Source organism: Papaver somniferum, chromosome 5 (assembly GCF_003573695.1).
Source record: "Papaver somniferum cultivar HN1 chromosome 5, ASM357369v1, whole genome shotgun sequence".
Classification (NCBI taxonomy): Eukaryota; Viridiplantae; Streptophyta; class Magnoliopsida; order Ranunculales; family Papaveraceae; genus Papaver; species Papaver somniferum.
Genome location: NC_039362.1, coordinates 197,020,194 through 197,092,282, shown reverse-complemented (window position 1 = coordinate 197,092,282; position 72,089 = coordinate 197,020,194). Strand labels below are relative to the sequence as shown.

Genomic DNA, 72,089 nt, shown 5'->3' with positions numbered 1-72,089 from the left:
TCTTATGCTAACAATAATAAAGTCACTCTTGACCAATCTTAGGTGGCATTAGTGTGCTGACATCGACTCGCTTCACCATTAAGTCTCACATTTTGATGTTTATTCGCTAGATGATCGAATTCACTTGTACTTTCTCCAAAAACACTAAAATAGTGTCATTAGTCAAAATATTGAGTCCTAGCTAATATAAATATGAGTATAAAATGTAGCACTTTCGTGCTAATTAACACCCCCACACTTATATTTTGCTAGTCCTCGAGCAAAACAAAGAATTGTCCCGCTACACAGCCGGTCATATGAATATAGAGACCCGCTACACAGCTGGTCATATCATTTTTTTTCTTGTTTTTTTAGATCCGCTACACAGCTGGTCATGACCCTAAAAACCATAACGATAATAATATTTTTTGTAAGACCCGCTACACAGCTGATCATTTATTTTTTTTAGACCCGCTACACAGCTGGTCATAATTTTTTTTTTTAAATCCTAACCAAAGTGCCACTCCCCCACACTTAAATATTACATTGTCCTCAATGTAATTGAGTCATCCAATGTACAAATCAAGGTGGGAAATTAAAAATTGCAAAAAATAAATAAATAAACAAATAAAAATAAAAGATAGGGAAAAGGGAACAAATCTGATGGGTTGACTCCCACGAAGCGAAATGTATTGTTTCCCTGCTTTCAATAACACATAATCTCAAACAAAATGAGGTTGATACCCCAAAGTAAGCTGCCAATCATATATATAGAGTCTGAAAAGTTGGGGATCAACCCAATTAATATGATTAGTCATAAACATGAACCCGCAGTAAGCAATATTAGTACCCAGAGAGATAAAACTGAATTCAATCTTATTTAAAACATAATTCGAAAATTCAATATGAAGTAAATCAAGTTCGCAGATAATTAGTAAAGATTGTTTAAAGAATTGAACAGTTTTTGTACTCCCTAAATCAGGTTCTAAGTCAGCGGAAATAACTTCCACGACTGATATTGGTTCAAATTCAGCTAAGTCGGGCACACAAACATATGTTGGTTCAAATGCACTCTCTGAACAAGGCCTCAATGGAGTAATAATATCACGACTTATAGACCCATTATCATCTAAAACGGTTTCATTATCAATATCATCGAGACGAAAAAATTCAGAACTTAATGACTTATGGATCAAGGTCGGAGCATCCTCGACTGATGGAACTAGTCGAGACTCGGACAAAACTAGAGGTTCTAGTTTGGGTTTCCATTTATTAGTGTCTAACAACGGTGTGGAGTCTAAAAAGGCATTGACTTTACAAATAACACTATCGTCATCAAAATCATACCCAAAATGAGCTAAGCAAACCTCTAATGGATCTCCCAAGTGGCTCTTGCAAATGTCTTGCGAGTGTATATTATCTTTTCGCCCGCACTTCAGACTAAAATACCTAAAAAAATCAAACAAACTGCGTAAAAAGAACTAAAAGAACAATAAAAATAAATTATTTACAAAAATTAAAAATAAGCTATATACAATGATATCAACTAGCAAGTATTTTGCTACCACTCCCCGGCAGCGGCGCCAAAAACTTGATGTAGATTTTAGATAACCAAATTTAATGATCAAATGAAACCCAATTATATCCGCAAGCGCACAGGTCAATAGTAATATAGATAGCAAATGCGGTTCGTTCCCACAGGGAGTGTGCAATACTCTACAAACTAATACCAAAAATTAAATAATCAACAAGATAATGTTTTAAGGATTTTTAGAAATTCGGAACAAAATGAAATGATAATTAATTTAAAGATAAACAAAACAAGTGTGGGTTATTAGGATTTTCGGTTTCCACAAATTAATTATGCAAACTCTACTAATCTTAAAAGTATATTCCATGCTTTTTCAAATATTGTTTCTCCGCTATAGTTGTCTTCGCTTTATGAGTAGTGATTCTAAAGCATTACCTATGTATCCTTGTATACCACGTCAAGGGATTTAACCGAAGCACGTAGTATCAATTAAAAAGAATAAATAATCTAGAAAATCACATCAACAATAGAATACCAAGCCAAATGAAGAAAAACTACTAATCAATCAACTCATTATTAAGCATATAAATATAGAGTTTTCATAATAAAATTGGGTTCTACCTAGACCCTAACATAGCTTTAGCTAGCCATGGCTTTCACAAAAAATCATAAAAAGATTAAAATCAAATAGCTAAGCAAAAATGGAGAAGAAAAACTCCAAACCCTAGACTGCGAAACGTCCGTCTAGCCGCGCCTCCCTCGTATATTTTGAAACAACACATAAATATAGCTCACAAATGAATTCACGTTTTTCTTCTTCGTCGCCACATCACCTCCCAATAGAAGTCTGCCATATGTCATGAAAATATAAATTCTCTCAATGATGTTGTGCCGCGTGTCAAAATATGACGAGACATTGTAAAGTATCACCGAATCTCTACTCTCCATAGTAAATGGATTTCATTTAGAAAGCATGATATTTTCTTGCATGTGCTGGGTCCCTCCTTAACTGTATTTGGAAAATGACGTCAGTTGACTTCAAATATTCCTTCAGATTCTTTATATAAATATAGCAAGAGAACTTATGTAAGGACAAGATATATTAATCTTTCCTTTTTCTTCATTTGCATGTGGTCATGGAGGTGATATTCTTCCATTCTTATGCTAACAATAATAAAGTCACTCCTGACCAATCTTAGGTGGCATTAGTGTGCTGACATCGACTCGCTTCACCATTAAGTCTCACATTTTGATGTTTATTCGCTAGATGATCGAATTCACTTGTACTTTCTGCAAAAGCACTAAAATAGTGTCATTAGTCAAAATATTGAGTCCTAGCTAATATAAATATGGGTATAAAATGTAGCACTTTCGTGCTTATCATCACAAACACATAAAACTGTTGGAATTATTGTGACAAATTAGACACGTGTTGCTATCTTAAAATTAGATCAACCGTTGCTGTTTAATTGTGTATCGGTTATCAAGTGTGCTGTAATCAATATTTGTCACAGTAAAAACTGTTACAATAAGCGATAACAATTATTATCACAGCATTCTGTTTGTATGTGTTACAAATTTAAAAAGTAACAGAAGTACCCTGTAACAAAAACCTCGATTTGGTATAGTGTTACTTTGTAACTTATAGGTCAAAATTTATACAAAATTTTTCTTATCAGAGAACATCAGCAAGTTGCTAAGATATATAAGCTTGGCTGTATGCTCGGTAAAATGGAGAATATCAGATATGAGAATATTATCCATATGGACACCCACAACCAACTTACTAAGTCAGAATTGAAATTCGAATAGTGTCTTGGATGCCCCTCTTATAAGACCTATATAAATAAGTAGGTTGAAAAAATTAACACTCATCATCATCACTCCAATTGGAATTACATGTAGGAGCGTGGTAAAAGAGAAGAGGTCTTACATGAAGGAAGGAGTCTTGATTAGTTTAGTAGCCAAGGATGACTTGCCTATGTCCTCCCTCATCATTTAAGGAGGTTGGTTCATTTTCTCTGGTAATGGTTGTGGGTTCATAGAGAGCGTCCTTAGCTAGCTTAACTGGCTCTTTCCTTTCATGCTTGACATCTTTTATTATTTCATCTCGACCACCAACACATAGTATACCCGCCATCAGCTTCTTCCTACTTGGGCATAACTCCATGATTTTTCCCTCCTCTATAAGGTAGATTCTTATCAATTTTTTTATTAATAGTAGTAATAGTAGCACTATTGATGCATATATTATGTTTGTGTAAAACTAAAACTAGTGTACTAAAACTATCTAGCGGTCTGATTTAAGTAAGTGCATGGTTTATGCGGCTCTTGATCATGGAATAATATGCTTGCTCCATCTGTCCCAAATTAGATGACCTAATTAATTTTAAGTTCTGTCCCAAAATAGATAACCTATATCATCTGATGCAGGGCATATACATGTTCCAGAAGATTCCACATAGAAACTTAGATTCTAAATTTGTTTTTGTTTATGTCTTTCCTTATTTTAGGAATCTTTTAGATTTCCTTTTCGGTTTACGTTTCCTAGTTTAATTGTTTTCTTAAGCCTATATAAAGAATATTCTTGTTCTTGTGTAAAATACAACTTTTATCAATCGATTATTACTATCAAACTATATTCTTCTTCCTCTAATTTCTACGCTTCTTCTTCTTCTTACTCAATTCACTTTTTTTTAACCTACAAAAATCTATGCATTGCTTTCTTTCTCTTATACCATATTAATTGGTATCATCCGCTTAGTTTAGGTTTTTCAACTTTTACTAGAACCTGTTTTTAAAACTTCCGCAACCCTATTTTCAATAAAAAAAATTACCTCTATGGCTGGCAACGTTACTCAAGAAGCTTTCGACACTGCTATCACCAATCTTACCAATCTTATTACTACAAGTACTACAGCTAGTAATGCTGCTAAAGATGGTATATATAGCTACAATTAATACAAATATTGCTACGGTTTCAGATAACCTAACAAAGTTAGAGAAAACTTGCTTTAATAAGTTTGCAAGTTCTGAAAATAAGTTTGAAGATATTTATCTGATTCTAGACAAGGTTGTTACTATTCTTAAGATTGAAGACGAAACCATCATCATCATCATCGAATAAACTTTAATGCTCCTGGTTGAAGCTAAGAAACCATCATCATCAAAGAAGAATACATTTGTGCACCATGATGATATTCCCGATGACATTATGCAACAAATTAAGAAAAACCTACAACATGAAGGATTTATTGGTTGTACCCCAAAGAAGAGTTCTGTTCTTTAGATTAATGACAGTGAGGATGAACATATTCAAAAAGAAAACCAAGAAATAATTTGGATTTAAGATAAAAAGCTTAAGTCTTCATCACAAAATCCTTACAGTTCTTTACTGAATACCAATTGAAGGCCAACATGCCAAGTTTTAATGGCAGTGTAATAATTGAAGAACTTTTAGATTGGTTTTATGAAGTTGAGGTTTTCTTTCAATTCATGGAGATTCCATATCATTCTAAAGTTCGACTTGTTGCATATAAGCTTAAAGGAGGTGCTGCTGCTTGGTGGGAGAAATTATGTGAAGACAAAATTATCACTTCAAAGGCTCCTATTCGTACTTGGGATCGCATGCACAAGTTACTGCGAGCTAAATTCCTTCTTCAAGATTACAAACAACAATTGTTTATTAAACTTCAAATCTGTAGACAGGTGTTTGAGGGTGAAAACGGTTTCTGCTGATTTCGATGATTTCGGGTGTGTGGGTGAGAAACGAGTTTACACCCTAAACAATGTACTGCAAGGGAGTACTTTAGATTCGAGAGATCAATCTGTACAAATCCGGCCTAAACTGAGAAATGGCCATTCCAGACGTGCTTCGGTCACAAAGTGAAGGAAAATGGGTTGGTTTTTGGGAGGGAAGCGAAGAAAGTGTTGAGACCAGGTTGATTCTAAAAGAGTAGTTATTTCACGACTTGTATCAGAAAATGAGAAGCTCACAGATGGAAAGCTAGCGAATGTTTCTGAGTGTTGCATTGCTCCTGACTGAACTTGTTGTTCGGTGGAAATAGGTAAGACCTATTTATACAAGTCAAAGTGAAACGTACTCTGGTCTTATTAAGGAATGGAAAAAATGGGTGAGTAAATGGGAGGAGGTGGTAACCGTTAATGCATGGAATTGATGTTCCATAAAAGAGCACGTTTCACCATTACTCCCTGTATTTACTAACCTCCTCATCCTTATGACACTTCCTTATGACGGGCGTAGTTTACGCCGCACGCTGTAAACCGCCAAACCAATACCCAAAGAGGATCCCCCAGTTTGTGATATGTGTTGATGTCTCGAATTTTTTCGTGGAAAACATGTAGCATATTGTTGTCGCCTAGAAGGTCGATCTTGGGAGACTTGCTGGCTTGGTGACCTTCGACGGTCGAGATTATGCATCTTAAGAGGAAAGGTAGTCGTTGATCGTCGCACGCTTTTGTTTTTGGTAGATGCATAGTGAAGGCCACCATGGTGGCGCGGCAAGGTTGGCATGCCATTGGCATGGCATGCCTTGGCGCGGTTTGGTGTGACCAAGCTAGGGTTTTGGGTCAAAGGTTACAATGCGTTGTTTGGTAACCTTGGACGACTAGGATTTGCTATTGGGATTGAAGGACGACCGTTGATTATCGTACGCCTTCGTTTTTGTAGCCGCATAGGGAAGGCCAACATGGTGCCGCGACAAGGTTGGCATGCCATTAGCATGGAATGCCTTGGCGCGGTTTGACGTGTCCAAACTAGGGTTTTGGGTCAAAGGTTACCATGCGTCGTCTGGTAACCTTGGATGGCGAGGATTTTCTCCTGGGATTGAAGGGCGACCGTTGATTGTCGCACGCCTTCGTTTTGGTAGCCGCATAGGGAAGGCCAGCATGGTGGCGCGACAAGGTTGGCACGCCAATGGCATGGCATGCCTTGGCGCGGTTTGGCGTGGCCAAACTAGGATTTTGGGTCAAAGGTTACCATGCGTTGTCTGGTAATCTTGGGCGGCTAGGATTTTCTCCTCGGATTGAAGGGAGACCGTTGATTGTCGCACGCCTTCGTTTTGGTAGCCGCATAGGAAAGGCCAGCATGGTGGCGCGGCAAGGTTGGCACGCCATTGGCATGGCATTCCTTGGCGTGGTTTGGCGTGGCCAAACTAGGGTTTTGGGTCAAAGGTTACCATGTATTGTCTGGTAACCTTGGAAGGCTAGGATTTGCTCCTGGGATTGAAGGGAGACCGTAGATTGTCGCACGCCTTCGTTTTGGTAGCTGCATAGGGAAGGCCAGCATGGTATAGTGGGGCCACGAATTTCGAATGCCATGAGCGCATGGTGTGGCTAGCATGGATAGGGACAAGGCAAGGTGCCTTTTGGATTGGCATGATGGGGCCAAGGGCTTGGCATGCCGTTGGCACATGGTGCGGTTGGCATGCCTTGGCGCAGAGATGTGGCTGGCATGGTTTGCCATTGGCACAGTGGTGCGGCTGGCATGGTTGGCATGCCTTGGCGCGGAGATGTGGCTGGCATGGTTTTCCATTGGCACAGTGGTGCGGATGGCATGGTTGGCATGCCTTGGCGCGCAGAGATGTTGCTGGCATGGTTTGCCATTGGCACAGTGGTGCAGCTAGCATGGTTGGCATGCCTTGGCGCGGAGATGTGGCTGGCATGTTTGCCATTGACACAGTGGTGCGGCTGGCATGGTTTGCATGCCTTGGCGCGGAGATGTGGCTGGCATGGTTTGCCATTGGCACGGTGGTGCGGCTGGCATGGTTGGCACGCCTTGGCGCGGTAAACGTGGACGACATGGTTTTCCATTGGCACAGTGGTGCGGCTGGCATGGTTGGCATGCCTTGGCGCGGTAGCATGAGAATTAGGGTTTGGGATGTCAGTCAATTTTAAGGGTTCTGCCGTGGAACATGACCCGTGTAAAAAAAGGTACCCAGTAATTCTTACGTAGGCATGCTGATTGGTTCAATAAATGTGCTAATGGTCATAGTGACGTCATGTCAGATGTACAGTTTTACGATTTTAACCCTCAGCTAAAAACCACCATCAACAATAGGGAGCACAATTAGTCGAAGAATATGTAGCAGAATTATATAATCTTATTACTCGTAATCAACTGCATGAGTCAGAAGAACAACTAGTAGCAAGATTTATAGAAGGTTTGAATTCTCTGATTCAACAGGGAATGGTTCAGTCAGTATTCACCATGGTTGAAGCTATTCAACAGGCGTCGACTTCTTCATTCAGCTAAGATCTCGCAACCTAGATATGGTCGCTATCAAGTTAATTACATAACTACTATTTCATCTCCAAATTATTCTCAAGAAATTACTCTAACATATTATTCAAAGTCTTCATATCAAGATGATGTTACCCATGCATATCGTCAACCAAACTCTAATACACCTTTGAATACTGCACCTATTTTAATTACCCACCCTAATGGAGATTCAAGCTGTTCAACAAAACTACTACTTCTGGAAATCGTTTTTTATACCAGAAATAAACAACAATTTCCACCACAACAAAAGAACAATAATGTTTATGCTAAATTTCGGGGAGACAAATGCAATAAATATCAACAACATGGCCACACTTCGAGTGAGTGTCGGAAATTCAATTCTTTTATTGGCGATACTCAGTTCATTAATGAAGTCAATGATGATTTTAATGAACTCGATGAAGAAGATTCACCTGCAACTCAAAATGAAGACGATTTTATTGGTATGATTCGTCCTCTTCTTCTAACACAACCATGCCCTTCTCAAAGACACATTATATTTAGATCAAAGTGTTATATTGGTGGTAAGATTTGTAATATGATAATTAATGGTGGAAGTGTGGATAATTATATTGTTTCTCGCGTAGTTAAAAATCTCGGTCTACCAGTACATTCTCATCCAGTACATTCTCTTATACCACATTATCATCAAACGATAAAATATTTCTAAAATTACCCTTTTAATTGATTATTTATTTGTATAAGAAATATGTATAGTTGATACATTCATTAGTAGGTGTTTTAAAATGTTTTCCAATAATATAAAGCTAAAGAATATCCGTTGTATAGTTTGAGAGATAAATCATTTCTAAATTTTACTAGCAACTATCTATAAAGATGAAATTCATCATTCTACTTTGTGTCTTAAGAATTGTACAAATTACAACTAGGTCATCTAATTTGGGAAGGAGGGAGTAGTAATGGAACTAGTACCCCAATTTAGGCCTAATTGATAACCCTTTGAAAATCAAAATGATGAAGCTAGTAACCCCAATTAACAAAGTATCAGTAATCTCAAATAATTCACGGGTGGTAGTAACTAATAACATATTACTACAATGAGGGAAAAAACGTATCCTACAACAAACAATATTGGAACCAATGAGAAATATATCAAAATCTACAAATATTTGATTCTTACTCGCTCTCATCTTCGATATACACTTGTTTCTGTAATTTGAATTTATCACCAGCTCCTTCAAATAGTCTTTGACTCCGGAAAACAAAGTTAGAGATTGATGGAACTTAACTCTTCTCCTTCCTTCTTCCATCTCTTCAAACAGTGAAGAGATTCACATCGGTAACGTGCAACCCTTCACTTTTCAACAGACTCGCAACGTCATCATAACTTGTTCATTTGTGGACATAAACCCTGAATGTAAATCAAGATATTCGGTCTTATATTTCGAACTTTTCCCATCATCTCGATAAATAATTGAATAATATAGTATCCATGGGAGATGCCTATGATTGATTCGGTACCATTTGATCTTGAAATAAGGGTTTGAGAGGTTAGATAACCATACCTTGGAGAGATATTTGAACTTGTAGATTGAATTCAGAGGAAGATAAGTAAATATCTCAATCAAGATATCATTTGTTAGTGATGAACGAATGTGAGAAATTGAAGAAGCCACCCCCTATCAAAATTGAGATCCAAAAACCCTAAGAAAATCCCCAAATTTTCTTTGTTATGTTCTAGTAGGGGAAAAAATGCTACTTGAAAGTCCTGAAAATTTTGCTTGGATGTCACACCAATGCATTAGAAGGTGATAAGAAAATAATCATAGTTGCTTAATAATGTGACTAGATTAACTAGGCCTTATAGAGACTCTTTAACAAGAGGGATTATTATTTTAACATGAGTTATTATTGAACTCTGAATAAAAATGGTAAAGAACCTACTTATGATAAACAAAAATCTCAGATATAGTATTCAAGAAAATAGAATAAATATTTTTTTGACCTTACATATAGTTATTGCCATATGTATGCTTCGAAAATTGAATGATATTTAATCATGGACATTTAGCATTATAGCCAGGACCTCCGTAATTAAAACCGAAACCATTTGTATCATGATTGTTGTGGATCCTCAGATCGTAACAGTCTGGATTCGTGATGTGTTTCTCATAATCTTGAGGATCTCTCGCCACATTATTTTCGTCAACTACTTGAATTTCATTAAAATAACTCGATGTTTTCAAACCACCTTCAGAAGGAAAATGACCGCTACCCATTTGAGTCGAAGTATGTCGTCCATTACTTTTGGTATTAAGGATTTCTCCGCCAAAATTGATTCTATCTGTCATCTTTGATAATTTGTTGAAGAGAGAACTAGGATAATAACCGACATCAATACCTTGTAATCGTACCCACCAGTTTCCGGTTTTTTGGTCCTGCCAAATTATCAATGTTTATTTGAGATCAAAATTGATAATGAGGTATTAAAATTAATCATTTCTATTGTCTTACCTTGTGAACACCGAAGGTAGCATCTTTTTGGGTACCATTAAACGTAGAAACCTCAGAGAAGTCACCACCAAGGCATATATTTGAGGTTGTGAGCACAAACCCATCACAATCGTTGTTGTAGCAACCTGAGTTATTGTATCCAGCCGCCTAAATGGATAATAAATAATTAAGTAAGTTGATCTTCTTAAGAAAGAAATACTGAGATGTCCTTTTTAGATATCCTCGCCACCATGCCATTCTTTGTAACAAAGGAAATAAAACTTACCGTCCAGTATATGAAAAATCTGGTATGGTCGTCACCGTATAATATTGGGTCCACCTAATTGAAAACAGAAATGAATTTTAAAGTTGTTTCACCAGAGGATATAAGTTCTTTTATGTATGATTTTAGACTTATAACTTACTATCCACCCGAGTTCAATGGTATTGACAACGCTGAATTCACCGGCTGCAACCCAAATTTGGGATACACTTATTTCGTTTCTCGTTTCGGTTACCGGTTTCCAAAGATTTATTTTTGCTTGTGCTCCTTGAAAATTTCCTAACACATGGATTGTCGCGTACTGTACAAAAACTTGATTAGTATAACTATACATACACACATATACATAATAATAATAACAATAACAATAATAATAATAAATTAATGACAATGATATGTAATTATATATACCTCGTGCACCTCCGAAGTATCTTTTTGTGATATATCATGAGTTTCATACGATGACAATTTTGAAGGATTATGTTTATGTACAGGTGTGTGTTTGTAATATTTTCCTGTCCTCCGAATAGGGATTGTTCCATCGGGACATGATCCATACTTTTGCCAAGTTTGTGTAAGCTGAAGTGTCCCAAAATTATCTAATTTCATTCCTTTTGGATACGAACTTGGTGTCATCTGTTTTATAACAGTGAATAATAATATAAAGATAATATTTTTTAGGAGATTGAAAACATACAATCACGAGGAAAAGTACAACCAAAAAAAGGAGGAAATATCTATACCTGTATTGTATGATTACGAAGTAAAGGATGATTAAGACTAGGTTGTCTATAAACATCATAACAATCGATAATCTCATCAGCTCCAACCTATAATATGAAATCCAATGAGATAAGTATATACAATTACAATCAATGAATACGCCTAGATATAATGAATAACAATATATTTTACCGTAATGGTTTTAACTATTGCTTTGTCATTCACATCATTCGTAATCATTCTTCCTTCAACCGAATCTTCATTAAAGAGGATCGTTAATCCAAGAAGCCAACATGCTAGGCCCATAAATTTCGACATTATTACTGACAAACAAAAAGAACAGATGCTATGCGACAGGTTTATGGAGAAGACAGATCGATTATAAGGTATTTATTGTAGATCTTTTTGTGTATGATTTCCTTTTGGTATGCATTTATGTATAACACAAAAATATCTAATCGTTTCCATTTATGCATTATTTTTTCATTTTTTTCTGAAAAGAAACAAGAATTCTAATTGAGAATAATATATTCTAGAAATTTTCCTTGAATATATTGAGAATGAGATCTCTATATATGAGATTTTACTTATATTATTTTTTCCATTTTTTTAAAAAAGTAAAAATCTTATTCGTGTGTAATATACTCGGGATTGTCCTTGAGTATACTTAGATACTCCATGCAAGAGACTTTACTTGATTCCAATACCAATAAGATTTGACTATATATTATATTATCATCATTTGTGGCATAATTTCTTGGGAAATATATTGTCAAAGTTATTTTCTTCCATTGTTTTAGTTCATTTAAAAGTTGCAAGAGTAAAAGGGAACAATTTAAAATACAAAAAACAACTCATTCCTCTTCTCTATTCGCATCACTAGAGGACGACAATCCAATTAATTTGTGAGAAATGCAAGGAAGGGGTTTGTATTTCCATTTTTTGCTTGCTTCATACCATAAATGGAAATTGCATCCTTTCTTATCGTCTTGAATCTGTTCTTATCTGTATGGCACAAGAAGAGTAGGTAATGAGTGGTGCCTAAGCTAATGGCTTCCTCAAACTGTTGGTTAGTGTAAGGACCATCACCAGAATACAGCATACCTTCGCTAGTCGAAGATAGATCCAAAGAAAATTTCTGAGAGCACTAGAGAAGCGAAATGCAGATGCAACTTGTGAAGCTAAAGAAGCTCCTGATCTTCCAAGACCAACAATTCCTTTAGCACCTTTGGTAACATCAAAGAAAAACCTAAACTAAACTAAAGGAAAGACATCCCCATCAACTTCAAGCCATTGAAGTGATATTGTTCCTCCACTTAAATCAACTTCCACAATCTGGGGTCCTGCACCACTACCAGCACCAACTGCAGGACCATCCTCATCCATGCCACCAGAACCACCCATGTCAGGTCCAGCACCACCTTGATACATCTTTAGCAATAATAGGGTTGCAAAGACTCCCCATCTCTTTCATCTTGTCATCGAGCCACTGAATAGCAGATTCAATAGCATCCTCATTTTCTTTTTCTTGTCACCTGGTGCCAACTTCCCAGCAATCTTCTTGTCCTTAATAGTATTCCTCATATTGTAGGCATAATTCTCCAGAGCATTCTTTGACTTGACTGTCAGCTTCTGTTGTTCATCCCATCTTGTCCTTCTCTGCCTCCTGCACCGTCTTCTCAATTTCCTCCTTGGACAACCTACCTTTGTCATTAGTGATTTCAATCTTGTTCTACTGCATTGTAGTTTTATCCTCAGCAGACACATTTACAATACCATTTGCATCAATGTCGAAGCAAACAGTGATTTGAGGGACACCACGTGGCGCATGTGGAATTCCAGACAACTTGAATTTACCACGCGACACATTTAGAATACCTCTTGCCTTCGTACACCTGAATTAACACTCCAGGTTGGTTGTTTCAGTAGGTAGAGAAAACCAAGGGAGAGAGGAGTAACAACAAACAGCAACACCCGATCACTTCACCACCAAAAATCGCAGCCTGGACAGCCGCTCCATATGCCATTCTTAATGCCCTAGGATTTCCACCCTTCTTATTCTTCCTCTTAAACTCTTGCACAAAGTGATTCACCATCCTGTTGCCGGAATCTTCTCCTCCTAGCTGGGTATTTCCAGCAGTAGACTTCACTTCGAAAATACCCTCTTCAATAGTCAGTAAAGAAACATCAAATGTGCCACCACCAAGGTCAACCATAAGAACATTCTTTTCCCCAGTACTTGACAGCTCTTCTTATCAAGACCATATGCAATTGCAGCAGCAGTTGGTTCATTGATAATTCACATCACATTAAGACCAGAAACGATGCCAGCATCCTTTGTAGCTTGATGTTGTGAATCATTGAAGTATGCAGGGACAATAACAACAACTGTGTACACATATATCTCACTATCGGACACGTGTATACAGAAAGGTACGTGGAAAGCATGCAAGCCAAAACATCAAAACACGATGCGTCACGAAGCACCAAATAAACCCCTAGGAGTTGCTTTATCTCATCCCCAGAAGAGGAGCTAAGATCAACGGTGGAGAGAAAGTCAGCTGACACGGACTGACAGGGGCAGAAGACACTTGTCTGACACGAGCAGACCCCTCAACTACCCGCATTAAACACTCTGAGCAGTGCACGTGTCGACCGACCTGTGGAACGAGCGAAGATGCCTCCGCGAGATCCAGGGGGAATCGCAGACCTCCGCGTGATGGACGCAAGGACACGAGAAGATAAGGTACCAACGGTCTTCAGAGATGGGTCCCACGTTCCAACCTTATAAATACCCAATCTCCACAAAGAGGGGGGGGGATGGAAAAAACATCAGGGGAGAGAGAGAGAGAGAGAGAGAGAGAGAGTAGCAAAGGTAAGTTAATCCCTTGGTGGAGAGAAATATGTAAACCCAAAGTCATTCAACTATTTGTGTAACCGTGAATAATATAGTAGAACAACAAACCCCGTGGATGTAGGCCTTAGTGCTGAACCACGTAAACCTTGGTCTTATTTACATTTCAGCACTTTACATTCATTTAGCTTCACACGTAGCTGCTTATATGTTTTGTTTTCCTTTTATATTTGTATCCCATGCATAATCGCCACGCACGGGGAAGTTGGAGGAGGCCATGATAAACCCGAGGGTTTTGAGCCAATGAATCCGCGTCAGGGTATCATCATCGTAATCTCTTTAGACGTTAATGATTGATTGTGTGCATTCGGACCACCACGCGGTTTGTGTGTCCACAATTTGGCGCTAGAAACAGGGACTTCGTCCCGGTAAAAGATTTATCTTGTCCTGTGATTTCATTCTAATTTGGCATATGATTGCTCCGATTTTATCAGCTCTGACCGTATAGATCATTCGTCAACTGTATTATGTTCAAAAACTTCAGCGCTGTATTATGTATAGACCATGGTGTCCGTTGTTTTCATATTTTTTTTTTTATATACTAAGGATCGCCTTTAATAAAACTTAACCCGTATTTATAGCCTGCGGGTATTAATTCCCTCTTGAAAAATTGTATTTCGCCAACTAACCCGCTTCACGCGGATATTCCCGTTTCTGTTTGAAATAATTTATACAGAGAGAACGTGTTGTGAGTAAAGAAGGCAGTTTACGCTAGATTTCGTCTCAACAAAAGGGCACGTGATGGAGAAGACGCAGGAAGCAGGAAAATCCAAAGCTTTGTCAAAAGAAACACCCGGACAACCCCGATCATCACCCGAAGCAAGCAGAAAGGAGATAAAACTAAAATGACCAATCGAAGGCAGGATACCGCAGAAATCACTTCACCCATGAACGCTAATTCTGTTGCAGTGGCGGCTCTCAGAGCAGCAACGATAAAATACGGGGAAGCTGCGGTAGTCCCGAAGGCTGCGGAGGCTAGCAATACCTTCGCCATGAGTCAACTTAACCAACCAAGGGAAAGGGTGGATGAATCCAGAACATTCCAACCCGCGCATCTGCTAACCTTTGGAATGCCGCTAACAAATAACCAGAATCAAACCATACCGGCGGCTCTGGCACCGCAGAGGGGCGCTCACTCCAATTTGGAAACACCAGCAACAGAAGCTGAACCCCTGCCACCTTTAGTACAGACCATGGAGGAGGGCGGCGCCACGGCTGTAGCGGCACGCGGGGGACTCCCAATCAGGGGTCCAACCAATCACACCAACTAATGGCTGAGCTCGAGGAACTGAGGAAGGAACCAACAGGTTTACGCAGAAGCTGTAGCTCTGTTGGCCAGAGAAAATCAAGATTTAAAGGAGCGGATTGCTCTAAGCACAAGACCAGCCAACAACTTGATGAAGCAAGCTCCAAAGCACCAGAGCCAAACCAAGACTGTAGAGTCGTCCTAGCGACTAATGAAGACGCGACAAGGAGACATAGCGTATCCGACCCGGATTATGACGATGGAGAGTCAACGGAAATGAGCTGAAGAATTTAGAGCACCAACGCGCAATGGAGGAACTGCGAGATGAGATGATGGCAGAGATCAGGCAATTGAAAAATAAACAAGGTGGGGGAAGGTTAGAAGAGGTCATGAGAGAAGCTAACTCCACGCCCCTAACGCATCGCTTGGCCAACACCCCTATTCCCTGAAATGCCCTGTCCCGACGTTCGAATGCTATGATGGGTCCAGCGACCCTGCTGCACATGTTCGGTACTACAACCGTGTCTTAGCTAGATGGGGACAGAACGACGCCGTACTCTGTAGATACTTCCCGTCAAGCTTGAAGGGATCGGCGTTATCATGGTTTGATAATCTGCCACCAAACTCCATACCTCATACGACCAACTGCAGAGAAATTCTTAAGAACATACATGTACAACAAGACTGTAAACACCGGGATGGATAAGCTCTTTTCACTACACATTGGCTACAAGGAAACCACGAGGGAATACACAAACAGATGGCATAGGATCTGCCAAGCCATAGGAAGCGTGGACCCAGTGGTAAGCATCAATTGCTATAAATGGGGCTTAGACCGAATGAGTCCCCTATTTGTTGAAATTCACGGGAGCGTGCCCAAGACAGAAGGCGATCTCCGAATAATTATCGAGAAGCACGCTCGACTTGAAGAAATTCAACGGGAAAACCCGAGGGCATATCCGCAGAGGTCTCACCCGCACCAATTCAGCAGAACAAACCAATGGGGCCAAAAGGGGTTGCTCAGATGAGAGACCTCACGAAGATAGAAAGGAACGGAGGGATGAACGAAGAACAGGCGACCGAAAATTCGAAGATCAAGTTTACACGAAACTCAACGCTAGCTATGCTCGTATCCTACGAGAGATCAAAGGGAGGGAAAACTTAGAATGGCCATGGTCTAAGGGAAAGCAGCCCCCGAGATCCGAGAAGTCTAAAGATTACTGTGAGTATCACTGTTTCAACGGACACCAGACCGAAAAATGCAAGAACCTTAAAATAATGATCCAAAAATTAATTGATGCGGGAGAGCTCAAACATTACATACGAAGGAGGTTACCGAGGACAGATCCAAACGAACCAAACCAGTCCAACTTCCGGAAGAAAACCGAACAATCAACACCATCTCGTGTTCCGAAGCCACAGGACCCTCACTCACAGCACAGATTGGAAAAAGGTTACGGAAGCAATTCGAAGATCGCTGCGAGTTATATAAGGTCGATGGGATAACAGTGGACGAACATGAAAAATGGATGGAATCCTGTCATCTTCGATGCCGAGGATATCGAAGAAGATATGGAAGACCATAACGATCCCTTGGTCCTAACATTACCAATAGCTGGATGTAACCTCAAAAAGATCCTCATAGACGGGGGAAGCTCTGTGAATGTCCTATTCTATGATGCATTCAAGCGGATGAAGCTCCATGATGAACAGTTGATGACCTCTTATCACACCATCTACGGATTCAATGGAGCGGCCACGAAGCCCTTGGGAGACATTGTGTTACAGGTTAACGCAGGGCCCATGAAACTGGATACCCGATTCAGTGTGGTGGATACCCCTTCCCCCTACAACGCCATTATTGGACGACAATGGGTACACAAGCTCAAAGGAGTTGCGGCAACATACCACCAATACCTCAGATTTCCAACACCTGAGGGAATATGGAGATCAAGGGAGATCGAATCGCTACACGAGAATGCCAGGCCACTCAGGATCATATCAACAATGAGCAAGAAGAACAGCGAAAAATCCGAAGAGTAAGAAATCAAGAAACCACGCGAAGAGAAAGCCGTAGACCTATTCCTTAAGGAAACTACAGGAAAAGGCTTGACGAAAGAGGGTAATGTCCGAGGCTCGGAAACAAGTACCTCAACAATCAACAAAAGCAGAAACACGCCAAATAGCAATTAAAGAGCGCCCCAGTCCTCGGAAACCCAAGCCTATGTTCACACCAGTGGAACCCACAAGGAAATCAACATAGGAACGGAAGAAGACCCGAAGATGGTCAAAATTGGGACCATCATGGGCGAAGGAGAGAACATTCCTTAACCAAATTACTTAAGGAATATGCGGATGTGTTCGCCTGGAAGTTAGGAGATATGCCGGGGATTGACCCAAAAGTAATCCAACATGAACTACGCATCAAACAGGGCACACCCCCGTTCAGGCAGAAAATACGAAAAGTGGCTCCAGAATATCATGAGGCGGTAGAAACAGAACTTCGGAAGCTACTAGATGCAGGATTTATCAAGGAAGTCAAGTACCCTACCTGGATATCCAACATGGTCATTGTTCCTAAGAAAAATGGAGGGGTTAGAATATGCATCGACTTTACTAATCTCAACAAGGCATGTCCAAAGGACAGCTATCCCCTGCCGAGCATAGATCAACTGGTTGAAGCAGTTGAAGGGTACGAGAGCTGTCGTTTATGGACGGATACTCTGGTTACAACCAAGTAGCCCTGGCAGAAGAAGATCAGCCAACACAGCATTCTATACACCACATGGCCTTTATTGCTATACCAGAATGCCTTTCGGGCTCCGAAACGCAGGGGCAACATACCAAAGGATGGTCGATGCTATCTTCAAACCATGGATTGGAGGAACCCTAGAAGTCTACGTGGACGACATGCTCGTCAAAAGCAAGCTGCGTAAAAATCACCACCAGGACCTGAGGAATATCTTCAATGCAATGAGACAGCATCACATGAAAGTAAATCCGGAGAAATGTACTTTCGGTGTCACCTCGGGAAGTTCCTCGGTTATCTGGTGACGAAAAGGGGCATCGAGGTAGACCCAGCTAAGATTCAAGCCATAGTAGAGATGCCGTCACCAAAGAATCTAAGGAAGTGCAGAAGCTCAATGGGTCCATAGCAGCGTTGGGCAGATTTATTGCACGGTCTTCGGACAAGTGCAAACATTTCTTCAATATTCTTAAAAAAGGGAGCAGGTTCGAATGGACCGCCGAATGCGAGGAAGCATTCCAAAATCAAAGAACATCTAGCTTCATCCCTATCCTGCAGAAGCCAGACCCTGATGAAGTTTTGGCACTGTACATAGCAGCAACGGAGGACGCAGTCAGCGCGGTATTAGTCAAAACCAATACAAAGATAGAACAGCCTATCTATTACGTCAGCAAGACACTCAATCCGCGGAAAGAAATTATACTAAGATTGAACAACTCATCCTCGCACTGGTATGGGCTACCCAAAAACTGAGAACCTACTTCCTAACTCACTTCGTCAGGGTACCATGCAAAGCACCATTGGAAGCAGTCCTCAAAAGCACGGGAAAAGTGGGCCGAATAGCCAAATGGAACACCCATCTGGACCAATTCAACATCATTCATGAAATTCAACATTCTCAGAAGTCCCAAGTTCTGGCAGATTTCTTAGCAGACCTCCCTCTAGACAACGACGAAGAGATTAAGGGAATACCAGAAGCCGAGGAAGCAATCAAGGATCCAATGGATATCCTCGAACCTGCGAGTCATAGACAATGGGAAGTCTTCGTCGACGGATCTAAAAATAAGGAAGGAGCAGGAATAGGTATTGTCATTATCACCCCAACTGGAGAAAGGATCATACAGGCACTTAGATTGGAATTCAAAGAGCATACCAATAACATTGTTGAATACGAAGCTGTCGTACATGCCCTACGTATAATAATAGAGATGGGGGTAACCGATGTAAGGCTGACAAGTGATTCGCAGCTGGTCATACGGCAAATTGGGCTCGAATATAATGTGTACGATGACACCCTTTCAGCTTACATGGCATTGGTCCAAACATTGGCATCACAAATCCCGAACATTAAGTTCCGGCACTTATGCAGAAGGGACCTCAGGCACGCGGATGCCCTAGCATATATCATCCATGCTGAGGGATAAAAATGCCGAAGGTATTAAAATAGCAAGGGTATACGAGCCTTCGATTGCATCTCAATTCTCCTTCGCTACCAATCAAGATACGATGGAAGAATATCGAAGACCAGTAGGAGAAGACATCCATAACGACTTTGATGAAGAAGACATCTTGTCAAAGCAAATCAAGACGAAGATTTCAGCAACGAAGATGACTGGAGGGTGACAATACATGCCTTCCTCGACAAAGGAAGCCTACCTGCGGATCGGAAGCAAGCTAGAAGACGCTCTCCAAAGTGGGAAGATACGATCTTCGGGAGGGGTCCTGTATAGAAAATCCTTCCTCGGACCATTACTACGCTGCTTGTCCCGGAAAGAAGGGCATCGAATTCTAAATGATATCCATTATGGTGACGCAGGGAATCATAGCGGTATGAGATCACTAGCTGACAAGGCAAAAACGCAAGGATATTACTGGCCGACCATGATACAAGATGCTGCGAGGATGTCCCGACGATGCGAAGAATGTCAGCGCTTCGCGAAAAAAATCCACGCGCCGGCAACAATGTTAAACTCTGTCGATAGCCCGTGGCCATTTGCAAAATGGGGAGTAGACATCGTCGGGCCTTTCATCGAAGGATCAGGAAGAGACGATTTTTGATAGTAGCCACGGACTACTTCAGTAAATGGGTGGAGGCTAAGGCCTTGGCCAGGATCAGAGACGCGGATGTGTTCACTTTCATATTCCAGAACATCATTTGCAGATTTGGTATACCTGCTGAAATTGTATCTGATAACGGCAAGCAATTACAGGGAAAAAATATAGACATGCTCTTCGACACCTTCAAAATAAGAAAGAACAAGTCCACCCCCTTATACCCTCAAAGCAACGGACAAGCGGAAGCTACCAACAAGACCCTCGCCCTTATACTCAAAAAACAATTAGACGAGCATAAGGGAAGATGGTGCGAACAACTGCACAATGTCTTATGGGCATACAGGACAACACGAAGGTCCGCTACCGGGGAATCCCCGTTTCTTCTTACTTATGGAGCTGAAGCAGTCATACCTACGGAAATCCTCATGCCAACCACGAAGACCGAAGCCTGGGAGAAAAACCTCACAACAGATATGTTAGAAAGGTTGGACGACTTGGAAGGAAGAAGGGAAGTAGCATTGCAAAAGATGGAAAATTATCAACGAAGACTAGCAAGGGAGTACAACAAAAAGGTAAAGCTACGAAATTTTGTAGAGGGACAGTATGTGTTGAGAACAATCCCACGATATCAGCAAGAAAAGAAATGGGGAAAGTTAGCACCTACATGGGGAGGACCGTTTATGATCCACGACATTGCGGGTAATGGTTCCTACTACCTTCGTAATCTAAAAGGTGAGGTCCTCCGGCATCCTTGGAATGCTAAATGGCTCAAACCATACTTCCCATAGAAGCAACGCAGATTTGAATCTGCTGGGAGTGTACCAGAAGAAGAAAGGAGCCTACCGCCCACATGTTTCTATCTCTGGAAGAGGAATTGCAGACCTCAACTTATCAATCAAACAAGCTTTCAAATTATCAAGTCAGTGGAATCTACCTACAATATTGGGGAAAGTAGTTAATCTACAATCTCTCAGGGCTCCCCCATCAGTGTCCATAAGTGTAGGACCAGGGGGAAGGCACCCAGCAGAAAGAGATACCCAACCAATCTTAAGGCAACGGGTCGACGGAATGGGTGCGTACATATTTTAACCCTATCCTAGAACGTTGCCCCGGCCCCCACCGTCTGGGAATCCTCTGGCCCAGGATTTGCCAGCGGGGTGACAGGTCTCAAGACGATCACGAAGGTACCTTCCTTCAGTATCGCACTCAAAAACACTTAAAACTTTTGTTTTGATTTTTCACAAACTTAAAATACAAAAAACATTGTAGGTATATCAAGAAGAGGATTCATTTCATAAAGGGTGATTACAAGAAGTGAACGGCCAAAGCCAAGGATACACAATCAAAAAAATTCCTTTTACATGTTACAAAAAGTACAATTATGCCGCGGACCCTACAAACGCTGCGATCTCTACCTAGTGGCGGTCCCGTCGTCAGGATTATTCCGAAGACTTGATGGGACGCTCCCACCAGAAGAGGGGCCCGAGGAGCTGGGCAATGCAGCAGGAACGGGACGACGAGGATAGTTCTTCACGAGACCATGTTCATTCCTTAGGCCAAGTTCTATCCTCTCCAGCATCTTGTTCGTCTCCTCAGCCAATTGACAACGAGCCTTATGTTTAATAACTGTTGTCCGCTGTTGGGCTTGGGATAAACGAAGATAGCCGATTCACTTCTCTGGAAGCAGCACCAACGGCCTCCTCGCGGGTGGCTGCTAAATTCTTGAAGTGATTGGTTTGTTCCTCTTGCTGTGCTAAGGAAGATTGAGCCTTTTCAAGTTTTCATTTGTGACGCGAAGGCGTTCGAGCTCTGAAAAAGACAACACCACGGAGTTAGCGTAGAAAAAAACAAGATCACACTCGATGAATTGGGATTATACCTTCGACACAAGCCGAAGCCTCTTCATACTCATTAACAACCGCATCTCGCGCTTCATCAAGATGATCATATTCCGCGGATAATTTCTTATAGTCTAGTTGAAGGTTGGTGAGAGTAAATTGACAGGCATCTAATTCTACCTGCTTCATCGAGTCCATATGACGAAGGTGGTCGACCTCTTTATTTATCTCTGAGACCCCTTTGCTGAGTCTGTACATGCACACTTCAAGATTCCTCTCAGACTCAGCAACGAGCTACATCGGCACGAGACGCGGAAAGAGCATTGCTGAGAGCGTAGACTTCAGCACGAGCATCATCTCGTTCCCTGGCAAGACCGAGCATATTATCTTGGACCCCTGAAAGAGGAATGGATCGCGCCGTCTGTAATTCTTCTTCCAATAGCTGAATCCTAGATTCCAACAAGGAAGTACGCTCACGGGCTTCCCGCAGATTATCACTGGTCCACAGCAGTGTGCCATTAAATAAAGCACGATCATGGTTGTACAGATTTTGCATGTCGACCATCTGAACATGCCGCGCGCGCCATACTCAGCCCGAGCATCCCATTTCTTAGCCTCACTCTTAATCTTCTCAACCAAATCTCTAATACGAGATTTTTGCCGAGCTCTTTCGTTTCGAAGCCATACAGCTCGGGGATGCCACCCACTGGACATAGGGTGGGGAGACTCAGACAGAACAACTAAGAGATAAAAGAATGACGACATACGGCGAGGGAAAAGAACCAAACCTGTGAAAGTGGAAACTTGGCTACGAGTTTGCTCTAACTCAGCGCGCACTGCAATAAGTTCTGAACGAAGATCAGCCTCTGCTTCACCCAGTTTTCTTTCTCCTTAAGGCTTTTCTTCAGCTCTTCTATTTCCACCTCAGCCGCAGATAATTCCTTTTCCCGATGACGAAGCTTAGCCTCGAGCTTCAGAGATTTCGCTTTAAAGAACTGATACAGCACGTGGTTGCAATGCTCGCTCCTCATCATCTACACATCAAGATGACAAAACATTATTCAACCGAAGCGTCCTATTCTCACGTACAAGCATGTACGAAAATTTACCTCCAGCACACGCTGCTGCGGAAGCCATATTGATACCCGTCGGCATAGCCATCATATCGGCAACGAAGTAGGAGGCTCCGGCACGAGGGTAGCTTCGGGAACGTCAACCTTTTTCCCCAGGCTTCAGACACCTGCGCCTTCGAAGACATCTCCATCATGCGACGGGTATACGCGGTTGATTCCTTTTCCCCAACAACCACAGGAGCGGGATGAGAGACAAACAGAAGATTCTTCTCCTTAAACCAACTCATGATGGCGTCCTCACCCTCAGACATCGGCGACTGGGGAAGACTATCGGCGGGCGCGTCAACAAGATTTTCCTTTCTCTGACTCGACCCCCTCAGCATGAATGTTGGCATGCTCCTCCGCGCCTACATGCACAGCAGGCTCCTCCGCACCAACACTTCTACAGTAGCATCCCATTACCATCACCACCAAGAACATCCCAATCATCATTAGGGGAAAGTAAAGAGAAGTCCTCGGGAAAATCGAGGGCTTCGTCAAAGAACTCCCCCGTGGAATACATCCGATCGAAAGAAAATTCTTGAGAAGTGGGAAGGGTATCCGCGACATCACCAGCAGGGACGGAAACATCCCGATGACAACATCATCCGCCACCACACTTTGTTCCTTCCTTCATCACCAGCGTGACCAGCGAAGACCTCTTCTTCGACATTGATAGGGGAGGTACCAGTACGTTCCTCCCCATCTGTAATCTCGTCCTCAGCAAACTCTTCGTTCACTGGACTAGTAACTTCTTCTTGGGCCTCAACCTCGCCCACACCATAGTAGAAGACTGCTTCGGCCTAATCTTTTTCTTCTTCAATACCTGAAACCACACCACAAAGGAATTATTTTCCCGTGATGGAAGTTAAAAAACGAAGCGCAGCTAGAATCTGCGTACCTGAGCAGCTGAGATATTCTTCGGTGGGGTATAGCACCGGAACCATCCTCCTCGTCTCCCTCTACGACATCCAGGGCATAAGGAAAATTCATGCCCGCAAAGTTCAGACGCCAGGGGCAGAAATCTCCATAGCGAACAGGAGGAGATTCGCGCGGCTTACTATTCTCGGTGGCCGCCATCCGCGGGGACCGGGAATCCAACCGTAAGCCCACGGACCAACTATCTCAATACAGTGGCGTGCCACTCGTAGTCATGATCGCGCTTGATCCTTTCTCGCGCGGGGAAGAGTTTCCGACGACTGGACGCCTCCGTGCCAGGAACATACTTCAGCTTGGCATCGCTGACCTCATTTAACAGACGAATCTCGCCTCGAGGAGCAGGGAGATTCCGAAGGCTGACACTCCACGGCTTGCGATTCCTACTATTGACGTAATCACCGAAGGAGTTATTGAAATTCTCAGGAGTATACCATTCCTTCTCCAAGGGATTGGGGACGTAGCAAGTCATCGACGTTTCCCCCTTACTCCGCAGATAGCATTCCTTCAGGGCACGAAGATAATTTCCCGATAGTTGGGATACGGAACGACTATGAGTATTGGTGGAAGAACCCTCACGACTAGCGAGCACGTCGTAGTAAAAGGAATCACCCGATTTGTACAAAGGCAGCATCAGACCAGCCTCGAAGGCCCCAACCGTCGTTAACAAATGAAATTCATCGAATTCGTACTTGGAGATAAGCTCATACGTAATATCATCCTCGGGGGCATAGAAACGAACCCCGAAGGCTTGAAGCTCATGCTTTTCCTTGAATATTTCAAGATCGATATGCTTGAAGGTTACTTTTTTCCTGCTAACAGAGACACTGCGTATCAAGGGAGCAGCCTCCTCCTCCTCGGCAGGGCCGGACGAACTCACAAACGCTTCAGACGCTTTTCTCTTCACGGGGGGATTCTTTGAAGATTCAACCCTAGGAGCTGCGCCCTTTGTATTCTTCCCTTTAAAAGTTGGAGAAGACCGTAGATGATGCTCGGGCACTAACGAACGTAAAGGAGGAACGTCAAAAGCAACAGCGCGGGGCGGAGCCTGCGTACTCCTAGTATCTTCACGAGGACGCACCATTGAGTGATTAAAGACTCTTCGTGAACCAGACGGAATTATCGAAGGAATCTCTTCCCGAGAGGACGAGGCTTTCGCTCCAGAAGAAACTCGACTCCGACGAACATCATCTTGAGACTCTCGACGCTGAGGAGATCTCGACAACCTAGAATCAGGAGTCTCATAAGTAGGCCGCGGACGGTCAGACATGGCTGCGGAAAGAATAAAATCAAGAACAAGTTACACACGATAACCAAAAATCAAAAAACACATTCATAGCAATACAACCACGATAACATAGCAACCCTAAAATTAGGATACAATCTCAATATTTCACCCTCGAAGTAATGGCTGCCTTAATTTAAGATGAAGAACAGGGGCAAACTAGTATGCAAGCATCAGAAAAAGTTCTTCATCACAAACAGGGAACAACAGTAGCAGAAAATTCACAAATCAACACGGCATAAAACAGTGAAATAAAGAAAAGGAAAACTCACCGGCAAAAACAGCAAGTAGAAGAAACGAACAGGGGAAGATCACAGATGCAATGAAGGGAGAATTTAAGATCACAGGTGCAATAATGACTGACAGAATTTAAGATCACAGGTGCAATGAAGACTGACAAAGAATTTAAGGTCACAGGTTTAATGAAGGCAGGCAGGAAATTTAAAGGAAGAATGAACTGAGAGAGTGTTTAGGAAGAATGAAATTAAATTTCCTCTCTATCCTTAAAATACCCGAAAGAAAAGAGGAAATTAAGGGAGAAATAGGAAAACGTGCCCGTTACATAAGCAGTTAATGCACGAATAAAAGACGTGCCCAAGTATCTAGGAGAAGTTATTAGGAGTGAGAAGAATGTGCGACGATAGTTTTTCTTCAAGGCACCCATTAGCCATTTAAGCCCGAAGAAAAGGGGCAAATTGTGTACACATATATCTCATTATCGGACACGTGTATACAGAAAGGTACGTGGAAAGCATGCAAGCCAAAACATCAAAACACGATGCGTCACGAAGCACCAAATAAACCCCTAGGAGTTGCTTTATCTCATCCCCAGAAGAGGAGCTAAGATCAACGGTGGAGAGAAAGTCAGCTGACACGGACTGACAGGGGCAGAAGACACTTGTCTGATACGAGCAGACCCCTCAACTACCCGCATTAAACACTCTGAGCAGTGCACGTGTCGACCGACCTGTGGAACGAGCGAAGATGCCTCCGCGGGATCGAGGGGGAATCGCAGACCTCCGCGTGATGGACGCAAGGACACGAGAAGATAAGGTTCCAACGGTCTTCAGAGATGGGTCCCACGTTCCAACCTTATAAATACCCAATCTCCACAAAGAGGGGGGGGATGGAAAAAACATCAGGGGAGAGAGAGAGAGAGAGAGAGAGTAGCAAAGGTAAGTTAATCCCTTGGTGGAGATAAATATGTAAACCCAAAGTCATTCAACTATTTGTGTAACCGTGAATAATATAGTAGAACAACAAACCCCGTGGATGTAGGCCTTAGTGCTGAACCACGTAAACCTTGGTCTTATTTACATTTCAGCACTTTACATTCATTTAGCTTCACACGTAGCTGCTTATATGTTTTGTTTTCCTTTTATATTTGTATCCCATGCATAATCGCCACGCACGGGGAAGTTGGAGGAGGCCATGATAAACCCAAGGGTTTTGAGCCAATGAATCCGCGTCAGGGTATCATCATCGTAATCTCTTTAGACGTTAATGATTGATTGTGTGCATTCGGACCACCACGCGGTTTGTGTGTCCACAACAACATTCTTTATAGAAGAACCATGATAAGCTTTCGCGATCTCGCACATTCTTTATAGAAGAGCCAAGATAAGCTTCCGCAATCTCGCGCATTTTTACAAGAACTATAGATGATATTTCTTCAGTTGCAAATTGCTTCTCCTCGCCTTTGTATGTGACCAGAATCATGGGTTTTTCATCTGGTCCAGCAATCACCTTAAAAGGCTATAGCTTTGTATCAGCTTGAACTGATGGATCCGAAACCCTTCTCCCAATCAAATGCCTTGCGTCTTCAAATGCCGGAAACCAGAAAAACTCGGTAGGAACACTCACAACAATTCATAAACATGAGTAATTCAAAATAAGCACCAACAAACATAAGAAGAGGTACAAAAATTCAAACCAACAAAAACAAATTGGTGGCAACACTTTTTTGCTGGATCGTGGAACGCAATCCGGTACAACTGAGGCAGACTCAGTACAGAGATGAATAAATTGAACAAGGTCAAATGTTTACATTTCGTGCAAATCAAGCTAACTTCTTGTAGTCTGACTCGGTACCAAAGATAGAGGACTAAGAGCGTCCACAATGGACGACCAAACCCAAATATTAGGTCCAGTGTATAGGCGTAGTGGGACGGACTATCGATCAAAATTTGATCAAAGATTAAAAACCAGACCAAATTTGGTCTGCGACCAAGACCAAACCCAAATATAGTCGGGCGTTTATATAATGTCCGCCTACACAACGGGCGTTGATATAATGTCCGCAATTTATCGAGCGTTTGTAAAGTTAACGCCTGATGTAGAGGCGTTCGTAAAGAATTCGCCTGGAACGGGCGGAGGTTAAATGTACGCCCCACTGGGCGTTGATATACATTACGCCTGACTACCAGGCGGGGATAAACTTAACGCCTTTAGTGGGCGTTGATATACATTACCCCCCAAGCTTACAATTAAGACCACCATCACATGGGGCGGGCTTTATACCTCCGCCCCATTATTTTATTTTATTTTTTATTTTTTTTTATTTTCTGTTTGAATTCCTCCGAGCGTAATCTTTATTAACGCCTGATTTCAGGCGTAATCTTTACCTCCGCCCCATTTCAGGCGTTATCTTTACCAACGCCTGATTCCAGGCGTAAACTTTACCAACGCTCGATGTCCAGGCGAACTTTATATCAACGCGCGACCAAATTTACTCTTCTCCCTCTACGCCACACGACGGACTAAACCCAAATTTGATCTTTTTTTTTAGTCTTTGGTCTTTGGTTTTGGTCGCACCACTGCAGTTGCTCTAAGGCCACTAGTAAAGTAAAATCTACATTATGGTAAGTCGGCCGAATATGCCTTGTTCGATTAAAATGCGGGTCAATCTTGGCAATTCGTAATCCAAATACACAAACATGCACATTGTTGAATAAAATAGCTTCCCAACTGACTTAGTTAACTGGCACCTGGGTATCCGTGGAAGTACACACGAGGTCCTTATGCTTTACACGCTTATCATCATTGTTCCCGCCAGTGGCCAAGCAATTTAGAAGCGACATCATCTTTTTCATGCAAGGTTTCAAAAGTGTCCCAAACTTCCTTGGATTTCTGCACAAGCCACAAGCTTTGCGGCCCATGCTTTTCTAATCTGCAAAATGTCAACCAGATAAATGATCAACGACCAACTCAACAAATAAGTTTGATAAAAAATCTTACTTCCACCAGTATTTATGCAACCAATCCACCGTACCCACCACATTTCTGCGAATCAGATAATTGATAAGTTTTATGGTTTCGAAACTATATTTCCCTAGATAATGCTTGAATGGTGAAGGAGGTTTATATTAACTTGAAAGAGGTGTCGCCCTTTCAGGACTAAGCATTTTGCTAACAGCTTTTGTGGCACAGAGAGCTGGTATAGAAACTGTTGGAATATATGGCACACATATTAGCCACTGAGGTGATCGAGGTGGTGAGTTAGCTTTTGGTTCATTGAACGGACGTGTGGAGAAGATATTTACAAGACCAAGTCATGCATAAGATTACGCATTCTGGCTATTAACTCCTTTATTCTAGCTGGATAAGTTAGTTTACCTAGTCAATGTATTTTGCTACTCTAGGTTTACTCTTGATTCAATAATCCTATAAATAGGACTCGTCATGTAACTGTAATATTATCCCAGAATCATAAAACTCTGGAGATCAATAATCCAATCCACCCTACGGGGTTCTGTCAGTGGACGTAGGCGTTAGTGCCGAACCACTTTAATTCTCCTGTCTCTTTTATCTTTGATTTAGTTTTGTCTAATCGATGATCCGTCTCTATGATACCCATAATTTATTATGGTATCAGAGCGGGGAGATCCGCTCAGATTGCTTCCGCTTTCTAATTATTTTGCTGTCATTTTCATCTATTTTATTTGTACTAATCTTTGATATTAGTCTATATTTCTATAGATGATTTATATTCGGTATTTCCAACAGAGTTATCATCAAATAACTCTTCCTAATGATCGTTTCTATCATCATCATGAGTTTTGTTTTTCATTATGTCTATGGGTATCGTTCTTTGGACGAAAATCTATGTTTTTCTTCCAGTATTCAAATTTTGCTTACATCTAAATTTTTCCTTTTCCTTTCTTAAGCCGTCAACAGTAAAACAACGATAGCATTCACGACTTTACATATAAGATTCGTGAGTTCTGTTATTATCTTCATCAAGTTCCTTTTGATGTTGTCTTATTCACATTACTGTATGTATGCTTTCAAGTCTATCTGTTGTACACATGAAGATATAGCTTTTGAGTCTTTGCCGTACACATAGACGTAGCTTTTTGGTTCATCTTTTCCAGGAAGATTTCCATATTTAAGTCAATCCCGAAAATATCTCCATTTTTCGGAATTTTGCCAAAGTCTGTTAATCGATTAATTTGAAAATATTTTCCATATTTTCAGTATATATCCTTAATAAATAATCATCTTTTCTTTCCGAAAATTTTCGGATTAGGAATTTATTTTTTATGAGAATATATTCTCTCCTTTAATAGCATGAAACTCACTAATGGTTTCCTCTATAGCTATTGCAGTGGTTATCAAATGAAAGAATCGTGTTCATCGATAAAGCAGTCTTTTTTGTTCTCATGCAATGTATAAGAGGCTGTATAACATTCACCTTCGCGAAAATCCTTTGGTGATTGCAAAGATGTCATTTTTATCAACAACTGTTTTCGTCAGTATTCAAGGCCAAGTTTATTCCATGGCCGCTCATATGTTGAGTGTAAGTTTTGATCGAAGTAATCTCTTTGTACTTCTGTCGATATTCATCGACTCTGCTTTTATCCAAGCTAATTCTCATAATCATCTCTAATGATTCTTGCCTATCAGCTGTGGATATAGTCTGCACCGTGAGCTGTGGATATAGTCTGCACCGTCAGTCCATAGTCCATGTACTCCTTTTCTGTTAATAGACCATACTCCTTTTCTGGTTTACGGAGTTCCAAACACTACAGAGATCCTTCCTTTTATTTTGCATCACAGATCACAATCCAAGACTAAAATAATTTTTCGAGATCCTTGTTTTAAATATCATGGGTTCGAATATATTTTCTGTTCGTAATATGTCATTATCTCACACCTTTATTAAGGTTTCTTCCTAATACCTAATGACTCTTGAGGATACACAGTTTTTTGTTTTCTGTTAATAGACCATACTCCTTTTCTGGTTTAACCATTGTCAATTGGAGGAAGAATTCATGAAACATAAAACTCTCTAAAGCCTGTGAAGGTAACAACTACTGTTCAATACATCAAGTTAGTTTTATATATCATCATTGGTTTGCAAATTCAGGAAACTATTTGACGATCTCTCAATAATTTTATGAAGCATGCAAATGCTTATATGAGTTATCTCTAGGTTTAGCTAAGCAAACCTAATCATCATCCTATATCTTGTTTACCTTTCTGTCTGCAATATATTTTTCTTTTGCTACATACTGACACAAAAGATTTTTGGTTGGGTTATCAACAATAGTGGTACTTCCGTTTCTCAAGTACTCACTAACACCATGGAGTTTAAGTTATCTGGATATACACTCACGGCATGAAGACCGTAAAAAAGAAAATGATGAAAAGAAGATCATAAAGTTCAACTGCTGCGGTCTAAATACGTGAATGAAGCATCCATGCCATGGTCGAAGCACGTCATGCAAAATTTAAATTACAAGGTTTCTTTTCAAGATATTGTCCAAGTTGCACACTTCATTTCTCTCCGTGTCCAACTTGACGGGGGGTGTTGGAATATATGGCACACATATTAGCCACTTAGGTGATCGAGGTGGTGAGTTAGCTTTTGGTTCATTGAACGGACGTGTGGAGAAGATATTTACAAGACCAAGTCATGCATAAGATTATGCATTCTGGCTATTAACTCCTTTATTCTAGCTGGATAAGTTAGTTTACCTAGTCAATGTATTTTGCTACTCTAGGTTTACTTTTGATTCAATAATCCTATAAATAGGACTCGTCATGTAACTGTAATATTATCCCAGAATCATAAAACTCTGGAGATCAATAATCCAATCCACCCTACGGGGTTCTGTCAGTGGACGTAGGCGTTAGTGCCGAACCACTTTAATTCTCCTATCTCTTTTATCTTTGATTTAGTTTTGTCTAATCGATGATCCGTCTCTATGATACCCATAATTTATTAGAAACTGCTGGTTCAACCCTTTGTCTGTAACACGAGGGTATGTTTCTATCAAATAGAGACACTTGTTGATGATGTATGTTCATGGCAGATTACGGACTACCTGTGTATTAGTTTAACTTGTTCTGCAATGTAATCTTAGAATTAAGAAATGAGAACAAAATGAAGAGAGCTAAGACAAACACACAGATATGGGCAGAACCCTTCTATACAAGGGTGTAAATATTCTCATGTTTCACTTCTCTTCTTATAATCGTATCAATGGCGTCATTCACCCGATCCCATAGAATCTTTAACACCTTCTACGTACATATTGAAAAAAAACAAAGTTTAATTTTTTGAAAAAAACAAACAGAAAAGGAAACAGAAAAAGAAGGGTTTTTTTATATTGAAGAAGGTTGTGAAATCATAAATCGTACCCTGAATCGTTTTTGAATTTTAAGGAATCGAATCCTATAATGACTCGTGAAATCGTAGATTCATAGTCACTTCTATATATACCTTAAAAATTAATAATATGATTGTATTTTCACAAGTAACACTAATTTTTACGGGATGTATAAGTAATTTCCAACAAAAATAAGGATATCATAAAAAGATATATGCATTTATGAACAAACACAAGAAAACAAATGTGGTGCAGTGGCTCGGTACTCATAAACTGCTGGCTCTATAAAGTGCATCCGTGCATGCAACCATAAATTTAATTTTTTTATCACTCAATTTAGTATTTTTTATCACACATTAGTATTCCACGCGTCCATAAGCAAACAATTCCAATGTAAATACAAGTGAGTTATTGTCCCTAGAGATGTAGCTAGTTGATGGGGTCCATAGGACACAGATGTACGAAGGGACATCGATTATTACATTACACCTTGTTGTGTTGGTCAACTAAGAAAATAAAGTCAAAATCGCATATTTATAATAGAATAAATACGATTCTTTGGGTGATGCGATTCAGAGTTCCGATGTGAATCGAATTGGATTTTTTTAAAGCGAATCGTGCGATTTGAAAAACCTTGGACCACTGTTCCAATGAAAATATTACCTCAGAATTGGCTTTAGAATACATAATTTCTTCAGCTTTTTAGACAACAATATGTAGTTTTTCTTGCTATTTTTTGTTTTTCTTAGTTGTACAACTATGACTGTCAGTTCACAACTCTGATCATACACATTGCAAAAATTAACAGCAAAAACTAAAAATTTAAGAAAATTAAAATCGAAGACGGAGACAAACAAACAAAATACCTGGAAATGTCTTGAATGAACTGAACTCTGGACCAATGATAGATACTCCTGACGCTTGTAAGTAACTCTACCATTCTAAGTCAGAAAGCCCAGCAACATTTTTAAGTTATGATTCATATTAACGTCCATCTTTCAAAGGAGAAAAGAAAGAAAGATGTGGTTCTAAATTAACCATCATTCTTAATCAACAAACTAGAGATAACTAACTTGTTCCAAGAATATTAATGACCCACCATGTAACGCTACTTCATTTCTTAAAAACATAAATTTCAAAGTCTACTAGTTAAGAAGACATGAAGAAAAGAAACACGATAACATCCACTCAACTAATATTCTTTCAAACCCATGTAGTATAACATCAAACACCAAGAGATGTTACTTTTAACATAAACAGCTGTTACACCAAGCTTGATCTTGATATTCTTGGATTTGAAAGAAAATCCAGCATATCTAAGTATTGATGGTGGTTTTTAGTTTAGGGTTAAAATCGTAAAATCATACATATGATATGACGTCATTATGACCATTAGCGCATTTATTGAATCAATCAGCATGTCTACGTAAGAATTACCAGGGTACTTTTCTTTATACATGGGTCATATTCCACGGCAGAACCCTTAACATTGACTGACATCATCTATGTCAAACCCTAATTCTTATGCTACCATACCAAGGCATGCCAACCATGCTAGCCACACAACTGTGCCAATGGGAGACCATGCCAGCCACATCTCCGCGCCAAGGCATGCCAACCATGCCAGCCGCACCACTGCGCCAATGACACGCCATGCTAGCTGCACCTCCGCGCCAAGGCATGCCAACCATGCCAGCCGCACCACTGCGCCAATAGCATGCCATGCCAGCCGCACCTCCGCGCCAAGGCATGCCAACCATGTCAGCCACACCACTACGCCAATGACATGCCATGCCAGCCACGTGCACCACAGCGCCAAGGCATGCAAACCATGCCAGCCGCACCACAACGCCAATGGCATGCCATGCCAGCGGCACCTCCACGCCAAGGCATGCCAACCATGCCAGCCGCACCACTGCGCCAATGGCATGCCATGCCAGCCGCACCTCTTCGCCAAGGCATGCCAACCATGCCATCCGCACCACTGCGCCAATGGCATGCCATGCAAGCCGCACCTCCGCGCCAAGGCATGCCGTGCCACATGTGCCAATGGCATGCCAACCACCTTGCCGCGCCACACCATGCCGGCCTTCCTTATGCGGCTACGAAAACGAAGGCGTGCGACGATCAACGACCACCCTTCCATCTTAGATACAACTCCTAGCCGTACAAGGTCGCCAACCAAGGCATGGTAACCTTTAGCCCAAAACCCTAGTTTTGGCCAAGCCAAACCGCGCCAAGGCATGCCATGCCACATGTGCCAATGGCATGCCAACCACCTTGTCGCGCCACACCATGCCGGCCTTTCTTATGCGGCTACCAAGTCGAAGGCGTGCAGCGATCAACGACCACCCTTGCATCTTAGATGCAAATCCTAGCCGTCCAAGGTTCGCCAACCAACGCATGGAAACCTTTGGCCCAAAACCCTAGTTTTGTCCACGCCAAACCGCGCCAAGGCATGCCATGCCACATGTGCCAAGGGCATGCCAACAACCTTGTCGCGCCACACCATGCCGACCTTCCCTATGCGGCTACCAAAAAGAAGGCGTGCGACGATCAACGACCACCCTTCCATCTTAGATGCAAATCCTAGCCGTCAAAGGTCTCCAACCAACGCATGGTAACCTTTGGCCCAAGACTCTAACTTTGGCCATGCCAAACTGCGCTAAGGCATGCCGCCATGCGCCAATGGCATGCCAGCCACCTTGCCGTACCATAGCATGCCGACCTTCACTTCACGGCTGCCAAAACAAAGGCCTGCAACAGTGAACGGCCACTTTTCCATCTAAGATGCAGATCTTGGCCGTCCAAGGTTACCAGCTAACGCATGGACGCAAATCCCTAGTTTGGTCGCGCCCAAACAAAGCCAAAACACTAACTTTCGGCCGCGCCTAAACTAGGCCATATTAAAGCTATACCGTCTACGCTTTCATGCCACTGGTTACCAAACGAAGGGTTGCAATAATCAACGACTACCCTTCCTCTCAAGATGCAAACTCTCAACCGTCGAAGGTCATCACCGAGCCGACAAGTCTCCCAAGCTCAACTTTCCAAACAACAACAACATGCTACGTGTTTTCCACAAAAACACTCGAGACATCAACACTTGTCACAAACTAGGGGATGCTCATTGGGTATTGGTTTGGCGGTTTACAGCGTGCGGCGTACACTACGCCCGTTACAAGACAGTGTCATAAGGATGAGGTGGTTAGTAAATACAGGGAGTAATGGTGAAACGCTTTCTTTTATGGAACATCAATTCCAGGCGTTACGGGTTAGCACCTCCTCCCATTTACTCACCCGTTTTCCATTTCTTAATGAGACCTGAGTACGTTTCACTTCGACTTGTATAAATAGGTGTTACCTATTTCCATCGAACAATGGGTTCAGGTCAGAAGCATACAACACTCAGAAAATATTTGATAGATTTCCATCTGTTAGCTTCCCACTTTCTGATACAAGTCGTAAAAAACCTACTCTTCCAGAATCAACTATTCTGGTCTCAACAATCTCTTCGCTTCCCTACCCAAAACCAACCCTTCTCCTTCACTTTGTAACCGAAGCAAGTCTGGAACGACCATTTCTTGGTTTAGGACGGATTTGTACAGATCGATCTCTCGAATTTAAAGTACTCCCTTGCAGTACATTATTTAGGGTTTAAACTCGTTTGTCACCCACACACCTGAAATTACCAAAATCAGCAGAAATCGTTTTCACCCTCAAACACTAAGCATTGAGTTTCTGAATATGAAAATACAAAAATTAAAAACAGCTAAAAGAGAAAAATGAGTTCCTTAGTAAACCTTACACTTTTTTCATTCCTTTTCTATATTCGGAATTTGAAATGCGAAGATCAGTTTTAAGTGTCTATCCAAGAGGGCGGTGGAAGTACTGCTGGCATTGGCTTTACCACAAATGGCAGAAACATCAGACCTGCATCATATACATGCATATTGTCCAAGCAGAGATCTTAGAAGCTTCAGGTTTGGATATTTAACCCCAAAACCCTTTGCTTGCAACTGAGGAAAACAACATTCGGTCTACTGGACTGAAACCTAAAACTTGGACAGGTGCAACTTCATCTTCTCCTATCCGAGAGCGCCGTTCTACTAAGATATTGTCTAGTGAAATATCGTTGTGCAATATTTTCCAGTTGACCTCATTGAGCACCCAAACACTCACAGTCATTCCCATTCTTTTCCGTCTAGTTTTAGAGCTTACTAAATTCATTCTCGAGAAACTCCTTGGCTGGAAAATTAATCAAACTACATTGATGTATGTCACTTTTATTTTTCTGATTGAGATTGTAAACTAACATTTTCTATGCCGTCCTTCAATCCAAAACAGAACACCACTAAGGATAACAACTTTATCAAAATTAGAAAATTTCTACACAACATTTTTCACCACAAGAAACTTGAAAGATTTCCCATACAGCCAGATGAGAACAAAATATCTCAACATTAAATTTCTTCAAAGGCTCATTAAATTCTGGGATACGTACAACCTTATAACAACTTGCGAATGATGATGAATATTCACAAGATATACCAGTTAGTGGATTACAAACATGAAATTTCATATGACCATCTGAGTGTAATAAATAACAAAGTACCAAACCATTACTAGAACTTAACATGCGCAACTGAGCTCCAACTGGTTTCTGATTCATAAGTTTTCCAGACATAAACCCTGAATGTAAATCTGAATATGCCATGTTATATTCCATACGTTTTCCATCATCTTGATAAATAATTGTATAATATAATATCCATGGGAGAGATCTGTGATTGATTTGTTACCATTTGATAAGGAAATTAGGGTTTGACAGGTTAGACAACCATACCTTAGAGATACATTTGAACTTATAGATTGAATTCAGAGGAATATAAGTAAAAATATCAATCAAGATATCATCTGTTAGTGATGATCGAGTGCGAGAAACTGAAGAATCCAGCCACCCAATCAAATTGATTCCTGAAATTTTGCTTGGATATCATGCCAACGCATCAAAAGGTGATAGAATATTGATCTTAGCCGCTCAATAACGAGACTAGATTAACTAGGCCTTATCTTTATAGTGGTAAGCAATTTCATGTTGACACTTTAGGGCAGTTCCTATGGAAATGTACAAACTAAAAAATTTGTTGAGCCACGTGGATGAATAAACAGGTTTCTCCACTATGGGAAACCAAGGAAAAATGAACAAATCTGTTTTTTTAGATTCCCCATTAATGATTCTGTTAATATAAACTAATAAGAGCTGAGTCCCACTAGTGATTTTATTAATATAAAGTAATAAGGGTTTGGTCCCACAGGTTATTTAACTAATAAATCAAATAATAAAAAATAAACCCTAAATATAATAACCGGATTTTGGAGAGAGAAAAATAGGGGCGTTTTTTGCTTCAAACTCCAGCGTTTTTCCTTCCAACTCCATCGTTGTTCTCCGCGTTTTTCATTCCAACGCTCGACCTTTCATCAAGAGCACGTTGCATGTTTTAACTCAATGAACAAAGCAACAAATTTGTTAGTTTGAACATCCATTTTCATGTTTGTTGAGTCCTTAGTGGGAGAAAATGAACAAACTTGAAGTTTTTTCATTCCATAGGAACTTCTCTTATAGTAAAGGTGTAAATTTGGTTGCGCCAGCACGAGCCCAACCCAGCGGCACGCTAAAATTTGAGCACAGCCCAGCCCAACACGTGATTTAGCACGACAAGACACATCATGTTAGTTTCATGGGACGGGCTGGCATTAATTAATTAGCACAGTAGCCCATCACAACACGTGGCACAGATAAGCACGTGGCACGACACATCACAACAAGATAAGAAAGCACGTCATAATAGGTATAAAATACTACACGACATGGCACAATACATCACATTTTGTGGATATTTCACAAAAGAGCCATTATTCTAGCCAATTATTGACATTTTATTATTGTTTTATTCCTTCATAATAACACATATAATACCTAAATATTTGGAAAATATAAAATAAATGTGCCCGGAGCAGCACAACACGACACAACATGTTTATTTCTCTAGCACATCCCAACACAACACGCCTTCTAGCACGGCACAACACGACACGTCATAATCTATGCCACAGCACATCACGGCACATAACACACTAAGCGGGTGGTTTCGTGGGCTAGGTTGTGCTGGACCGGCACGTTTTACAACTCTACCTTATAGGCTCTCCAACGGTGAATGTGGATGTTTCATATGTGACATCGTTTTTAACACATCATTTGAATATAAAATCCTAACTATTAGGAAAAATAAAATTTTATCCCCAATTCATAAAGTTTCCAATTATTTTTAGGCATACAATTGGTTAAAATCCTTTCCATTTTTATTTTTCAATGATTTTTATTAATAAAATTGTGACTAGGATGTGAAGACATCCTCCAAGTGAATGTCTAAAACTAGAGGTTCACCTAGAGGATGTCTAACTTTTTTTTTGCCTCATCATCTTCACATCAATCGGTTGGAGATGATCTTTTATATATATGATTGTGGATCGTACGTGGATTAAGAATTTTTTTCTTCATACACATTCCATTGGAGAGGCTTGTAGAGCATCCCAATAGAAGGTGGAAGATTTATTTTTTTAATGACACGTAGGATTTTAGACCCTTCGTTTAAAATAAATTCATCTCCAACAAGAGGGCTGAAATGTTAATTCATCTCCAACACGTAGGTCCTAGAAAACAGGAGGGCTGAAATGCTAATTTTAAAGGTTTTAAATAAAGTCTTTTTAGATTTTCACAATGACATCGAGATCATATTTTTGATTTTTAATAATTAATTAAAATAAAATTAAACTGTTAAGATTTCATCACATAAGATTCTTTAAGGGTAAAACTTCTATACTGTTGCAGATAGTTTATTAGTTATGGGATCCTACATTTTCGGTATTGGACATGCTCTTATGATCGAATCCCAACAACCACTATTTTTTTAGTTCAACCATTGAAAAACCCTATAGAGTATTTAACAAGAGGGATTATTATAAACAAAAACTTCAGATATATTCTATAAAATAAAATAAATATTTTTTTGATCCTACATATAGTCATTGCCACATGCTTCGAAAAAAAAAATATTTAATCATGGACATTTAGCATTATATCCAGGACCTTCGTAATTAAAACCGAAACCATTTGTATCATGATTGTTGTGGATTCCCAGATCGTAATAGTCTGCATTCGTAATGTGTATCTCATAATCTTTAGGATTTTCCGCCACATTATTTTCGTCAACTACTTGAATCTCATTAAAATAACTCGACGTTTTCAAAACACCTTCAGAAGGAAAATGACCGCTACCCATTTGAGTCGAAGTATGTCGTCCATTACTTTTGGTATTAAGGATTTCTCCGCCAAAATTGATCCTATCTGCCGTCTTTGATAATTTGTTGAAGAGAGAACTAGGATAATAACCGACATCAATACCTTGTAATCGTACCCACCAGTTTCCGGTTTTTTGGTCCTGCCAAATTATCAATGTTTATTTAGGATCAAAATTGATAATGAGGTATTAAAATTGATCATTTCTATTGTCTTACCTTGTGAACACCGAAGATAGCATCTTTTTGGGTACCATTAAACGTAGAAACCTCAGAGAAGTCACCACCAAGGCATATATTTGAGGTTGTGAGGACAAACCCATCACAATCGTTGTTGTAGCAACCTGAGTTATTGTATCCAGCCGCCTAAATGGATAATAAATAATTAAGTAACTTGATATTATTAAGAAAATAATACTGAGATGGCCATTTGAGATATCCTGGCCACCATGCATACCGTTCTTTGTAACAAAGGAAATAAAAATTACCGTCCAGTATATGAAAAATCTGGTATGGTCGTCACCGGACAATATTGGGTTCACTTAATTGAAAACAGAGATGGAAATTTAAAGTTGTTTCACCAGAGGATATAAGTTCTTTTATGTATTATTTTAGAATCATAACTTACTATCCATCCGAGTTCAATGGTATTGGTATCACTGAGATCACCGGCTGCAACCCAAATTTGGGATACGCTTATTTCGCTTCTCGTTTCAATTACCGGTTTCCAAAGATTTATTTTTGCTTGTACTCCTTGAAAATTTCCTTCCACCTTAATAGCGGCATACTGTACAAACACTTGATTAGTACAACTATACACACCCATATAATATAATTGTAATAATAATAGATTAATGAGAATGGCATGTGATTATATATACCTTATGCTCCCATGAAGTGTCTTTCTGTGATATATCATGAATTTTGTACGATGACAATTTTGAAGGATTATGTTTATATAAAGGTGTGTGTTTGTAATATTTTCCTTTCCTCCGAGTTGTTCCATCGGGACATGATCCATACTTTTGCCAAGTTTGTGTAAGTTGAAGTGTCCCAAAATTATCTGGTGTCATCTGTTTTATAAAAATAAAAAAATAATATAAAGTAATACTTTTTTGGAGATTGAAAACATATAGTTACGAGAAAAAATACGCCAAGAAAAGAGAGGAAGTATTTATACCTGTATTATATGATTACGAAGTAAGGTATGATTAAGACTAGGTTGTCTATAAATATCATAACAATCAATAATCTAATCAGCTCCAATCTACAATATGAAAATCAATGAGATAAGTACGTACAATAACAATCAATGAATATGTCTAGATACAATTGAGAACAATATACTTTACCGTAATGGTTTAACTATTGCATTGTCGTTCACATCATTCATAATCATTCTTCCTTCAACTGAATCCTCATTAAAGAGGATCGTTAATGTTAGAAGCCAACATGCTAAGCCATAAATTTCAATATTATTAGTGATAAATAAAAAACATATGCTATTCGGCAGGTTTATGGAGAGATAGGTCGATCATAAGGTATTTATAAAGACCTTTTTGTGTATGATTTCCTTTCGGAATGCATTAATGTATAATACAAAAATATCTAATCATTCCATTTGTGTATTATTTTTTAATTTCTTTGAAAAATAAAAATAAAATATCTTATCGTGTGTAATATACTCCAGAAATTTTCCTCGAGTATAAAATCTATGTATAAGAGATTTACTTATATTATTTCTTTCATTTTTTTGAAAAAAATAAAATTCTTAATCCTGTGTAGTATACTAGAGATTTTCCTTGAGTATAGTGATACTGAGATACTCCATGCAAGAGATTTTACTTACTTCCAATCTCAATAATTTTCCTTGAATATAAAATCTCTGTATAAGAGATTTTACTTATATTATTTATTTCATTTCTTTGAAGAAAAAAAAAATCTTATTCATGTGTGATATACTCGAGATTTTCCTTGAGTATAATGATACTGAGATACTCCATGCAAGAGATTTTATTTAAGGGATAATTGGTGTTTAGTACTCGGATTTTGACCAACACTAGGCTTTGGTCTAACATTTGTCCAACGTTAAGGCTTGGTACCTGGACTGGACGTTGACCCGAATTGACTGTCTATGACCTAACTTTAATTAATTTTGTAAATTAAAAATCTGTAAAATACTGGCATTATAAGCCTAGCTAGAGCTGGCAAACCAAGCCAAAACCCGCGGGTTAGCCCGTCCCGTCCCGGATCGTAACTAAACAAGACGGGCGCGGATTGTATAATTAGTGGCTTGTGAAGAAACGGGTTAACCCGGACCGTACCATGAAACCCGCGGGTTAACCCGGCTCATTCCCCACCACTAGGAGTCTAGGCCGCGTGTCACAGTAATCGATTTCTGAATTAAAGTTAAGCAATTGAAATATTTATACAACTGAGGAGTAGGCATGGATTGCGTATTTTGCTAGTAATCTGCAAACGAAATCATCATACAGAACTCTGCAAGGTCCCTTGCTAAATCGATGTTAGTCATCACAGAGAACTCTTCCTAGTAAACTACAGCTCTTGCTAATGTATGATGGAAAACTTCAGTACCAAACGCTGGAATAAATGCAAACTATAAACTGGATCCTTGTATCTACCAAATAATGTTAAGAGGTAGCATGAATAACTATAACCCTCGTGTTACTGGGAAGCTCTTACTTTCCACAATCGTGGCCGCAATTCCTTATTCAAGTATTCAACTCCAGAAATCGATTTCTGGCGAGTTGACTCAACAAAAACCAGGTAACCCGTGAGCACCCGTGAACCCGCGAGCTTTACCCGGGACGGGCACGGGTGGGATAAATGATCACCCGTGAAGAATTTCAACCCGCGAGCTCAGGCTTGTATTAACCCGTAACCCGCGGGTTGGTCACAAGCCAGACCCGTCCCGCCCGTTTGCCAGCTCTAAGCCTAGCCCTGAGGTGGGTCTAACATCCGTCGGTTAAAAAGAAAACCATTTATTCTACGGCTGGGATGCAAAAACCAATAATTCTAATGCTTGACTATTTTTCCTCCGCCTTCATACCCATTTCAGTCTTCGTCTTCTTCATCTGCTTAAATTTTGAATCTCTCCCTCTTAGCAACTCACATGCCAATTAGAGGATAAAATCACATCCAAGTTTCGTGTACTGGGTGCTTTCTCATCTTCTTCTTTCTACTCTAATTTGGTTTTGTTAAGTTGATCAATCAAGTTTCCTGATTTCTATCAAGAACACCACAGCCGCAAACTCCATTAACTTCTTCCCTGATTTTCTTTAGTCAAAAATCCATGGGATCAATTACTCTCCCAAATCAAAACCTCAATTTCAATAGATCGAAACCTCAATTTCTAAATCAAACAAAACCCTAATTTAGTGATTCAAATCAACATCTCAATTTCATTAAATTGTAACCTAATTTCTGAATCAAACAAAACCTTGTTTACCGATTAAATCATAATTTCAATTTCATTGAATCAAACCCAAAATCCCAATTTCTACCCCTATTTTGCTAAATCCACACTCTAATTTTTGTAAATAGAAACCCAAATATGTGTTGTTATCTTCTTTTTTGGTGTTGATTAAGCTGGAGCGCTGTTACATTGGTGGTGGATATCTCCCACTTCGCTACCTATGTAAATTGTGTTTTTATGGTCGAACATGATAAATAATTTTAGTTAAAAGATGAAGAAATTGATATGATATTGATTTTTTTCTGCTGTTTATAGAAAGAAGCTGTGATGGTGTTTTTCCTGTATATGTGACTGATATTTTGAATAATGTTTTTGAGTAGAAGCTCATGTGGGCATTGATTTAGTTACTCCGGTGTCGGAACTTGATGGTGATATACATGGTTGCACTGGTAGTGGTAGAGAGACATAAATGGTGATGGACCGATGGTGGTGATGGGGTTGGAGAAGGAATTGAAGATTAATATTGAAACCTAATTGATACACTGACCACCACCATCCTACAAAACTCATACTCAATTGTAGGGAAAAATCCATTCATTGTGTGTTTGAATAAAGATGTTTTATGATATTAAATTCTTATTTGGTTTGTATTAGAGATGTTGATAGAGAAGAAGATGAAGAAGAAAAGGAAGGTTGTGGTAGTGATGGTTTTGGATTTTATTAATAGGGTTGTGGTGGTGAATTAGTGTACCCGTGAGGAAGAAGAAGAACTTGGATAGTTATGATGTAAATGTTGATAAAATTAAGGGCATGATTGGAAACTGGTCTGGTAATTTAATTTAATTTATTGGAATTTTTTTAATAACATCTGGACGGAAGTCAAGAATTGAAACAGTCAACTCGCGTGAACACCAAAGTGTAGTTGCAGGAAATCCTATACTACACCCCTCACAAGATTTTATTAACATTTAACTCATTTTAGATCAACAATCTTAATTTTATTGATGAATCTTTGAACAATCTTACAATAAAAGATAAAGGAATCAAGAATAACCACTGCTCTAGATTTTCTCTCTCCTATTTACTTGCTTCTCACTCAGAAAGAGATCTCTCTCTCTCCTAAAGGAAATACATAGTGGATGACAACTAATCTGTCCTTTATTTTCGGATATGGCTTGCGACATTCTCGCAATCTTACAAATGTTAATCTCGCAAACTCTCTAATATTCGCAGGACTATCACATCTTTCTCATGATTTTAGCTGACGTCGTTTATTATATCATTTCTGAAATTGTTCTGCGACGCTGTTGTGTTGTGTTGTTGATAATTTCGCTGAGACATTATCGCTGAGATATTATGATCCTACATCTTGCCTCTTCTCATATCTTCTCCGGGAAGTAGAGAATTATGTGAGAAAGGCCGCAATTATCCATCATTTCATATTCTGCATTTATCACATGTATCCTTTTTCCCATCCGTATCTTGACACGTCTCTTGTAACTGCTGCTTTTTAACCGCTTACATCTTTCCGCATTCATCGTGTTTATCTTCTCGATAAAAAATTTCCTCCATATATACTCTTTCTCACTCTCTTTTTCTCTCCTTTTATTTTCTCTGCAACTTCATCGTTCTTCTGCAAATTCCATTATTGCAACTTTTCTTCTTTCTTATTCTTTCAATCTTTTAAGTTCTTCTTCATCTCCATATTGTTCCCTCTGTATATCTTCATTATTTGTAATTTTCTTCAAAATAATCTTCCTGCTAGTGTTTTCCATGGATTCATCAAGGTTAGTTTTCTTTTTTTCCTTATGGGTTTTGCTGAAATTGATCTTGCTTACTGCCTTATTTGATGTTGTTTATGTGATTCCCATACTTTGTTATTTCAGCAAAAGCGCCTCCAACACTAAATTTACGGTTCAGAACCCTAATATTCCCAAACCGCAGCATAAGATTGTTGTACACAAAAGAAAGTCTGCGAATCAGAAGGTAGTAAGAAACATTATTCTTTCTAATAACAATATTGTTGCCTCTGTTTCTTATCTGGATTGTAATTCGCAGGGTGATAAGGATGTCAATAAACCTCTCAAGAAATCTCGCCACCTTAAAACTGTTGAAACCTCTGTTCCATTCCATTACTTATCTCTTCTAAATCTCCTGCGACATCTTCGCAAGTTAAACCATTATCTCCAATTCGCGAAAAAGCTGCCTCAGACTTCATTTCTTCAACTGACCTTTCAATGATTGAAACCCCCATTATTGATCCTTCTGTGAATGAAACTTCTTCTCTCCTATTGATAATGTTTCTCAACCTTCTATCATTGCCAGTTCTCTACCTGAGCCTCTTCCCTTTTCGAAAGAAACGTGGAAGGAATAGATATTGCTTTCAAAGTTTTGTCTGAAGTCCTGGATGATGGCAAAAGTCTCCAATTGATCCTGTCAAGTCTGGTATTTGCGAAATTCTAAGTAAGTATTTCGGTTCTGATAGAGCTGCTTCGCAAACAGTTTTGGAAAAAGAGTGTAATGCTCTTCGTCTCGAAAATCAAAAGCTTCAGAATGTTTTGCTGGATCGTGACAATCTTCGCAAGAAGAATGATGAATTGAGAGGTATGATTTCCTTATCTGTATCTTCAACTTGCCTTTTTAATGATTTTATCATTCCCATATTTAATTATCATTGAAATCTCTCTTTCGCATGTTAAGCCTTAAACCAGAAACGAATAATGGAGAGATATCAATTTGAATCTGCTGTTGAAGAAGCCCGTGTTGATAAAGAAATTTTGATGGATCAATATAACCAACTCTATTCATATTCTCTTGATCATATAAATAATCTTACCAATGAAAATTCCCAATTAGTTCAGATACAAGACTTATTAAGTAATGAAATATCTCTCCTTTCTTACTCTTTAACTAAAGCTAATTTAGGGATGGAAACTTTATCAGATGAGAATAAAACCTTATCTCAAGAGAATCGAACTTGTTTAAACAAGATGGCGATATCTTCGCAACAACTTAGCATTCTTCAGAAAGTATGTGATAACCAAGAACAATCTCTTCGCTCTTTGAGAAATGAACTCAAAAAAGTAACAGAGTCATCTATCGCTGAAAGAGATACACTCATTCAAGGTAGAATAGCTTTAAGTGTAAAGGAGAATCAACTTAAAGAACACTATTCCAAATTAGAAGAATCTCATTCTTCTCTTGCGAAGAAAAATGCCTTTCTTATTTCTAGAGAGAAAAATCTTCAGTCTCGACTTAAAGGTTTAGTTGGAGATAAATTTGATGACGCAATGAACTGTTGGGAGAATAGTTGTCTGACCTTGATTCAACACCTTATTTCGCAAAAGGAAGGTAGTCATAATAGTTTGACTGCCTTAACTATTTTTCTTTGTCATATCTTTTTGAGTTCTTCATCTTATTGAAATTTTGTATTCTACCTTTCGCAGAGTCTGAGAAAAATCTTCATTCCTCCATTTCTGTTTTGGAGGCTAAATATGCCAAAATTCGCAAAGAAAATGCATTACTCGTCTCTGTCCTTACTGGTTCTCGCGACCGAGCAGAAAGAAGACTTGATTATCTTGCTTACTTTAAGGATATTCAAGATAGGAATCATCAGAGAGCACTTCTTCGTCAAGTTCATCTCCGGCTGAAGTCCTTGTAAATGATATTTTATTGTCTAAATCTCTTCCTCCTACATCAATCGAACCTTTGGAAGTAGATGATGATGAAGTTCCTCGTCCTGCTGACAGTGATTATGATTATGAAAGTGGTGCAGAGGATAGTTTTTGGAATGGAGAAGAAATTCCTTCTAAGGAAGCAACTGCTGGTGTTAATAAAATGAAAAAGAAAATCTCCTGAAGAAGTAATTGCTGGCGATAATCAAGGTGCTAATCAAGGCGAAGATCAGAATCGAAATGAAGGAGAGGCTGCTGGCGATAATGAGAACATTGGCGAAGAACGTCTATTATCTCCTTCTACTGGAATTAATACTGAAGCATGAGCTTCTTATCTAGTTCTATCTTCTTGAATTGTCTCATCTTTACTTTTTGCGAATAATATTCTTCAACCAACTTTGGAATCAATTTTCCCTTTTAGTATTTTGCTGGTGAGAAAGATAATGCCTCTTGTTTATTGATTCCCATACTTGCCTCTCATTATCTTTCTTGCGAAAAATAATCTGTTATGAATACTTATAAATATTTTGTTTTGTCATGTGGTCTTATTTTCCTTCCTAATTAAAGGTCTTATTATGCCACCTCTTGTCATTGCGACAAAATCGCAGGACGTCTTGCACTTTCATGCAAAAACCCATTGATCTTGCCTTAACTTTTTCTTTTGTATTATGGCCTCTTCAGGAATGTTGCGACAATATGACAGGCCTAAATATTCTTGCGAAAATAAAGCCCCATGACATTGCCGTCTTGCGACGAAATCGCAGGACGTCTTCGCACTTTCATGCGAAAACCCATTGATCTCGTCTTATCTTTTTCTTTTGTATTATTGCCTCTTCAGGATTGTTGCACAAATATGACAAGCCTTAATACCCTTGCGAGTAAAAAGCCTCATGACATTTGCGTCTTAAGACACTTATCAGCTCCCTAATGGAGGGTGCCGCCCTTATCTCCCCCTGGTTCCCCTTCAAGGAGGCGTACTTCTACCATACAAGGTTAGCTCCTCCCATCCAGTCTTAACAACAACCAGTTTTTTCGCAGCCTCTTATCCCTTTTACCTATAGGGCTTATGGTTACGAGACTGCACCCTAAGTGGGGTTTTCTTCAGGCCGAGTGCAGTATAAGCCAAGACTTGTCAAGAATGGCAAGGTACGCTTCAAACGCCCCTGGCACTCTTGACTCAACCGTGTACCTCGGCGCCTTGATCAGATCTGCACTCCTTGGGAGAGTCCTTATTACCTTAGTCGCCCAACCTAAGTCATATGCTTAAGCTGAGAATCCAAGGTGCCTCTCCCGGATGGGCTTTATTGACCCCAAATCTCCATGACTCAGGTTCCGGTGGCGGTGTAGCCTTTCCCTGAGCCATGCAACAGGTACCCCCTTATATGACGTACTTTAGGTCTTACATTTGCCTCTTGCGAAATTTTATTCGCGAACTAGGGTGTACGCCATAAAGGTTCGCCCCTTTCTTTTATGTCATTGTTCTATGATTATCTCTGCGAAAGTTTCGCACATCATGATCTTGTTTTGATATGAATAATCTGCAATTATTCTTTCAGAATCCATAACTTCTCAAAGCTTCTTACGGATAATATCTTTTTAAGTACAACCTGTTCCATGGTCTGTCAAGTCTATGACCAACATCTCTACCTTCTGGATCCATTAATTATAAGCTTGTTCCAACTATCTCCTTAATGATGTAAGGTCCATCCCATTTTTTCGCTAATTTTCCACCATTTTCTCGCTGATATATTGGTGTCTCTCGCAGAACTAAATCTCCTGGTTGGAATTCGCGTACTTTGACACGTTTATTTATTCTCGGGCTAATCTTCGCTGATAATTCTCCATATGTTGTAAAGCTCTTTCTCTTCTTTCTTCTAATTCATCAAGTTTGTTTAAGATCAAACCCGCACTAAGATTTTTCTCCCAAGCTTCTCTCTTTGTTGTCGGAATAACAACTTCTGTTGGTAACACCGCTTCAACTCCGTATGTTAAACAAAAAGGTGACATTCCAGTAGCTTCTCTTCTAGTTGTATTATAAGCCCATACTGCATTATGTACTTGTTCGCACCATGCTCTATGATGTCCTTCCAATTTCTTCTTTAATATATCTGCAATTGTTTTGTTTGTTGCTTCTACCTGCCCATTAGCTTGTGGATACAAAGGAGTAGACTTTCCACATTTTATCTTAAATGCATTAAGTAACATTTCTATGTTCTGTCCTTCAAACTGTTTCCCATTATCAGATACCAACTGCGCAGGAATTCCGAATCTGCAAATGATATTTTCGAATATGAATGTAAAGATATCTTTGTCGCGAATATGCTGTACTGCCTTCACTTCTGTCCATTTTGTGAAATAATCTGTTGCGACTATTAAGTATCTTCTTTGTCCAGAACCTGGTAAAAATGGCCCCACAATATCTAAGCCCCACTTTCCAAAAGGCCACACACTGGTTGAAGATGACAATGGTGCTCCAGGTGCATGTATTTTCTTTCCATGCCGCTGACAATCTTCGCAACGTCTTGATATTTGTTTTGCATCTTCGTGCATGTATGGCCAGTAATAGCCTTGCATTTTTGCTCTATGTGCCAAAGATCTTCCCCCGCTATGATTGCCAGCATCCCCACTATGTAACATTTTTAGCACTTTTTCTCCTTCCTCTCGTGTCAAACATCTGAGTGATGGTCCATTAAAGGATTTTCGGTATAGCACCATCTCTTAATTCATAATTCGTTGCGCGGTTTTTAACTTGTGTGTTTCCAATCTATTTCTTGGTGTTTCTCCTTTCGCCAAATATGCATGAAGTTCTGTTCTCCATCTGCGATATTGTTCGTTTGTTCTTCTTCTTCACCGTCTATATCATCACGTCACTTCTTCTTCTTTATTGATTGATGGTGACAGAAGTGTTTGTATTTTTATGCATCTCGCAGTTGGATCTGTCATCATGCTTGAGATGAAAGCAAAAGCGTCTGCGAGTCTGTTATCCTTCCTTGAAATGTGCCTCCATTTTATTTTTGGGATTTTCGCTGACAATTCTTCAACGAGCTTCTGTATTTCTTCAAGGATGGTTCATTTGTAGTATACTCTCCCTTTATTTGGCGAATAACTAGCTGCGAATCACTAGTGATCCTGGCATTTTCTAGTTTCATTTCTATTGCGAATTTTAAGGCATGTATCACAGCTTCATATTCCGTTTCGTTATTAGTGGATGCGAATTCCAATCTGAATGAAAAAGCCATCTTCACTCCTTCTGGCGAAATTAAAACAATTCCAACTCCATTGCCTTCTCCATTTGATGATCCATCTACCAATATCTCCCATCTATTTGGTTCTGTTAATAAATCTTTTGGATCTCCGTGTTCTTCTTCTATATCCATCATTTCTTCTACCGCTTCATCTTCTTCTAAAGGAAATTCTGCCAAGAAATCTGCAACAACTTGTGATTTTGGTGAAGACAAAATTTCATATTTAATATCAAAGTGGCCTACTTGTGCATTCCATCTCTCCACTCTTCCTGATCTTTTAGAATTCTTCATCACTGATTCAATTGGTACTTTTGTTAATACCTTTATCTTGTGCGCTTGAAAATATATGCGGAGCTTAAATGATGCATAAACTAATGCTAAGATTAACTTCTCAATCTTTGAGTAATTCTTCTCGGCAGTATTAAAAGTTTTGCTAATGTAATAATGGGTTTCTCCACTCCTGCGTCTATTCGCAATAACACACACTTAATGCATGCGACGTCGTCGCAAGATAGATCAATAATTCTTCTCCTGATTCTGCTTTTTGTAAAATAGTTGTATTCATAAGATGTTCTTTGATCCCTTGAAAAGTTTTTCGCATTCATCAGTCCATTTGAATTTCGCACCCTTCTTGAGTATATCGAAAAAATATTTGCATTTGTCTGATGATCGCGAAATGAATCTCCCCAGCGAAGCTAAAGTCCATTCAACTTCTGTACATCTTTTATTGTTGCTGGTGTTGGCATGTCACGAACTGCTTGCACTTTTTCTGGATCAACCTGTATTCCTTCCTTTGATACAATGTAGCCTAAAATTTTCCCGATGCAACTCCAATAGTACACTTCTCAGGATTCAGTTTAATGTTATACTGCCGCATTTGTTCAAAAATCTCCCTCAGGTCTGTACATGGTCTTTGGCTTCTTTACTCTTTACTAACATGTCATCCACGTATACTTCTAATGTTTTGTGTATCCATTTGCGAACACCTTCTCTACCATTCTTTGGTATGTCGCTCCCGCATTTCGCAAACCAAATGGCATTTTCGTGTAACAATATAAACCTCTAGGGGCGAAGAAAGCAGTATGTTCTTGATCTTCTTCAGCGAGAGGGATTTGGTTATATCCTTTGTACCCATCTAAAGACGATACCCTATCATTTCCCGCTGCGGATTCCACCATTTGAGGAATATCTGGTAACGGAAAACTATCTTTAGGCAAGCTTTGTTTAAATCAGTGAAATCTATGCAAATCCTTATTCCTTTGTTTTTCTTTGGGACAATGACCATATTCGCTATCCATTCTGGGTATTTAGCTTCTCTTATGATTCCTGCATCAAGCATTTTCTGTAGTTCTTCTTCTATTTGGGAATGGTAAGCTGTTGCGATTTTTCTTATTCTTTGTTTAAATGGTCTCACATTCTTGTTAATCTCCAACTTGTGACATGCAATTGATGGATCTATTCCCGGTATCTCATCCATGCTTCCTGCGAAAACGTCTTTATATTCTCGCAAAAGGTTAACAGTTCTTTCTTCTTCTTCTACATCCATCTTGGTTCCAATTCTCAATATTAGAGGTTCTTCTATAGTCCCAACGTTTACTTCTTTTGTTGGTTCTGCGGCAGTGTAACTGGACTTGGGTTCTCCCATTGGTGTTGGTTCTTTTATTGTTTTCACAGGTCCTTCTCCTTCTTCCGAAATTTCGCTGGGTATTCCCTGCCTTCTTTTGCCCTTATCATGTATACTCTAAATTCTTCTTCTTTCTTTGCCTCCTTTGCCAACTTTCTGCGAAATTGTTTCCTTTTTGCTTGTCCTTCATAATGCTTTACTTCAATTTGATGACATAATTTCGCATTGTCAACATCTCCTCTGATTTCACCTATTCCATTTGGTGTGGGGAATTTAATACATTGATGCAACGTTGATACTACAACTTTTATCGCATGTATCCATGGTCTTCCTACAACATATTATATGGCGATTCCATATCCACCACGCATAGTGTACGTGTGTTTCGATCTCTCCTAGTGGAATTCGTACCACTATTTCTCCTTTAGGTTTTGTTGTGGATTTTCCAAAGCCATGAACAAATATGTTGAACTGGACATTTCTTCATCTTTAAATCCCATTCCCCTGAACGCATGATAAAATATTATATCCACTGAACTTCCTGTATCGACTAAAGTTCTGTTCAATATCCATTCTTCCGTGGATTTTGTTGTTGTTCCTTTCTCTTTTCGCGTAATAGGCACTGTAATAACCAATAGAGATGTGTGGTTCAAATTTTCTTTTGGTATTTCTGCCATCAAGAATGTGATTTTTTCTTTTCCTAATCTTTCAAGGGTGATGTCTTTTCTACTACCATAACCTTCCTTCCTTCAAAATTTCGTTTATGTATTCTTCCTTTGATGTTTTCATGGAATTCATTAATCATTGTTTTTGTTATCATATTACACTCCAATATTTTGTCATCTTCATTGACTCTAATCATTTTTCTTTTAACTGGTTCATTGATTTATTTAATCACTTTCTTGATTTGAATAATTTCAACAACAATCTTTAACTTTCGATCTTCATCTCCCTGTTTCTAGCGCCATTATGTAGTTGCAGGAAATCCTACACTACACCCTCACAAGATTTTATTTACATTCAACTCATTTTAGATCAACAATCTTAATTTTATTGATGAATCTTTGAACAATCTTACAAGAAAAGATAAAGGAATCAAGAATAACCAATGCTCTAGATTTTCTCTCTCCTATTTACTTGCTTCTCACTCAGAAAAAGATCTCTCCCTCCTTTACAACTGAACGGCTATTTATAAGGAAATACATAGTGGATGACAGGTAATCTGTCCTTTATTTTCGGATATGGCTTGCGACATTCTCGCAACCTTACAAATGTTAGTCTCGCAAACTCTCTAATTTTCGCAGGACTATCACATCTTTATAATGATTTTAGCTGACGTCGTTTATTATATCATTTCTGAAATTGTTCTGCGACGCTGTTGTGTTGTGTTGTTGATAATTTCGCTGAGACATTATCGCTGCGAGATTATGATCCTACACAAAGCTTAGTGCTGGTCAAAACCTGAGTACTAAACACCAATTATACTTTTACTTAATTCCAATCCCAATAAGATTTGACTATATATTATACAAGGTTCTTTTATGCCCATGCAAATTGCACGGGCTAGTTCATTGATTTGTGGGTTTCGAGAAATTTGGCGTTTTCATTCTTAGATAAATGTTTTTTTTTATCAGAAAAGAAGATATATTGCAAAAGAGAAGTTTTCTTTTTAGGTAAAGTTCTCTTTATATGCTAAAGAGAATGTTGCAAAAAAATAAAATAAAATAAAAAATGAGACCCAATAAATGCAATACTTGGGCAGACAATATTTTGAAGCCTTAAAAATGTAATTACCATTTCCTTGCTTAGTTCAAAGGAAACAAAAGCAAGTAGAGTTCGAACAATATATGACATCCAAACATTTTGTATGCAAGAGAGAATTTCTACATCGTCTATTGTAAATAAAATACATTTATCCAAAATCACCAAAAAGAGTGCAATGATAGATAATCGATAAGTGGGTCTCAAATGAGTGTCGTTAAGCGTACGTTTAAGGAATTCAGATGATTTCTATTCTGTCCATCCGTTAATTTTCTAACCTTCATCTTATAATAAGTCTCCAATAAATCAAGCTAAATATTAATGTGAATGTGAAGTCCAACCATCATGTCGCTCGGAAAAGCCAGACAAATAAACTAACGATCATGTTCCTTTATAATTTCATGGGAGGTGTTCCAGAGCCACACCATGCCGGCCTTCCCTACGCGGATACCAAAAGAAGGCGTGCGACGATCAACGGCCACCCTTCCATCTTAGATGCAAATCCTATCCGTCCAAGATTGCCAACCAACACATGATAATTTTTAGCCCAAAACCCTAGTTTTAGCCACGTCAAACCGCGCCAAGGCATGCCATCCCACATGTGCCAATGGCATGCCAACCACCTTGTCGCGCCACATATGCCTTCCTTATGCGGCTACCAAAACGAAGGCGTGCGACGATCAACGGCCACCCTTCCATCTTAGATGCAAATCCTAACCGTCCAAGGTCGCCAACCAACACATGGTAACCTTTGGCCCAAAACCCTAGTTTTGGCCACGCCAAACCGCGCCAAGGCATGCCATGCCACATGTGCCAATGGCATGCCAACCACCTTGCCGCGCCACACCATGCCGGCCTTCCTTATGCGACTACCAAAACGAAGGCGTGCGACGATTAATGGCCTCCCTTCCATCTTAGATGCAAATCCTAGCCGTCCAAGGTTGCCAACCAACGCATGGTAACCTTTGGCCACGCCAAACCGCACCAAGGCATGCCATGCCACATCTTCCAATAGCATGCCAACCACCTTGCCGGGCCACACCATGTCGGCCTTCCCTATGCGGGCACCAAAACGAAGGCGTGCGACGATCAACGGCCATCCTTCCATCTTAGATGAAAATCCTAGCCGTCCAAGGTCGCCAACCAACGCATGGTAACCTTTGGCCCATGACTCTAACTTTGGCCACGCCAAATCGCGCCAAGGCATTGCCGCCATGCCACATGTGCCAATGGCATGCCAGCCACCTTGCCGCACCATACCATGCCGACCTTCACTTCACGGCTGCCAAAACGATGGCCTGCAACAGTGAACGACCACTTTTCCATCTATGATGCAGATCTTGGCCGTCCAAGGTTACCATCTAACGCATGGATGCCAAGCCCTAGTTTGGTCGCGCCCAAACAAAGCCAAAACCCTAAATTTTGGCTGCGCCTAAACTAGGCCATATTAAAGCTACACCGGCCACGCTTTCATGCCACCGGTTACCAAACTAAGGGTTGCAATAATCAACGACTACCCTTCCTCTCAAGATGCAAAATCTCGACCGTCAAAGGTCACCACCGAGCCGGCAAGTCTCCCAAGCTCAACTTTCCAAATAACATCAACATGCTACGTGTTTTACACAATAACACTCGAGACATCAACACATGTCAAAAATTGGGGGATGCTCATTGGGTATTGGTTTGGCGGTTTACAGCGTGCGGCGTACACTACGCCCGTTACAAGACAGTGTCATAAGGATGAGGCGGTTAGTAAATACATGGAGTAATGGTGAAACGCTTTCTTTTATGGAACATCAATTCCAAGCGTTACCGGTTACCACCTCCTCCCATTTACTCACCCGTTTTCCATTTCTTAATGAGACCATGGTACGTTTCACTTCGACTTGTATAAATAGGTGTTACCTATTTCCATCGAACAATGGGTTCAGGTTAGGAGCATACAACGCTCAGAAAATATTTGCTATCTTTCCATCTTTTAGCTTCCCACTTTCTGATACAAGTCGTAAAAAACCTACTCTTCCAGAATCAACTATTCTGGTCTCAACAATCTCTTCGCTTCCCTCCCCAAAACCAACCATTCTCCTTCACTTTGTGACCGAAGCAAGTCTGGAACGACCATTTCTTGGTTTAGGCCGGATTTGTACAGGTTGATCTCTCGAATCTAAAGTACTCCCTTGCAGTACATTGTTTAGGGTTTAAACTCGTTTCTCACCCACACACTCGAAATTACAAAAATCGGCAGAAATCGTTTTCACCCTCAAACACTAAGCATTGAGTTTCTGAATATGAAAATGCAAAAATTAAAAACAGCTAAAAGACAAAAATGAGTTCCTTAGTAAACTTTACACTTTTTTCATTCCTTTTCTGTATTCGGAATTTGAAATGCGAAGATCAGTTTTAAGTGTCTATCCAAGAGGGCGGTGGAAGTACTGCTGGCATTGGCTTTACCACACATGGAAGAAAGATCAGACCTGCATCATATACATGCCTGTTGTCCAAGCAGAGCTCTTCGAAGCTTCTAGTTTGGATATTTAACCCCAAAACCGTTTAATTGCAACTGAGGAAAACAACATTTCGGTCTACTGGACTGAAACCTAAAACTTGGACAGGTGCAACTTCATCTTCTCCTATCCGAGAGCGCCGTTCTACTAAGATATTGTCTAGTGAAATATCATTGTGCAATATTTTCCGGTTGACCTCATTGAGCACCCAAACACTCACAGTCATTCCCATTCCTGTCCGTCTAGTTTTAGAGCTTACTAAATTCAGTCTCGAGAAACTCCTTGGATGGAAAATTGATCAAACTACATCGATGTCTGTCACTTTTATTTTTTTGATTGAGATTGTAAACTAACATTTTCTACGCCGTCCTTCAATCCAAAACAGAACACCACTAAGGATAACAACTTTATCAAAATTAGAAAATTTCTACACAACATTTTCACCATAAGAAACTTGAAAGATTTCCCATACACCCAGATGAGAACAAAATATCTCAACATTAAATTTCTTCAAAGGCTCATCAAATTCTGGGATACGTACAACCTTATAACAACTTGCGAATGATGATGAATATTCACAAGATATACCAGTTAGTGGATTACAAACATGAAATTTCCTATGACCATTTGAACGTAATAAATAACAAAGTACCAAACCATTACTAGAACCTAACATGCGTAACTGAGATCCAACTGGTTTCTGATTCATAAGTTTTCCAGACATAAACCATGAATGCAAATCAGAATATGCCATGTTATATTTCATACGTTTTCCATCATCTTGATAAATAATTTTATAATATAATATCCATGGGAGAGATTTGTGATTGATTTGTTACCATTTGATAAGGAAATTAGGGTTTGAGAGGTTAGACAACCATACCTTGGAGAGACATTTGAACTTATAGATTGAATTCAGAGGAAGATAAGTAAAAATATCAATCAAGATATCATCTGTTAGTGATGATCGAGTGCGAGAAGCTGAAGAAGCCAGCCAGCCACCCAATCAAATTGATTCCAGAAATTTTGCTTGGATATCATGCCAACGCATCAAAAGGTGATAGAATAATGATCGTAGCCGCTCAATAACGAGACTAGATTAACTAGGCCTTATCTTTATAGTGGTAAGCAATTTCACATTGACACTTTAGGGCAGTTTCATTGGCAATGTACGAACTAAAAAATTTGTTGAGCCCCGTGGATGAATAAACAGGTTTCTCGACTATGGGAAACAAAGAAAAAATGAACAAATCTGTTTTTTTAGAGTCCCACTAATGATTCTGTTAATATAAACTAATAAGAGATTGTCCCACTAGTGATTTTATTAATATAAAGTAATAAGGGTTGGGTCCCATAGGTTATTTAACTAATAAATCAAATAATAAAAAATAAACCCTAAATATAATAACCGGATTTTGGAGAGAGAAAAACAAGAGGCGTTTTTTGCTTCAAACTCCAGCGTTTTTCCTTCAAACTCCAGCATTGTTCTCCGCGTTTTTCATTCCAACGCCCGACCTTTCATCAAGAGCACGCTGCATGTTTTAACTCAATGAACAAAGCAACAAATTTGTTGGTTTGTACATCCATTTTCATGTTTGTTGAGTCCATAGTGGGAGAAAATGAACAAACTTGAAGTTTGTTCATTCCATAGGAACTTCTCTTATAGTAAAGGTGTAAATTTGGCTGTGCCAGCACCCGCCCAACCCAGTAGCACGCTAAAATTTGATCACAACCCAGCCCAGCCCAACACTTGACTTAGCACGACATGGCACATCATGTTAGTTTCATGGGACGGGTTGGGTTTGATTAATTAGCACAGTAGCCCAGCACAGCACGTGGCACAGATAAGCACGTGGCACGACACATCACAAAAAGATAAGAAAGCACGTCATAATAGGTATAAAATACTACACGACATGGCACAATACATCACATTTTGTGCATATTTCACAAAAGAGCCATTATTCTAACCAATTATTGACATTTTATTATTGTTATATTCCTTCGTAATAACACATATAATACCTAAATATTTGGAAAACATTTATATTGGAAAATATAAAATAAATGTGCCCGACGCAGTACAACACGACACAACATGTTTATTTCTCTAGCACATCCCAGCACAACACGCCTTCTAGCACGGCACAGCACAACACGTCATAATCTATGACACAACACATTACCGCACACAACACACTAAGCACGTGATTTCGTGGGCTAGGATGTGCTGGACCGGCACGTTTTACAACTCTACCTTATAGGTTCTCCAACAGTGAATGTGGAAGTTTCATATGTGACATCGTTTTTAACACATCATTGGAATATAAAATCCTAACTATTAGGAAAAATAAAATTTATCTCCAATTCATAAAGTTTCCAATCATTTTTAGGCATACAATTAGTTAAAATCCTTTCCATTTTTATTTTTCAATGATTTTTATTAATAAAATTGTGACTAGGATGCGAAGACATCCTCCAAGTGAATGTTTAAAACTAGAGTTTCACCTAGAGGATGTCTAACTTATTTTTTACCGCATCATCTTCACATCAATCGGTTGGAGATGATCATTTATATATATGATTGTGGATCGTACGTGGATTAAGAAGTTTTTCTTCATACACATTCCATTGGAGAGGCTTGTAGAGCATCCCCAATAGAAGGTGGAAGATTTATTTTTTTAATGACACGTAGGATATTAGACCCTCGTTTAAAATAAATTCATCTCCAACAGGAGGGCTGAAACGCTAATTCATCTCCAACACGTAGGTCCTAGAAAACAGGAGGGATGAAATGCTAATTTTAAAGGTTTTAAATAAAGTCTTATATTTCCCAATGACATCGAGATCATATTTTTGATTTTTAATAATTAATTAAAATACAATTAAACTGTTAAGATTTCATCACATAAGATTTTTTAAGGGTAAAACCTCTATACTGTTGCAGATAGTTTATTAGTTATAGGATCCTACATTTTCGGTATGTGCAACTCCTTCTAAGTAAGGGTCTTAAAAAAATTTCATGTAGGATTATTAGCACCCGCTATTGGACATGCTCTTATGATCGAATCCCAATAACCACTATTTTTTTAGTTCAACTAGTGAAAAACCCTATAGAGTATTTAACAAGAGGGATTATTATAAACAAAAACTTCAGATATATTCTATAAAATAAAATAAATATTTTTTTTGATCCTACATAGAGTCATTGCCACATGCTTCGAAAAAAATAATATTTAATCATGGACATTTAGCATTATATCCAGGACCTCCATAATTAAAACCGAAACCATTTGTATCATGATTGTTGTGGATTCTCAGATCGTAACAGTCTGCATTCGTAATGTGTATCTCATAATCTTTAGGATCTTTCGCCACATTATTTTCGTCAACTACTTGAATGTCATTAAAATAACTCGATGTTTTCAAACCACCTTCAGAAGGAAAATGACCGCTACCCATTTGAGTCGAAGTATGCCGTCCATTACTTTTGGTATTAAGGATTTCTCCACCAAAATTGATCCTATCTGCCGTATTTGATAATTTGTTAAAGAGAGAACTAGGATAATAACCGACATCAATACCTTGTAATCGTACCCACCAGTTTCCGGTTTTTTGGTCCTGCCAAATTATCAATGTTTATTTAGGATCAAAATTGATAATGAGGTATTAAAATTGATCATTTCTATTGTCTTACCTTGTGAACACCGAAGGTAGCATCTTTTTGGGTACCATTAAACGTAGAAACCTCAGAGAAGTCACCACCAAGGCATATATTTGAGGTTGTGAGGACAAATCCATCACAATCGTTGTTGTAGCAACCTGAGTTATTGTATCCAGCCGCCTAAAAGGATAATAAATAATTAAGTAACTTGATATTCTTAAGAAAATAATACTGAGATGGCCATTTGAGATATCCTGGCCACCATGCATACCGTTCTTTGTATCAAAAAAATAAAACTTACCGTCCAGTATATGAAAAATCTGGTATGGTCGTCACCGTACAATATTGGGTTCACCTAATTGAAAACAGAGATGGAAATTTAAAGTTGTTTAACCAGAGGATATAAGTTCTTTTATGTATTATTTTAGAATCATAACTTACTATCCATCCGAGTTCAATGGTATTGGTATCACTGAGTTCACCGGCTGCAACCCAAATTTGGGATACACTTAATTCGCTTCTCATTTCAATTACCGGTTTCCAAAGATTTATTTTTGCTTGCACTCCTTGAAAATTTCCTGCCACCTTAATAGCCGCATACTGTACAAACACTTGATTAGTACAACTATACACACACATGTAATAATAATAGATTAATGACAATGGTATGTGATTATATATACCTCATGATCCCCTGAAGTGTCTTTCTGTGATATATCATGAATTTTGTACGGTGATAATTTTGAAGGATTATGTTTATATAAAGGTGTGTGTTTGTAATATTTTCCTTTCCTTCGAATAGGGGTTGTTCCATCGGGACATGATCCATACTTTTGCCAAGTTTGTGTAAGTTGAAGTGTCCCAATATTATCTAATTTCATTCCTTTTGGATATGAACTTGGTGTCATCTGTTTTATAAAAATAAATAAATAATATAAAGTAATATTTTTTTGGAGATTGAAAACATATAATTACGAGGAAAAGTACACCAAGAAAAGAGAGGAAGTATTTATACCTGTATTATATGATTACGAAGTAAGGTATGATTAAGACTAGGTTGTCTATAAATATCATAACAATCAATAATCTCATCAGCTCCAACCTACAGTATGAAAATCAATGAGATAAGTACGTACAATAACAATCAATGAATATGTCTAGATACAGTTGAGAACAATATACTTTACCGTAATGGTTTTAACTATTGCATTGTCGTTCACATCATTCATAATCATTCTTCCTTCAACTGAATCCTCATTAAAGAGGATCGTTAATGTTAGAAGCCAACATGCTAAGCCCATAAATTTCAACATTATTACTGACAAATAAAAAACATATGCTATTCGGCAGGTTTATGGAGAGATAGGTCGATCATAAGGTATTTATATAGACCTTTTGTGTATGATTTTCTTTCGGAATGCATTAATGTATAATACAAAAATATCTAATTATTTCCATTTGTGAATTATTTTTTTTAATTTCTTTGAAAAATAAAAATAAAAAATCTTATCGTGTGTAATATACTCCAGAGATTTTCCTTGAATATAAAATCCTTGAATAATCTCTGTATAAGAGAATTTACTTATATTATTTCTTTGATTTCTTTGTAAAAAATAAAATTCTTATTCCTATGTAGTATACTCGAGATTTTCCTTGAGTATAGTGATACTGAGATACTCCATGCAAGAGATTTTACATAATTTCAATCCCAATAATTTTCCTTGAATATAAAATCTCTGTATAAGAGATTTTACTTATATTATTTCTTTCATTTCTTTGAAAAAAATAAAAATCTTATTCATGTGTAATATACTCGAGATTTTCCTTAAATATAGTGATACTGAGATACTCCATGCAAGAGATTTTACTTAATTCCAATCCCAATAAGATTTGACTATATATTATACAAGATTCTTTTATGCCCGTGCAATAGTTCATTGATTTGTGGATTTTGAGGAATTTTGCGTTTTCATTCTTAGATAAATGTTTTTATTTTATTTTTTATCAGAAAAGAAGATATATTGCAAAAGAGAAGTATTCTTTTTAGGTAAAGTTTTCTTTTATATGCTAAAGAGAATGTTGCAAAAAAATAAAATAAAAAATGAGACCCAATAAGTACAATACTTGGGCAGACAATATTTTGAAGCCTTAAAAATGTAATTACCATTTCCTTGCTTAGTTCAAAGGAAACAAAAGCAAGTAGAGTTTAAACAATATATAACATCCAAACATTTTGTATGCAAGAGAGAATTTTTACATCGTCTATTGTAAATAAAATACATTTATCCAAAATCATCCAAAAAGAGTGCAATGATAGATAATCGATAAGTGGGTCTCAAATGAGTGTCGTTAAGCGTACGTTTAAGGAATTCAGATGATTTCTATTCTGTCCATCCGTTAATTTCCTAACCTTCATCTTATAATAAGTCTCCAATAAATCAAGCTAAATATTAATGTGAATGTGAAGTCCAACCATCATGTCGCTCGGAAAAGCCAGACAAATAAACTAACGATTATGTTCCTTTATAATTTCATGGGAGGCGTTCCAGAGTCAAAATGTCAGTAATAAATTACATAGTGTATTTATTTTATAAATCAACCTTTTATATTTCTACTAGCCCTTAACCCGTGACGTAACGGCACGGGCCATGATGTTGGTTCATTTTTAATATATCATATAATTTTTGTCCCGAATACTTATCAACTCCTTTTGATTTAATATGGGTCTGTTGTAGTTACATATTTTCTGACTACTACATCCAAGTGAAATTAAAGACTAAAAACTACTTAAACATACAAGATCAAAGATGAACAAGATGTAAATAACATGAAAAGTAAAGATGAACACAAGCATATAACGTGGTTCGGCCATGAAGACCTACATCCACGGAGAAGAAGATGTTTTCTTATTGATTATAAGGTCTTACCCTTGAAAGTGTTACAAATCTCTTATAGATTTCTCACTTTCTCTCTTCCTAGATCTCTCTCAGGAATTCTCTGTAGAAAGACCATCTAAAATGTTACGTAAGTTGTCCATCTCCTGGTACATGGAATGGTATTTATAGCCTAACTAAACTCGTGGTGGCGTGGTCGTCCGAGATCGGTGAGCTGTCTTCCCTCGCTATGGTTTCCTTGGGATGACATCCATACTGCTCCTTACGATGGCTTGCTGGGTTCTCCCTCTGAGTTGTCTCGCCTTCCCCTGGATCGTGCTGGCCTTCTGTGGAGAACCTGGTGCCTTATCGCCTCTGGGTCGCAGTATGGATCGTCGAGTCTCTCATCACGATGTGGAACTACCCACGTCTCTGTTATTATCCTTCATTAAATGCGATCTTTCTTTTTAGACTTGACCGTCTGAGTAGATTAGACCTTTATCTACACACGTCATTCATGTGGCGCTGGTGCAGTTGCCTCGACAGAGATAAAACTCCTTTTTGGAGGATGATTCGGTGATTCTTCCTTATCATCTCATCATATGATCATCCCTTAAGATGCTGACACGTGGCCATTGGGTATTTTACCCACACATTTTGTTCTTTTTCTTTGCAACTTTCCAAGGGCATGATGGGAAGAAAACTGCGTAACAGTCCTCTTTTCCACCTTTTCCGCCACGTATGCACTTGTTGACCCTTTTTAAGTTTCTCGTTGGTTATCTTAGATTTCATGGGGACAAGATGTCTTTTCTTTTTTACTTTTTCTCTGGATATCTTATCGTCTAGCTTGCCGCGCCTTTAACCTTCTTGGGTTTGGGCAATCTAGTTAGTTTTTCAAAGATTTTCTCTTCTATTTAAGAAGAGTCTTTTAGTGATAACGGTATGGTATCCTTCATTATGTTCTCCGATGTATGCTAAATGTTTTCCTCCTCGTCCTCCATGGGAACAAGGTAGTTATTCATGTATTTTTTACCATGATGGTATGTCCTCTCATTCATGTATTGCTTCGTTTTTTCTTGATCCTGTTCTAGATCATTACCAGCGTCTTCTCAGAGAGACCTATCTTTTCGCATGACATCTTTAGCCTCGTCTGTTCTCTAAGTGATTGTACCTCATGTTACGGGATCTCGTGTTTATCACTGATTTTCCTTCCACGGAAAAGCTTCGAAACACTTTGTGTGTTAAGGTTCTTCCGGCGATTGGCCTTGGCAACACTTTATGTGTTGGGTTTATTCCTACGATTTTCCTTGGGAACACTTTATGTGTTAAGGTCCTTCCGGCGATTAGCCTTAGCGAAACTTTATGTCGTGCTCGTGCTCGTGCTCACTCGTTTTGGCTTAGAAACATTTGGTGCTGGAGGTGCTAGGGTATAAAATACTGTTATTTCAAACGTATATATATATATATATATATATATAACTTTCCCCTGTTTTATGCCGTAGCACAGGAGGCTAGTTGCGTGAAAAGGGGGAAGTGGTGACGTCTTGCTTCGTCGTAAATAAGCTATGTGTGTGAAGAAGGGTTGTTCGTGCTCCTGCTCGTGGTCGTTGCTTCGAGAGAGGAATGGATGGGCAGGGGATCCGCCGCTGCGAGTGCGATGCTCCTGCGAGGAGGCACTATGTAATATGCATTTTATGTTGCTCCGAGTGTGTTTGTTTGATTGTTGTATATTCGTATGGCTCTAAGGATTCTACGTATGCATTGTAAGTCCAATTATAGGTGCCTAAGCCAAGGAGTGATAAGTTCCTATTTGGATGAGGCATCTCTTATAATATTGGGTGTTTATACATAAGGTTTTTTCCTTCTCGCTCTCACAACTATTTTTTTTCCCTTGCTTTGGGTTATGTTTCCTCCTTGTGACTTGGAGGGTGATATCTCGGCGGGTGATACCTGCCCCAGCCAAGGGCAAGTAGCTCGGTTCTGGATATCTCCTCATGTAGAGGACATTATCCCGATTTTGTGATCGCGATGGCATTACCGTAGGTATGTGTCCGTGTCGGGTAGCTTAGGTAGATTACCTGCATCATTCTTAAGAGAATGGAAGGTGTGGCTAGCACCATGCCATAGTGGTTTATAGGCTTTAATAGAATGCGATTATGGTATGAAATAATAGAAAAGACTAATAAAACAAAGAAAAGAAAAAATGTGAAAACAAGAACGATACAATAAAACAAATAAAAGGAAAGAATTAAGACAAAAGGTGCTAGTTTATTATTTTTGCAAAAGAGAGTTTAGTAAACTCTTAGTACATTCTAGAAAGGTTTTGTGACATGTGTACAAGTAGGGAACGTGCCCCATTCTATGATCTTTGAATGATCCTACTAAGCGTGGTAAGCTTTTAAGTATCTGATGTTCCAAGGGAGTTTAAGTTCTACGCCATCGGATTTGAGCAATCTGTATGCTCCGTCTCCCTCCTTGGCTAGGATTGTTAGTGGACCTTCCCATACGGGTGCAAATTTGCCTGACTCGCCCTGGTAGGGTGTGATGTCGCGCCAGACTTGGTCGCCTGGGATAAATTGCCTTTGGTGAACACGTTTATTGTATTCCCGAGCCAATCTTCTGTGGTAGTTTGCTATTGTTTGGAGAGCGATCTCTCTGTTCTCCTCCAAGTCGTCTAGTTTGGAGAGTATCATGTTCGAGGTCAGGTTCTTCTCCCATGCCTCGGTCTTCGTTGTGGGAATCATCGCTTCTGTGGGTATGATTTCCTCTGTGCCATATGTGAGGGCGAAGGGGGACATTCATGTTGCTTCCCTTTTGGTAGTTCGATATGCCCATAGAACATTGTGCAATTGCTCGCGCCAGCTAGCTCCATATCCATCAAACTTCTTCTTGAGTATATCGACGATGGTTTTATTTGTGGCCTCTGCCTGGACATTGCTCTCAGGATAGATCGGTGTGGACTTATTTTTCTGATCTTGAAAAAATTGAACGGAAGATCGATATTTTTCCCGCTTAGTTGGGCCCCATTATCGGATACAATGGCAGCCGGGATACCGAAGCGGCATATGATATGCTCAAATACGAATTTGAAGACATCATGGTCTCTGATGTGTCTTAGGGCGGATGATTCCACCCATTTGGTGAAGTAGTCTGTGGCTACTATTAGATATTTTTGTTAGCCGGTGCCGGCTCTTAGTGGTCCGACAATATCAACCCCCCATTTGGCGAATGGCCAAGGGATTATCACGGATTTTAAGTCCATTGATGGTGCATGTCTTCTTTTGCCAAATTTTTGGCATTCGATGCCGGTTTTCGCCATTTGTTTCGAGTCCTCGTTCATGCGAGGCCAAAAATACCCCTGTAGTCTTGGTTTGTGGGATAGGGATCGTCTTCCACTATGGTTTCCTGCGTAACCATAATGTATTTCTTTCAATATGCTATGCCTTTCTGCAAACGAGAGACATCGGAGGAGAGGTCCAAGGTAGGATTGTTTGTACAACACACCGTCCCGAAGCTGGTAATTTCCGGACCTTGATATTATCTTGTGGACGACAAGTTGGTCGCTTGTAAGGTGTCCATTGGCTAGATACTTGATGATTGGTGTCCTCCAATCATCTTCTGGTAGAGTTTCCTCCTGAGCTAATGAGTCCACAACGAGGATGTCCATGTTTTCTTCCAAAGGGATGGAAGGGAGTAAGACTCTTTCAATTATAACATTGGTAGCCTCAGGGTTTACTTTCATGGAGGCAATGAATGCTAAGGCATCAGCATATCGGTTGTTAATCCGGTTTAAGTGGCGGAACGTGATGTTTGGTATATGCTCAATGTAATGCTTGGCGAGTTGATGGTATCGCTGCAAGCATGGATCGGAGACTTGGTACGTTCCATCTATTTGTTGAATGACAAGTTGGCAATCGCTTGTTAGTCGTACATTTTGGATGCCCAGTGCGATTATAACTTGGAGGGCATGCATTACCGCCTCGTACTCAATTATATTGTTGGTGGGGGAGAATTCAAGTCTCAAGTTGTGGACAATCCTTCGGCCTTTCGGGGTGGTAAAGACCATTCCGATGCCCGACCCTTCCGAGTTGCACGATCCATCGACGAAGACTTCCCAACGATTTCGGTCCTCGGAACGAAGCAGTTCGGGAGGGTCTGCTAGTTCATCTTCCATTCCTGGGATTCCTTCGACCTCGTCAGCGTCGTTTATTGGGAAATCAACTAAGAAATCTGCGACCAACTGGGTCTTAATTGCCGTCTGGGCTTGGTATTTCACACCGAATTGTTTAATTTGGGCCCATTTGGATATTCTACCTGCTCTGTCGGCATGGTCAAGCACGGATTCTATGGGGGCTTTTATGATGACTGTTACGGTATGTGCGTGAAAGTAAGTACGCAGCTTCTGCGTTGCGTAAACCAAAGATAGTACAATTTTTTCGATTTTTGAATAATTTCTCTCGGAAGATGTCAAAGTCTTGCTGATGAAATAAATTGGTTGCTCCATTTCTGTGTCTATGCGAGTAAGTAGTGCACTGATTGAAGTGTTGGTCGCCGAGAGGTAGATGTAAAGATTTTCGCCTGGGCTGGGTTTTTGGAGAATTGGAAGGGTTTCCAGATGTTCTTTGATTTTCTGGAAGGCTTCCTCGCAAGCGCTTGTCCATGAAAAATTGTCACCCTTTTTTAAGGTATTGAAGAAATCTCTGCATTTGTCAGAGGATCGGGCGATGAACCTACCCAAAGCCGCTAGGCGTCCATTTAGTCTTTGCACGTCCTTGACCGTGGCTGGAGAGGGTATTTCTACTATAACGCGTACTTCTCGGGGTCGACCTCAATACCTCGTTTGGTGACTAGGTAGCCCAGGAATTTTCCTGAGCTGACTCCGAAGGTACACTTGGCGGGGTTTATCTTCATGTTGAATTTTCTCATTTGCACAAAGATCTCCTTGAGATCGTCTGCATGATCCTGGGGGAGTTCTCTTTTGACAAGCATGTCATCTACATATACCTCAAGGGTTTTATGTATCCAGGCATCGAACATCTTCTCTACCATTCGTTGGTACGTGGCCCCTGCATTTGGGTTGCATTTTGGTATAGCAGTATAGGCCACGAGGGGTGAAAGAAGCGGTATGCTCTTGATCTTCCTCGGCGAGGGGGACCTGGTTGTATCCAGAGTATCCATCCATGAAAGATATCAATCCATATCCTGATGTTTCTTCTACAAGTTTATCTATGTTAGGGAAGGGAAAGCTGTCTTTCGGACAAGCTTTGTTCAGATCGCTAAAGTCAATACAGATCCTTACTCCTCCATTCTTCTTTGGTACGATGACCATATTGGATATCCATGTTGGATATTGCACTTCTCGTATTACTCTTGATGCTTCCATCTTCTTCAAATCTTTTTGGATAGCTTCATGGTATTCTGGTGCCACCTTTCTCATCTTTTGCCGCATAGGCTTATGCTTTGGGTCAATTTTTAAGTGGTGACAACATACTTCAGGGTCTATTCCTGGCATGTCTTCCATACGCCATGCAAAGACATCGGAATATTCCCTTAGGATTTGTATCAGTTTTTCATCCTCCTCTTTGCTGAGGAGGATACCTATTTTTACCATGCCCGGGTTTTCGGATGTTCTAATATTTACCTCCTTGGTTGGCTCCGAGGCTGAGAAGTTCGACTCGAGACTTCCAACATCGGAGAGGTTTTGTATGGGTCCCATGGGTGAGTCCGGTGGGAGACATTGATCTGTTATAGATTCGTCTCCTGACTGCCTGATTTCATTAGTTCTGGCTACGTAAGCGTCGATTTCTGCCTGGTGTTTGGCATTCTTAGATCGTCTCTTTCTGGCCCTGGCGGAGTTCATTTTGTTCTCTCCATATTGGACTTAAACTTTGTAGTAATACTTTTCTTCTCCGGGATCTCTAGTGATTTCTGCCACCCCGTCAGGTGTAGGGAACCTTAGCTTCCGATGATATGTTGAGGCCACCCCTTTAATCCCATGGATCCAAGTCGCCCCATAATTGCCGTGTAAGGTGATAATACATCTACCACGCAGAAGGTGGTTAGGGTGACAATCTTGCGAGCCCTAATTTCTAACGTTATTTCGCCTTTGGGACGAGTTGTCGATCCGTTAAAGCCAAATATGTTATAAGTAGAGGGTGTGAGGTACTCATCTTTGAGCCCCATTTTTCTGAATGTTTCGTAGAACAATATTTCTACTGAGATGCCGCCGTCAATTAGGATTTTGGGCATTGCTCATGGTAGTGCTCTGTTTTTTGCTCCCTCGTCCTCGCGTTCGGGGAGTGCGATGGCCATCGTGACCACGAGAGGATCGTTGTGGTTATGCTCTCCTTCTGGTACCTCCGAGGCTGGAAAGCATATGGGAACTTTCATCCATTCCTGTAATGGGGGTTCCTTAGCCGTACTGAAAACTTCATCACCCTGGAAGTTACGTTTGTGTATTCTCCATGTGATGCTCCCTTCTCTCACAGGTGAGGCACTCGTCGAATGCGAGATGGTGTTGCAATTAAAGTTCTGTTCCTCGCAGGGGACTTCCATGCAACAAGGATATTCCCCTGTGGCTGGCGAGATCGCCGATTGTATGCTATGTTTTTAGGACTCGGACTCATTGACTTCGCCTTGTGGGTCCTTCGCCTATTCCCTACACGAACCTGTCGTGCTTCCATGGAAATGATGGGATTCACGGGATTCGGTACGTTCTGGTGGCTCACCATATGATAGAATTCTAGGACGAGTTGTCCTCGAGTTCTCTAGTTGTTTGGGGACTGCGAGATTCTCGGTCTCGCAGTCGAGCTGGGTTCCGCCGGTTTGACTCCCTTATCGCCTTCGTTTGGGATTAACGTCTGGGGGCCCTTCGGATGAACTAGGGTACTGGATCATTTCCACCGCCTTTGAGGTACCGCATTGGTCACCTTGTAGTTGCTCAAAGGAGTTTTCCACCTCTGGGGCCTCGTGTATAGTGGCAAGCGTTATTCTCCTCTTGGCTTTTCGTTTTAGCCTTCTGCTACGCCCTTTGGGTTTCATCGTTCTGTCATTCAGAACTTCTGGAGCTTTTTGTACGATCACACTTGTAGTGTTAGCATCGTCGAGGTCAGAAGAATTACTTTTCTTGACCTCTGAGATAGATACTCGCCGTGGTAAGTGGTTCAACCCTCCTGGTTGAACAAGATGTCTATCATCGTTCTTCTAGAAGGGGTTACCCTCGCCTTCGGAGTTAGAATCGTCAGTTAGATTTTCCCTACACTGGCCATCGGGCTATCCGTCCCCTGGGATCAGAGCTTCTCCTTGCTCTATGTCGTCGAGTCCTTCTGTTTGGGATCCTCCATTTTCACCTTGGCTCGTACGAGAGGATCGTCTCGTAACCATTACCTTCCCTGCAACATATGCAATAATACTTAATTAGTCTTTTCTCTAGAAAAGTGGGACCCTAAGTTTGCAGGTCACGTTCAATTACTAACCGGTAGTTCAGACTAGACAGTTTAGTACAGGATGATTTTGTAGTAAATTTGGAAACATATGAAAATGTCAAAACATTCCTTTCAAGAGTGAGGTATTGATGACGGAGGGAAAGATGTTTTTCCAGTCCTCTATTTTTGAAAAAATAACTCCATCATTACACCTCCCTTTTTTAGGAAAAGAATCTTATCAGGATGATTGAGTGCGTTTTCCCATTCTAGGAATCATATCTTATCATCTTTTGATTTTTGATTCTAAACAAACTTAGAGTTTGATGAACGATTATATACTCATTAATCCTTCCCCTTGACTTAAATTTAGCTTCTTAAGAAAGAGATCTTGTACTTTGTTGAGTTTGATGATGAACATCACGAAAAAGTCGTCTTTTCAACTCTCATAAGGTGATTTCTTCCTTATGTAGTTTACTGACTTGCAAATCTTCCTAACTCTTTCATGGAGGAGATCGTTTGAGCACCGAAGTGTTTGAAACTCCATATTTACTCCGATCTACAACTCTCCTGAGCTTCTTGAGGAAGATGAAAAAATCTTTGTAATAACGAAAAAATATCGTGAAGATCGAGTTTGAGTCCGAGCTCTACTCATTCATATCAACAGAAACATCTCTTATGGAGATGGTGAAAACTATAGTGCTGTTACTAGGGAGGTAGATTAGATCTTCATACCTCACTGTTTCTAGCGCCAAAATGTAGTTGCATATTTTCTGACAACTCTACCGAAGTGAAATTAAAGACTAAAAACTACTTAAACATACAAGATCAAAGATGAACAAGATGTAAATAACATGAAAAATAAAGATGAACACAAGCATATAACATGGTTCGGCCATGAAGACCTACGTCCACGGAGAAGAAGATGTTTTCTTATTGATTATAAGGTCTTACCCTTGAAAGTGTTACAGATCTCTTCTAGATTTCTCACTTTCTCTCTGTTTAGATCTCTCTCAGGAATTCTCTGTAGAAAGACCAACTAAAATGTTGCATAAATTGTCCATCTCCTGGTACATGGACTGGTATTTATAGCCTAACTAAACTCGTGGTGGCGTGGTCGTCCGAGCTCGGTGAGCTGTCTTCCCTCGCTATGGTTTCCTTGGGCTGACATCCATACTGCTCATTACGATGGCTTGCTGGGTTCTCCCTTCGAGTTGTCTCGCCTTCCCATGGATCGTGCTGGCCTTATGTGGAGAACCTGGTGCCCTATCGCCTCTGGGTCGCAGTATGAATCGACGAGTCTCTCATCACGATGCGGAACTACCCACGTCTCTGTTGTTATCCTTCATTAAATGCGGTCTTGCTTTTTAGACTTGACCGTCTGAGCAGATTAGACCTTTATCTACACGCGTCATTCATGTGGCGCTGGTGCAGTTGCCTCGACTGAGACAAAACTCCTTTTTGGAGGATGATTCGGTGATTCTTCCTTATCATCTCATCATATGATCATCCCTTAAGATGCTGACACGTGGCCATTCGGTATTTTGCCCACACATTTGTCATAAAAATAGTCAGGATTTTGCTCTCTTTTTTTCTTGTTTTTTTCCTTTAATATTTTATCGCCGGAGATTTGCTCAAACGAAAGAAATATAATCTTAACTTCCAGACACTTTTTTATTTAGGTTCATTGCTTATAATGAGATAATGCTCTACATGAACATGGAAGTTTAAATATTTTTTGGAAATATGTCGTCAGCATCGCTCATCTCAGTGAAATCAACTAATCAATATCGTCCATAAAAGTCTCCCCAAGCTCCTATTTCGCTCCAGCTTCTCATCTATCATGGTCATGTTGTCGATCCTCCAAATAGGCAGAGAATAATATTTTTTTGCATCGAACGTATGATACAAACTCTCCAATGTGACATGATTTTCCTGTAATATTTCAACACCCATTAGATGACAATGTTTAAAATGTGTACCAATTACCTTTTCGAAGGGAATTTATATATGCAAACCTCTGCCATTAAATCTTCAACAAAGTATTGTGCCCAGCAGTTCGACTTAACGAAGGCTTTGGTAACTTCAAAAGTATTGGACATTTTGTCACTTTCATATGTTCCTACCTTCACTTGGAATACAATCTGGCGACACATTACCTCATAAAGAACCTTGAGCACATATTGTACTCCCTGATCATATTTCAAATTTATAGCTTGTCAATATATCCTTTACCAAAAGTTAACATCTTCTACGTTGAATATTTATTAAAAAAATTATGGTATTGTGGATCGTTGATTTCTAAGATTGTAGTTTTCAAAATTGGTATCTTCAAGTCTCACGGCTTTCTAAGTTTATATATCCTGTTTGTTTTTAACATTTTAGTTAGCCATATTATGTTTGTTACTAACTTTAAACTTGATGTCATCCTCTACTGTGAACTTTATGTGATTTCAGAATCGAAATAGTTATACTTCTTTCATTCGTATCAAGTAATCCGTCGTATAT

The 72,089-nt window shown here is 39.7% G+C and overlaps 3 protein-coding genes and 1 pseudogene across 3 annotated transcripts; all 4 read right to left on the bottom strand.

The window, feature by feature from the left end:
• Nucleotides 1–12,679: 12,679 nt before the first annotated feature.
• Nucleotides 12,680–36,737, bottom strand: LOC113280507 (annotated as a pseudogene).
• A 2,404-nt stretch (nucleotides 36,738–39,141) lies between these two features.
• Nucleotides 39,142–40,772, bottom strand: LOC113280506. The gene is made up of 6 exons (XM_026529122.1): nucleotides 40,732–40,772; nucleotides 40,560–40,605; nucleotides 40,261–40,452; nucleotides 40,008–40,166; nucleotides 39,599–39,745; nucleotides 39,142–39,522 (listed from the first exon to the last, which is right to left on the bottom strand). Exons 1-6 carry the CDS (start codon nucleotides 40,770–40,772, stop codon nucleotides 39,142–39,144), a joined length of 966 nt encoding a protein of 321 aa, XP_026384907.1.
• An 18,091-nt stretch (nucleotides 40,773–58,863) lies between these two features.
• Nucleotides 58,864–60,600, bottom strand: LOC113280505. The gene is made up of 7 exons (XM_026529121.1): nucleotides 60,475–60,600; nucleotides 60,303–60,389; nucleotides 59,971–60,195; nucleotides 59,729–59,887; nucleotides 59,589–59,642; nucleotides 59,321–59,467; nucleotides 58,864–59,244 (listed from the first exon to the last, which is right to left on the bottom strand). The coding sequence occupies exons 1-7, from the start codon at nucleotides 60,598–60,600 to the stop codon at nucleotides 58,864–58,866; spliced, it is 1,179 nt and encodes a 392-aa protein (XP_026384906.1).
• Nucleotides 60,601–65,335: 4,735 nt separating this feature from the next.
• On the bottom strand, nucleotides 65,336–66,664 carry LOC113280504. Its single transcript, XM_026529120.1, has one exon. The coding sequence runs from the start codon at nucleotides 66,662–66,664 to the stop codon at nucleotides 65,336–65,338; it is 1,329 nt and encodes a 442-aa protein (XP_026384905.1).
• Nucleotides 66,665–72,089: the final 5,425 nt, after the last annotated feature.

Excerpts from the sequence above, each read along its gene's own strand:
- LOC113280506 (XM_026529122.1), bottom strand. The coding sequence starts at position 40,772 with ATGAATGATGTGAACGACAATGCAATAGTTAAACCATTACG. Across the intron at positions 39,746-40,007 it reads CCATTGAACTCGGATGGATA|GCGGCTGGATACAATAACTC; the intron begins GTAAGTTATGAT and ends TTATCCATTTAG. Across the intron at positions 39,523-39,598 it reads CTATCTTCGGTGTTCACAAG|GACCAAAAAACCGGAAACTG; the intron begins GTAAGACAATAG and ends ATAATTTGGCAG.
- LOC113280504 (XM_026529120.1), bottom strand. The coding sequence starts at position 66,664 with ATGGAGCAACCAATTTATTTCATCAGCAAGACTTTGACATCTTCCGAG.
- LOC113280505 (XM_026529121.1), bottom strand. The coding sequence starts at position 60,600 with ATGTTGAAATTTATGGGCTTAGCATGTTGGCTTCTAACATTAACGATC. Across the intron at positions 60,390-60,474 it reads CAATAGTTAAAACCATTACG|GTTGGAGCTGATGAGATTAT; the intron begins GTAAAGTATATT and ends TTCATACTGTAG. Across the intron at positions 60,196-60,302 it reads TTCGTAATCATATAATACAG|ATGACACCAAGTTCATATCC; the intron begins GTATAAATACTT and ends TTTATAAAACAG.